General features: G+C 36.3%; 6 protein-coding genes and 1 pseudogene across 7 annotated transcripts; 4 read left to right on the forward strand and 3 right to left on the reverse strand.

Moving 5' to 3' along the window:
- The first annotated feature begins 12284 nt into the window (after positions 1–12284).
- LOC111879855 (putative F-box/LRR-repeat protein At3g49150) lies at positions 12285–14975 on the forward strand. Of its 2 annotated transcripts, XM_023876293.3 has the most exons (3): positions 12285–12974; positions 13216–14282; positions 14453–14975. In XM_023876293.3, the coding sequence occupies exons 2-3, from the start codon at positions 13218–13220 to the stop codon at positions 14489–14491; spliced, it is 1104 nt and encodes a 367-aa protein (XP_023732061.1). In that variant the 5' UTR covers positions 12285–12974; positions 13216–13217; the 3' UTR covers positions 14492–14975. The 2 variants fall into 2 exon arrangements, with proteins under 2 accessions (XP_023732061.1, XP_023732060.1); XM_023876292.3 differs by having other exon boundaries at positions 12292–12974; positions 13216–14975.
- A 12796-nt stretch (positions 14976–27771) lies between these two features.
- On the forward strand, positions 27772–29860 carry LOC111879895 (U-box domain-containing protein 1). Its single transcript, XM_023876326.3, has one exon. The coding sequence runs from the start codon at positions 27797–27799 to the stop codon at positions 29858–29860; it is 2064 nt and encodes a 687-aa protein (XP_023732094.1). The 5' UTR covers positions 27772–27796.
- Positions 29861–30039: 179 nt separating this feature from the next.
- LOC111879894 (UTP--glucose-1-phosphate uridylyltransferase 3, chloroplastic) lies at positions 30040–35061 on the reverse strand. Its single transcript, XM_023876325.3, has 17 exons — positions 34196–35061; positions 33498–33681; positions 33243–33392; positions 32996–33157; positions 32723–32895; positions 32572–32638; positions 32311–32477; positions 32081–32239; positions 31926–32017; positions 31715–31809; positions 31530–31607; positions 31339–31434; positions 31139–31213; positions 30961–31049; positions 30731–30893; positions 30577–30637; positions 30040–30470 (listed from the first exon to the last, which is right to left on the reverse strand). The coding sequence occupies exons 1-17, from the start codon at positions 34873–34875 to the stop codon at positions 30346–30348; spliced, it is 2616 nt and encodes an 871-aa protein (XP_023732093.1). The 5' UTR covers positions 34876–35061; the 3' UTR covers positions 30040–30345.
- A 1343-nt stretch (positions 35062–36404) lies between these two features.
- Positions 36405–40278, reverse strand: LOC111879887 (vacuolar protein sorting-associated protein 32 homolog 2-like; annotated as a pseudogene).
- A 17757-nt stretch (positions 40279–58035) lies between these two features.
- LOC128132480 (uncharacterized) lies at positions 58036–58820 on the forward strand. Its single transcript, XM_052769075.1, has 2 exons — positions 58036–58285; positions 58354–58820. Exons 1-2 carry the CDS (start codon positions 58036–58038, stop codon positions 58818–58820), a joined length of 717 nt encoding a protein of 238 aa, XP_052625035.1.
- Positions 58821–59290: 470 nt separating this feature from the next.
- LOC111879854 (50S ribosomal protein L11, chloroplastic) lies at positions 59291–60797 on the forward strand. The gene is made up of 4 exons (XM_023876291.2): positions 59291–59584; positions 59661–59833; positions 59941–60004; positions 60354–60797. The coding sequence occupies exons 1-4, from the start codon at positions 59350–59352 to the stop codon at positions 60560–60562; spliced, it is 681 nt and encodes a 226-aa protein (XP_023732059.1). The 5' UTR covers positions 59291–59349; the 3' UTR covers positions 60563–60797.
- An 8275-nt stretch (positions 60798–69072) lies between these two features.
- LOC111879871 (two-component response regulator ARR10) lies at positions 69073–71276 on the reverse strand. Its single transcript, XM_023876303.3, has 5 exons — positions 70640–71276; positions 70462–70538; positions 70305–70341; positions 70048–70147; positions 69073–69907 (listed from the first exon to the last, which is right to left on the reverse strand). The coding sequence occupies exons 1-5, from the start codon at positions 71010–71012 to the stop codon at positions 69358–69360; spliced, it is 1137 nt and encodes a 378-aa protein (XP_023732071.1). The 5' UTR covers positions 71013–71276; the 3' UTR covers positions 69073–69357.
- Between the last annotated feature and the right edge of the window lie 813 nt (positions 71277–72089).

Below are 72089 nucleotides of genomic sequence, written 5' to 3' on the forward strand. Positions count from 1 at the left end.
ACACTAAAATAAAATAAATCATTAGTTGATTTGTCTAACCCAAATGTTAACGAAAATCTTAATAACAATAATAAAGTAAAATATTCTATTAACAGAAATGGGTTACCGCAACGGAATAAATTTCGGGTTGTCACACCCGATGCCAGGCAAGTCCCAATGCCGGGCGGGGGCCCGATGAAGTAGGGTGGGGCCAACGATATGTTTTTATGTGATTATGTGATATGTATGGTATGTGGTAGTTTGGGGATCTCACTAAGCTTCGTGCTTGTGGTTTTCAGTTTTGGTTTCAGGTACTTCTGGTAGCAAAGGGAAGAGCTCGGAATGACTGCATTGCACACACCATGATGTTTAGCCTGCGATGTTTACTATGATATATTGATACATGTTTTGATATGATGTTTTGAGATATTATGACTTATGTTTTTGATAACTATGGTTTTATTTAATAATTAAAAATGAAATTTTTGGTCTTGAATTTTCGGATGTTTCAAGTTGGTATTAGAGCCTTGGTTTGAGGGATTCGGGGGCACTCTCGGGTGTGTCTGAACTCAAACTGAGGACTTGGTATAAAAATTTTCAGAAGAAAATCATTTTTATTAAAAGGATTTTAAAAAGAGAAAATGGTGTGGTGCATGCAATCAGCCGAGCTCAAGTAAGTTCTCCCAAATTACTCATACATGTTATGTTATGATATGGATTGTGAATATGTGAACTGCATGCTAGATTAGGGATGAGGATCTAGGAAGGATGCCTTGTATGCCTACTGTATGAGCTTATTGAACTGCATGGTAGCACTGAGTAGCCAGTGATATGACGACATGTTTAGGTTATGTCTGATTGTATAAGCCTTAGAGTTGCATGATAGTACATATTCCTGATAAGTGGATAAAATGGCTTGATTAGTGTTTGTGATTAGATTTTCCCTGCCTGAATGTTGCTTGCTTTGTGCTTTTTGGGACTCTAAGGTGATGGGAGTTAGCTACCAAGTGAATACGTCAAGTCACATGTGATAAGGGTTGAATAATCTTAGAGTGATGGATTTGACCCTATCGCGCAGCTCTTGTGTGAGTCTTAACCATTGTAGGGATGAGTCCTTTACTTGAAGGATTATCCGAGCCTTGTTACATATGGTGGTATTCATGAAGTGGCTAATTGGAATTATGAGGAGTCCTTCAACAACTGGGGGATGGGTCGGGTCGGAGATTACCCTAGGGCAAGCCTAGGATGAGATTAATGCGAAGTGCAATAGTAGTAGAAGGGACTTGGTGGAGTCAAGGAAATTGTTGAGGAATATACATATAGATGTGGAAGGTAGTATAGGCCCATACTACTGAAAGCAGAGGATCCATACTCGAGTCAAGGAGGGCTGAGATAAAACCAGGGAACTTGTAGTGTGTGAGATCCCTCGATTTATGATGAGTATTTTGATTATTATTATGGTATATTTTCGAGTATGGTGACGCTACGTGGTAAACCAGATGGCAGGTATGGTGCCGGCAAGGGATCAGGCTCGGACTTTGGAGCCGAACAACTCGATGATCAGATGACGGAGTTCATTTCATCTGAGATTACACACAGTATCATTTACCAGACTCCTGTGATCTTTGGTGCAGTTAAGTAGGGCATTTTGGAGATTCTTCATGAGAGGCTGAGCACATTCCGCACTGAGATGACAACCATGATAGGGACGCGTACATTCACGTTTCTGAAGTTTAGAGCTTGCGGAGCTCCAGGTTATTATAGGGTTAGGGACCCCATTGCTAGCAGCAGGTGGTTGGCAGATGTCGACAATGCTCTTTCTTCCAGCCGATGTCCCGAGGGGGACAAGGTCAGAATTTCTTCCTGTCTCCTGAAGGACAGAACACGTGATTGGTGGGAGGAGGTTAGACACGCTATTTGAAATGATGCCGCTATTAATACGATGACATGGAGTGACTTCTTGACCATGTTCAAAGCTGAGTTTGCACTAGTAAGTGAGATGCAACAGCTGGCATGAGAGTTCCAGGACCTCCACCAGACTACTAAGACTATGGCAGAAATCACTGCCAAGTTCCGGGAGAGGGCTTTATTTGTACCGCAGTATGCAGAAGATGAGGAGATGAAGAAAGTAAGGAATCATGATATGCTGCGAGACGATATCAGGAAATTTGTAAGTATTTCAGGGTGCGAGACCCTGAATGATATGAAGGTGGGATATTAATTTGGAGCACTTGAGAAGAGGATGTCGGATCAGGTGCATATTTTGGAGGGTCCCAGGAAGAGACCTAAGACTTTCGATCAGCTGATGAGAGGCCAGCAGGGCCTAAGTTAGTGCATCACCTGCGGGAAACTGCCCGATAGAGTTTTTTGTTCCAACGGTTTGGGTAAGTGTATTTGTGGGTTTGTCTCCCTGCTTGTGTTTGGGTTATATCTTCAAGTAGTGTAATATGCCATTTGCAAAACCTGAATTTCAAAGTGGTTAGGGAAGGGTCGTTTCTCTTTTGTTGGTTCGGAGTGTTCAGTGTCATCTTGGTTTATAGTCGAGATTGGTTCGGGGGCATTTTGTGGAAGGTTTGCGGTCAGGGTTTCGCAGGGTGGTTACCCACCCTTGTCAGGATTCGGAGGGTTCAGTCATTGTGCTCAGATTGACTCATGGGGTCACCAAGGGAAGTGGTCTATTATCGAAGTTTTGCTCTGAGCAACGGTTAATTGGACTTCAAGATCTGAGTACGGTATCATTTAAGGTCATCTGGAGTTATCAGTATTGTTGGGATTTAGAAAGTGTTCATCTAGTATTCAGAGGTTGTATGGTCTTCTAATTTCGGCTAGTAATGAATCGCTAGCATAAGTAAGCACTGGTTGCCGGCAGATCGATCATTGGAAGGTAGGAAGGATCGGAAATCCTTCCATTTCTCGTATGTCATGGGGACTTAGTCGAATTGAAGTGGGGGAGAACCGTTCAGGTACCCAAGACAGAAGCAAGCGTGAAATTTGGATGAGCTTGCATCCCCATCAGGAAAGGAAAATATGGACCAAGTGGCTGCCTGTATGGGGGATAATGTGAATTGGAAGTTCAGCAAACTTCTCGACTTTGGGACCACCTCAGATTGATGTGTAGCAGACTATGGGGAACCAGGTTGAGGATCCCGGTCAGGACATGAGTTCAGTGTGGGATGTTAGACCGCGTATGTGCTCGACTTTGGGTGTGTTCCGATTGGTGATTAGCAGTAAGACCGTGGTCAGCGGGTGAGTTAGCATGGGAATGTGTTGTAAGAATGCGGGATAGCCGTAGCATTCACCAGCAACCATATAGCATGGAAGGTGTTGGAAGACTGTGTGATAATCGTAGAATTCACCAACGGCCAGATAGCATGGGGAATGTGATAAGATTGTGGGGTGGCCCATAACGTTAGTCAACAGATAGTGTAGAAGTGTTGTAAGACTGCAGAGTGGCCTGTAGCATTCACTAGTTAGCAGGTAGTGTAGAAGTGTTGTAAGACTGTGGGATGGTCCATAGCATTCACTAGTTAGCAGGTAGTGTGGAAGTGTTGTAAGACTGCAGTGTGGCCCGTAACATTCACTAGTTGGCAAATAGAGTAGAGGTGTTGTGAGACTGTGGGGTGGCCTGTAGGATTCACTAGTTGGCAAATAGAGTAGAAACGTTGTAAGACTGCGGGGGTGGCCCGTAGCATTCGTTAGTTAGTCGTTAGTATAGTGGTATAGTAAGACTGCGGGTGTGGCTCGTAGCATTCATTAGTGGTCAGTTAGTATGGGAGTGTTGTAAGACTACGGGGTGGACCGTAGCATTCACCTGTCCCTATTCGACAGAGAGAATGTGACAGATTTGTGATTCACTCACAGATTCCTTCAGATGATTTAGGCCAGGGCGGGTTAGCCACACGAATGTGAGTATGCCACAATATGATCGGATTTGGGAAACGGTAGGTCGTTGGAGACCAAGCGTGATGTAAGTCTAAAGTAGTTCTGGTAGCATTCACTTTTCGTATTAGATTCGATGGTGACAGGTAGTCGGACTGTCATGATTGGGAAGATCAGAAGGAATAATGGAGCCATGAGTGGCAATATGGTTAGGGCAGATTTCGATAGCTGAAGTTCTCCTCGGAAGTCGCGTGGAGCAACTGTGAGGTAGCTCTTGGCTCATCAACCGGACAGGAATTCAATATTCCATATAAGTTGGGGACCAGGGAGGTCTCGGTAGCCTTTGGAAAGCAGATAGGAGGCATCATGATGCTTCAGATAGTAGTAGTGATTTAGAGTTTCGTGTGTGTGGAGTAGCTTGATAATCGAAAGCGCTAAGTCACTTGCAGCGAGATTAAATAATCTTAGAGTAATTTATTTGACCATGTTGCGCATCTCGCATTTGAGTCTAATCGTTGCAGGAATGGATCTTCTACTCGAAGGATTATCTGAGCCTTCTGTTAAGTATAAGTGCTCTATAGTTGATTATGGTTAGTGATTTTGTTTCTAATGGTAGCATCAAGATAATCAAGGTTGGAAGCATGCATCTAGTCGTTCATTCGAGGAAGATTAAGCATGGTAAAACTCAGCATGGGTGGTCTGTCAGGGAGTCAGACCAAAGCGGATTTCCGATTTCAGAAAGGTAAAAGTGGCTTCTTTCAGAGGTTCAGGGTTGGTTTCTCCGGGATGGAAGTTCGGTTTGGGTTTCAGTTGTCTTGATAAGATTGTCTTACGCGTAGAATCACCGGTTGCGTTCCTTAGATCAGTTGTTTGGATATGGGTGTTAGTAAGGAGTGATTTCGAGGACGAAATCTAATTTATGTGGGGGTGGGGGGGGGGGGATTGTAATATTCCGTTAAAAAAATTAAATAAATAAATAATTAATTAACCCAAAACCTCGAGATGTATATTATATTATATTTTATAGTATTGTAGCCAAAAAAATCAATAATAATTTAGCAAGGTGTTGGCTTCGGGGAGTTAAATGTCATAATTTTGGATATTGGGGTTTAAAGTGTAATTTTGGGCGGTTTGCAAAGAAGTTCAGAAGTCAGGGGGTGTTTGGTAAATATTGGACTTAAATTGAAAGGATTTTGGAATGCTAAGGGCTGAATGGTAATATATGGACTCAGTTTGAAAAAGATTTGGTGGAGAGGGACTAATCTTGGAAAAAGGGATAAAATTTGAAAGAAGGCACGGGATCTTTTGCATATGAGCTCCGTTTTGACGTTTTTTATATCCACGCGTAGGTGAGACTATGTTCTACAACTTTCATTTAGACTCTGTCGGCTAATTTTGACTTTATTTTTAAAGTTATATTTTTAACAGGCCGGGACTGGAAAAGTCCGTTAAAAATTCATAACTTTTTCATCCGATGTCTGTTTTCGTCTGTCTTTTTACCGTTGCACTAATATCGATGAGATCTTCGATCCTCGTTTAGATTTTTTCGGCTAAAAAATCACTCGATCTAAATTTCGAGTTTTGGGCTACATATTGTTAAGTCAAACCTTAGAAAAATCATAACTTCCTCATACGAAGTCAGATTTGGGCGTTCTTTTTATGCACGCTCTCGATTTAACGAACTCTATGAATTTCGTTTAGATCACTAAGGCTAAAAATCGTTTTATCATAAATTCACTATTTACGTCACGCAGTGTCGTATCGGTTCTGACGCGAAACTTCGACAGGTCATAACTTCTTCGTTATAACTTGGTTTTCAGTGTTCTTTATATCCCCGGAATCCTTGTTTCGACCACTAAAACTTTATGTAAAGATATTAGGTTTATCTCACACTTTAATTTTGATGCTTATTTTTATCCCTTATTTATTATACATTTATAAATAAGTAATAAGCATATAAATGCACATAATTCACATAATATTCAAATAATTCATCTTTATTACTCCAAAAAGAATTACAATAGTTAACCTAGACTATTACATCATCTAATAATGCTTAGCCCCGAAACGCGGGCGTTACATGATCCCAGATCTAGTGCCTCTCCCCAAGCTCCATGACCTTCAAGCTCTTCCAAGTCCTTCACCAAGAACAAGAACACACAAAAATCCACTCAAAACCTCTAGTTTCTCAATAAGAAGCTCACAATACGATTTAGGGTTTAAGGAGGCTGATGAGGGGCTGGTTTGGGAGTTTATGTCCTTTAAATAGGGTGCAAAACCCTGAAAATTAGGGTTTCATTTCTACCAACCTACTCGTCGAGTTGAGGCCTCCCAACTCGTCGAATAGGTTACTTAACCCGCGTCTCAAATCATCTCTACTCAACGAGTCTGGGGATCCCAACTCGTCGAGTTCCTCTACAAAAGTGAATAAATTATGATTTTAAATACATACCAGGAACCAAACGTTACAAAAGTCTTCATAAAGTTCGAGCATTATACATAAGTTTTTAACCTTTTAAGTACTCATGACAATACATCATATATTTCCCTCACACTTTTAAGACATGCCATACTTTTGATTAAACTAATCAAAATTTCATGCTTTTTGCTCACTCTCATTTTTATATTAAAAAAAAGACAAAGTTTATAAATTTTGTAAACTCTTTTATAAAATATAAACTTTGGCTTTTGGCAAAAATACAAAAGTCTTTCTAGTCCAAAATAATGTACATGCTTAATAAATCATACCATATGATATATATTTTGTTACTTGCTAATAAAAATTGTTATTTCCAAGAAATAAATAATTTTTAATTAGTTATAAGAGTTTATTAATTGTTTATTAAAATCAATTTCTAATAAATAATCAATTGTATTATAGGGTGACCCATTAGTATCATATATTAATTAACAATATCATTTTAATATGACTCTTGAGCATACAAGATCTTTCAATCTCCCACTCACGCAAGACTCGTATTAGATTGGTATAGACGGTGGTGAACGTCTAGTAACATTTCACTACCCCCAACAACATACAACTTTGTGCCATTGTATCAACACCCAATTCCCCAGAAGTTCAAAGCTACAATTGGTGTATAAGATAAGTTATCGGTTATCCCTTTGTCACAAACATCATGTTGAACATGAGATTCAGATCGCGATGAATCTCATATGGTGTTCAACTTTTGGTAAGGTCCCTTAGATGTCTAACTCTCAATGCATAAGAGGAACAAATCTCATATTGACTACATAAGCCTCTTGCATATTTCATATCATACTTGAAAATGTCTTTTATAACTGTCCGGTTAAGGATCAACATCTAACCGGATCAAAACACATCACTCCCTACAAATGACATGAAGGTCACAAAGACCAAAATACAACCATTCATACAACACATCTGTCAAGTTGAGGTTTACAATATTAGACCCATACAATTCAAAACAAACAATTTTTTTGAACTTAAATTACAACTTTTAGATTATATTCATCACCATAAGGTTCAAAGCAAGTTGGCGTACCATTAATTCTATGATCTCACATTGCAAGATATCATTTAAGCAGTAATGTCTCAAATTTATCTATTATTTAATTAGAATTAAATAAATTAACAAAACTAACAAATAAGGTGATAATCAATTTTTATAAGACCATCTCCTTTGCATGAATACATTAATCTGACTCAAACGCATAAAGTGTACTCATACCAGAGAAATAAAATAAAAAGTTTGAATATGTGAATAGTAATTGAATTTGTTTCTTAAAATGTTATTAGACATGGACCATTTATGTAAGTTTGTAAAATATGGGGACTATTTCTATAATTTTGTCTAAGCGGGGACCATTTATATAGTTTTGTAGGAACACAAAGACAATTATAAATATGATATTACATACGCACCATTTGCAGTTTTTCTGAAATGTGTGGACCATATATAAATACTTTCTATTAAGGAGGGATAATTTTTTTTTTACACATCGTGTCTAAATCTATAAATTTGCTTTGGCAAGGGCCATTTTTGTATTATGTTGAATTGTAGGACCGAAAACTCCATTGACCACTTGTTAAATTTCATGAAACATTAGCATCAATATATATATATATATATATATATATATATATATATATATATATATATATATATATATATATATATATATATATATATATATATATATATATATACTAGCTGTTTACCCGCGCCAAGCGACGGATGTAACAATGTTGGTTGAATGCTGAAAGATGAATTAAACCCTAGAAATGGAAACGTCAGCGATATATATCCAAGATTTGTGAACAGAAATTGCGAGATTTGGGGAAATACGGAGATAAGGAATGAACCGGGTTAAAATAGCCTAACAATAGAGAATAAGAGATTTGATCTTTTCAACTGTTGACCATATGTACTCTACTCTTTTTGTAATGCATAAATTGATTGTACAAATGCATTGTATATTTGTACGACTTAAAATTCAGCATTTGACCAAAAATGCTTTATAAGGTAATTAAGATATATATATATATATATATATATATATATATATATATATATATATATATATGGCAGTAACATTTCCATATTTATAATTTTAACATTATATTTTTACTTTTTCTTAATTTAAACAAACTTTTCATTTTTATAATTTTGCCACTTTATTTTTACTTCTTTATATTTTTGTCACTAAACTTTCACTTTTACTTCTTTAAATTATATATATATATATTAAAGCCCATGGCGGATTTCAACAGTAACATTTCCATCTTTATAATTTTAACACTATAGTTTTACTTTTTTCTTAGAACAAATTACATGAATGATCCTTAAGGTTTTGTTTTTTCCCTAAAGTAGTCCCTACGAAACTTTTTTCCCTTAGATGGTACCTACGGAGCAAACCTTGCACACAAAAGGCCCCTATGACTAACTTTGTTAACATACTCTGTTAAATGTATGTGAAAAGACGAAAATACCCTTTGTTTTTATTTATTTATTTATTTTTTAATATTTTGTTAGTTTGAAATTAAAAAAAAAAAAGTGAGCCCCCCCCCTTCTCTCTCTCTAACCATTCTATCTATATCTCTCTCACATGGTGGCAGAACCACCTACCGGAGGTATGTTTTCCGGCCACCAGAAAAGGGCAATAGCCCTTATTTTTCTTCCTTCCTGTCGATACCTAATAGCCACAAACACCCCCTAATTGGAGTTGATCGTTGTTGTTCTTTCCGTCACTTAACAGTCCTGTTGAGGGCTCCTTTTGTCAAAGAGGTTGTCGGCGAACCAGGAGCTGCCACCGCCGCTTCTAATCTCTCATCCGGTTGTTAAAGAAACCCACGAACCTCCCTTCCTTCGCTACTGTTACTGCTCGTTCCCTTCCATGGGGTTAAGCAGCCTCGAACCTCCCTATTTCTCTATTTTGCTCCCCGATCAGATGAAGACGGAGACTTGTTCCCTTGGTTCTCAACTGGAGACGACGCATATTAAACCCTCATAGGGTCGCTGTAGATTGGATCTCCTTCCTCACGACTGTGTAACCACCACCAAGCCTTCATTGTTGGCTGCATGTTTCCAATCATGTTCTTAACCTCCGAAGGCCACCTGCAACTGTGATTTCTTGAATTTTCTTTTCCAAACGTCACCTGCAACTGTGATCAGCTTCTGAGGAGGTCTCCTTTCCAATCTCAGGTACTTGCAACCTTCCTCCTCATTTTCCTCACGCTTTCTCTTCCCATTGCTTCTCACCTCCAGTAATTTTTCATCCTCCGTTGTCACATACAACAAACAATCACACAACTTTGGTCGATCTCTCTAAATCCCTAATTTTCTTCAAATTACATTAACTAATCGTTTACCTGGATGTCGGATTTGGATAAACCAAGTACGTCCATATACATAATCAGTTCCTTGGGTGTCTCTAGTATATCCATTACAATGTTGCCTTCCGATTCGCCATTTCCATGATGAGAACGAGAAGAAGGGAAGATTACCTCAAGATTACCTTCCCAATTGCGTCAGGGACATCCAACCGATGGATCACTAAACCACTAAAATCAAGATCTCCTGGAGAAGAAATTGCAACCATGTTCATGCTTTTGTTTCTTTTGAGATTAGAATTGAGAATTAATCAGTTGATTTCTTGATGAGAGAAAGAGAGAAAGGTGGGGTAAGTATTTTTTTTATTTAGAACAAATTACACGAATGGAGAGAGAGAGAGAGAGAGAGAGAGAGAGAGGACCATATGTGTGCATAAAACAAAGGGTATTTTTGTCATTTAAAAAAACTTAACAGAATATGTTAACAAAGTTAGTCATAGGGGCCTTTTGTGTGCAATGTTTGGTCCATAGGTACCATCTGAGGGAAAAAAGTTTCGTAGGGACTACTTTAGGGAAAAAAAACAAAACCTTAAGGACCATTCATGTAATTTGTTCTTTTTCTTAATTTTGCCACTAAAGTTTCAACAAACTTTTCATTTTATAATTTTGCCACTTTATTTTTATTTCTTTATATTTTTGCCACTAAACTTACACTTTTACTTCTTTAAACCCCTTTTTCTTTATTCTTTTATAATTTTACCACTTTATTTTTATTTTTTTTATAATTTTGCTACTAAAGTTTCAACAAACTTTTCCTCTTTATAGTTTTGTTATTTTATTTTTACTAATTTTGCCACTAAAGTTTCAACAAACTTTTCATCTTTATAATTTTGGCACTTTATTTTTACTTCTTTATATTTTTACCATTAAACTTTCACCCGTGCGTTGCACGGACTTTTTCCTAGTTTTTATAAAATTACAACACATTAGGGACCAATTATATAAATATACATGACGTCTTAAATGTGTTTGCTTTGTTATTGAACGACGAAAGATTTTTATTAGAACAAAACATTTTTTTATTAGTTATGTTTGCTAATTTTACAAGTCTTTCTATAAGAGCATGTGGTATGGGCAACGATAAATGCTATTATTGCTGATTTGACATCTTATAACCTAGTCATAACAAGATGAACACCACCCCCGTCTTGTTGTATCTAGTTGTGTTGGTTCTTGTTGTGGCCATGAGTAGATGAAACGTGATCTTTTATTGGCTGCACAAATTCTCTCTCTCTCTCTCTCTCTCTCTCTCTCTCTCTCTCTCTCTCTCTCTCTCCTCTTAACGGGTGTTATAACACCATGAACACCACCACATCTTCTTATTGCTTCTTGTTATAACACCACTTCAAGTTGTCCATACCTAATAGGCTAAGGTGTTGTTTGTTTTTTGGAAAAAAAAACCTCTTCAAACCTCTTATTGTTGCGCGACGCAACACACGCGCAACACTTTTTATCTCGCAGCTGTTTGTTTTTCAGAAATCTTCAGATTAAAAAAACCTATGCGCGTGTTCTTCTTGGCGCAACACTTGTCTTGCCTCTTTCTATCTCTTTCAACATCTTTTTTTTTCTTGCTAAAATATTGATTATATATTGCTGAAATCTTATTTCACATTTTTTTCATTTTTTTATTTATTCTTGTTGAATTTTTTTATATTAAATAATAATTTATTGATGAAATATAATTATTTTATGTTAAAATATCTTTATTTTTTTGTTAAAAAATAATTATTTTTTACTGAAATATTATAAATTTTTGTCGAAATATCAACCGTTTGAACTATTTTTTCTACCGCAGAGGTTTGCAGAAGTGATCCATAATCCTTGTAGATTTTTGTATCAAAAAAACAAACAAAAATTAAGACCCTGTTTGATATGGCATCTGAGTCAGGTAAGACATTTTTGCTGACTCGGTCAGACAAAAGGTGTTTGATAGACAGAATCTTGGCGTCTAACTCGGAAAACAATGTCTGACTGAGAAAGAAGTTGGGAGTTGGCTGACTGAGAAAGAAAACAAGGCTTTCCAATAGTACCCTTGGCTTGGATAAAAATTTGCAACTAATGAAGGTACAAGAATAGAATTGGGTCTCCCTTGTAGAAGCAATGGTGTTTACCAACAAGCTGAAAGGTTTTTTGTATTTTATGTTTAAAATAATATATTTAATGTCTATTATGGTGGAGGTTTTTGTATAAATTATTATTATTATTATTATTACTATTATTATTATTATTAATGTCTATTATTATTATTATTATTATTATTATTATTATTATTAATGTCTATTATTATTATTATTATTATTATTAATGTCTATTATTATTATTATTATTATTATTATTATTATTATTATTATTGTAATATTGCATAGAAACGTGTATAGCATCAGGGTAAAATGGTCATTTTATACCAATCAGCACATTCAGTCAGATTTTCAATCAAACAACATGATTTCTTAATCAGTCAGAATTTCTTACTCAGACAGAGTCAGTATTTTCTCCGGCAGCATATCAAACGGGGCTAAGTCTTTCAAAAGAGGAAGGTACGGAACCGTTTCGGAGATAATCAAAATCGTGATGAGAAACTCACACGTGGACTGTAAACTGAAGTTAAAGTCCTTGAAAATGAAAAACATAAATTTTAGATGCGAGGAATATAAATAAATAACATGAACCCTAGATCATGAAATTATAGTGGTTGTTAGGTAAATCCTCCGATTTGTTTTGCATCTTGTTTTCTGCTCTTTGGTGCGTGTAAACCCTCCCTACATATGAACTATTGGAGGCATAAACTAAACTCGAAATTACAAGATTGGGTTTTTCTTGTAAGTTTGTAATTGGGTATCAGTCGATGTGTGTTTGTATCGATACCAAAAGAAAAATTGAAACTTTTTGTGGCTTTGAAGAGATCTAAGGCTATTTGAGGAATGACTCTGGGTTTATTTCATGTTGCCTCATATCGCCGGCCTCCCCCTCGGTCTTCTGGGACGGGTTGACCCAGATAATTAGTTTTACTGGTTTTGACGAGATCTAAGGCTATTTTGGATGTTGTTTCAAAAAGGATATGGCCCTGGCTATCTCTGGCTATGAGTTTTGGTTGAGCTGTTACGGTATTTGAGCGATTGTGCAGCTAAACATGATTTCAAATTGTGTTTTGTATGCTTTTGTTTCCAGTGGAGTGCTATTGTTGCATATATAGCAAATTGGAAGAAAAAATCCCTACAGCTTCCCTAAATCTGTTTGTCAGCAGGTAAATGGTACACTGTAAATGCATTAGACTGTATATATGAATGGATATGCAAATCTGCTGTTTTTTGGTTTGATTTAAAGTATATGCAATTTTTTAGTCATAGTTGTACATCATTGTTGGCTTGGTTTGATTGAAACAAGTGTAAGTGATTTTTGGTATTGGTGATTTCAACTTTTATATGTATATAAGATAAGATGCTTGTGGAAATTGATGATTCTTTTTTTTTAATATGGGATTTAAGGTATGAGACCAGAAGCTGAGGATGCTCCAGAGTTGATGCAGAATATACAATCACGGTTGCCAGTAAAAGAAGCGGCCCGCACGTGCGTGTTGTCCAAGTCATGGCTACACGCTTGGTCTACCATCCCTATCCTCAGGTTCGATGTTCGAAGAGGAAAGAGCATGAAGTTGGTGGACGGGGACCGCACTCTGATTAGGTATCTCCGTGACAACATACCAATCGAAAGGTTTGATCTTACGATCGACATCGAGAGCCAGGAGTCGGCTTCTCATGCTGAAAAATGGATTGGGGCCATCACAACCAAAAGTTGTCTTAGAGAGATGTCCCTCTCAATCGATATTGCTCTTTTGCGTACCTCGTTAACATTACCAGATGAGATACTCTCAGGTGAGAACCTAACTAAGATAAGAGTTTCAGCTTCGAATGGAATCCATTATGTTTGGATGACGACTAGCTATCATCCTGTGATCAAGTGTGTGTGCCTACGAGAACTGTACTTGAATGGTGTGCGCATAAGTGAAGAGGCACTCCATGACATATTGTCGTCTTGTAGCTTGCTCGAGAAGATAGAGCTTCTAGATTCTTGCAAGGGGTTCAAGACCTTCAAGGTTAAAAACCTTCTTCGACTTTACGAATTACGAATAGATTTAGATGCTGTACACTCTACTGCTTTGGAAATCAGTGATGTCCCAAATCTTAGCGTGTTTAGCTACGATCTACATGTTTGCAGACCACAGATGCCTATTATTCCATTCAACGCCCTTTCAATATCATTAGGACGCAGCGTGACACGATTAATGTTAGGTGGCGTGATAACAGACAACGCGTGTCTCGAAACGATCAAAACGGAATTTCCTTTTCTCGAGAGTTTGACGCTTGATATGACATCATGGATGTTAGGAAGCTTCCATTTCACATGTGCTTCCATCAAGAGATTGTCCTTGCTGTCGTGCCGACACATGCTTATCGATGTACAAGTTTATGCTCCAAAATTATTTTTTTTTGAGTTTGGTGGCAACACATTGCCTAGTCTCTTATTTCCAGTCTCGTCTCTCAAGCAAATCAAGGTTTCGCTCTCACTCAACCCTCTGATTGATGCTAATTTTTTTCTTAAGATGAGGGAAACACTCACGTTATCACGCATGTGCTACCTTAATATAATAACTGACAACTCAAAGCTGCCATTGGACATTGATATCGATGATCTAAGAACAAGGCTCCTGTTTCCTCCTGCTAGGAACGTGCAAGAACTGGCGTTTCAAACGGTAGCGGATGAATGTCTGTGGGAACGATCCCAATTTTTTGATGCATTCTTTGAGATTTGTCATCCCAAGCATGTATTTGCAAGGCCAGACTCCCGGTTCAGACACAACAATCACTTTTGCAGGCTCATGCTGAGGGAGGTCTTGGAGAAGAAGACCAGAATCGCGTATTGGCCTCATTACCTGAAACATGTTCAAATAAGACAATATCGTCATCAGAAATGGAAACCCCTAACAGTTTCCCACAGAAGCTTTTTAGACGGATCGGCCCCTGGTGTCTACATGTACTTCAAACTAATGTGGCGTTAATGATCATCTCTGGCTGGGTTCTGTTATTTGTTTTATTATTATTTCATGTTTTCACTTTTTTTCTTATCCTATGTTTTACAAACATGTATTTGCTTAAAACGATCCGACTCCGAGAGGTAGCTTCCACACATGTTGCTTTTGTTACTATTTGCTTTTACTAGTAATTAATTACATGCTTACTTCAATTCAGTTTGACGTATAATCTAGTTTGTTTTTGTATAGATATGCTCGTTATTTAGTTATGATTTTTACAAGGGAAAATCACACAAAAGCCATTTTAGTTTGATCAATGTTTAACTAACAATTCTCTTCTTGTTTAAAATAAACCACCAATATTTTTTTTTATAAATTCAATTGTTACCAGTGTTGTATGTTGTTAGTTATGAATATTCTTTTTTCTAAACAAACCACTCGTGTACTAAAAAAAATCCAATAAAAAGAAGCCACTCAAATAATCAAAAAAAAAAAAAAAAAAAAAAAAAAAAAAAAAACAACCGCTAACTTTTTTTTTGGTTCCTAAGGTTGTTTTTTTGGATCAGGTCCAACAACGAAACCTTTAAGGTCCTCATTATTTAGTGTGTTTCCTAGCAATTTCAGTTCACATGTTAAACAACACTACCTCAACGCCGACTTTTATGTGTGGTAAACCCATCTCTCTCCTCTCTTGTTGGTCATAAACGTCGATTTGCTGTTTTAAATTTACAACTTCTGTGTAATGTAAGATGAATTGTGATTTGAAATTGATATTGTTTAGGTTGTTTTTGAAACGTCCATTAATTTTATTTTTGTTCTGGTCCGGTCCCTGTAATGTAAGATGAATGCTTGAGTTCTTGTTCTAGATTTACCCATATAATATTGTGTCCATGTCGGAATATTTTTACTTAATTGATCGATTTAACAATCATGGATATAACTATAGTGGGTTCTATGTATTCCGATTTGTGGATTGTTAAATACACTTGCTCTTTGAAAACTCTATGAATACCTATTCGTCAATTCACATTGTCATAGCAATAGCTAATCTGTTAGTTCGAATTATGATAGTTTTACACAACTTGATATGTTTTTATGTGGTAAGAGCATACGATATGGGCAACGGGAAGTGGTATTTTTGCTGATGTGGCATCTCATAACATGGTTATAACACCGTGAACACCATTTTCCGCTTGGTGTAGGATATGAAAAGGCTAAGAGGACAATCCTCATATCTTGTTGGCGTTATGACATATTAAAACGGAAACATTGATTGACTGCACATTTCTTATCTCTCTATTTTTCTCCTCTTAATCTCCTCATAACATGGTCATAACACCATTAACACCATTTCCCCCTTGGTGTTATAAGGTGTTATAGCATCACCTCAACGAACATATATCTAATGTTTTTAACCGGCTAAAAGGGTGTTTGACATTCCTTTTAAAATGACTTTTGGACTTTTAACTTTTCCAACAAGTCAAAAAAGTCCAAAAGATATTTAGCAAATGGAAAAGTTCTTTTAAAACAATTTTTTGTTATTAACAAAAATGAGTTTTTTCAAAAGTTATGAATTCTTATTTTTTTTGTGACTTTTGACTTTTAACTCTTGAAAGTCTTAAAAGCCAAGTCAAACACATTTTAAACACATCTTTTAGAAACAGCTGTTTTACAAAAAGTCCTTTTTCGAAAATGATTTTAACTTCAAAGAGAAATCCCAAACACACCCAAACAAGCCCTCCTCATCAAGGAGAAGTCAATGCCTCTTTATTTTGAGTAAATTACATGGATAGTCCCTATGGTTTGGGATAACTTGAGCGTTTGGTCATTATCTTATTTTTTTTTAACTCGGACCGTCTCTATAACATGATTTTGTTGCATCATTGGTCCCCAGATGACTTAAAAAAAGACTATTATACCCTTACATATATATTTTTTAATTTTCTTTTATTTATTTATCATTTAAAAAAAACACAATAATCTTCACATATACCACCAACCAAACAAAACACATTAAATTTAATAGTCCCACGACCCCATCAATGGTCACCCAAACCACCCTTTTTTTCTTTTCCCGTTACAGCTCGACCACTTCGTCTTCTCCGACAAACCATTGACAAATACAATTAAACATATATAAAATCAAAATACAATTTATCTGAATACAATCAAACCATGAATAATCGTTTTTGTTCATGAATAAGCAAAACCAGAAATACAATCTTGAAATCGAATCAAATGAACCTTAAAACATGAACAAGGAAAGCAAAAAAAAATTGCTTTTTTTCCCCTGAGATAGGTAATCAAAATAAAACTGAAATCAAATTTAGTTTTGAGACCTGAAACCTCCTTAAAATTAGGTCTGACAATTTTCGACACGACCCGGAACACGACTCGAAGTAAACGGTCTGGGTTGAGTTTTTCGACCCGTCAACCCGTTTATTAAGTAGGTCATATATGAGTTTCTCAAAAAATATACGAGTTGACCTGCCAACCCGTTTAGAATTTTAATAAAAAATTATATATTTTTTTAAATGTATTAAGTATTATACACTATACAGTTTATACTTTATACTAGGATATGATACTTGATACCATTGACCATTTGACCCGTAGGTAACCATTTGTTGATTTGCATTGCAACACGTTTGGTATTTGTCCTAAATATTTTCAGTATCTCACAAACAAAATCGAATAAGCCCTCTCCCGGTCTACCCTCTGTGATGAACGACAGAACGAATTCACGAAGAACGGTTTTGTGACATGCTCATCAGGGGATTGGTTGTTCGTAGACGGGTTTGTTCAAGAGCTTTTCCTGTGAACACAACACAGAAGAATCGTTAAAGGACAACCAAGGGTTCTCTCGGGATGTCACTCCGACGATCAAGTTAGTCCTTAATTAGAGGGAGTTTTTAGGGTAAATTGTATGGAGAAGAAGATGGACGCCTTTCTTGAGCCGGAAGAGATCCTTTTATACCTAGTTCTAACGAAACGAAGTGACTCTCCCATGTGCGAGTGATACATGACACCCTTTTATTAGGAGGTGTACACCCACGATAATTAACTGCCAGGTAACGTCAATTATGGGTGTCACCAGGCTCCTTGTTATGACCTGATTAGTTGTGAGAGAATGAGAAGATTACGAGGAATATTCTTTCCTCGCGAGGAGAAGCGGGCTACCAGCTCAACACTGGCCTGCCCAAGCCAAGGTCGGGTACTGGCCAAGGCCCTGGCATGACAACGCTTCGTTAGTACTTTCTGTTAAGTTTAACGTGTCTGCGTACGGTAACAATAACAAGTCCCTTAGAACACTAGGCTTCAGCGTTTGTGACGTAGCAGAGTCGTTCTGGTCTACTTGTAGACACGTGGTTACCGATCGTCTTTGGCGGTTTCATCATGAGACGGTTCGCTACGCCTTTAGTAGCATTTAAGCCCTTGTTTCTCCAGGCGTTTCCTCATCACTCTCTACCTTTCTCTTTCTGCTTTCTTCCTTCAAAGAACCCTTTCAACCTTTTCTTTGCGTTCTTCCATGGTTACTGATCGTCTTTCTGGAAAGGATCTTACTGATGAAGAATGGGAGTATTTTCAGTTCTGATTTGGTTTTGTCCCCGAACATGGGGTTCAAATTCCTCTTCCTGATGCATCGCTCTATAGTCCTCCCGAGGGCAAGGTCGACATTCCAATTTCTTTATCATGATGGATAACATGGTAGTAAGATAAATGACCTAATATTGCACAATATAAATGACATAATATTGCACAATATGTACCAACAGAGCCTCGACACAGGTACTTTCAACCAGGTTCACCGGAATATTAAATATTTGCATAGAGTCGTTTTTATTAAAGACACAAAAACACGAGCAACTTCGACAAGACTTAGCGGATCATATCTACGATGCTAACGATGATGACAAGTAATATATTGAGAAAAAAAAGATCATGTATTTCTTTGGGTCTTGTAATGTCTTTTTTTTTCAATTTAAATGTTTTGTTTATTTAAATAGTATGTTTTATTTAAATAATATGTTTTATAAAATTATATTTGTTTTATAATTATTTCAGAAAAAGAAGCTTGAAAATAAAAAGGAACAAAGAGGATGGCATGAAAAATATTTTGATGTGGATGTGTGGTGATCATTTTCTACTTCAAATTGTATGGTGCGGAGGATGATATGACATGTGAGGTGGTAAAATAAATTATGTTAAAATAATGACACATACCCACCGGCTTTAAAGGTTCTTTAATGTTATTAAGCCCTTGAATGTTGCCAACTGTAAGTTAACCTACCCTTACTAAGCTTTTAAGTGTAATAGAAGTGCTCGGTATCGAAGTTCAGCTAGCGCAAATCCCGATTTTCGCTAGAATTCTTTGTAAGTTAACCAGGTTTTTGCTAAAACTCTCTGTAACTCATACCCACCAGCCTTAAAGGTTCTTTAATGTTATTAAGCCCTCGAATGTTGCCAAGTGTCGTATATGCAATCATTGATCATGTGATTATGGTTTTCACCTCAAATACTTAGAGTTTCGGTTGAAAACATTTACCAAAATATAGCTAAATGTCGTATATAAAAAAATTCATATATTCGATCGTGACCTTTAGTCCTCGAGTGTACCATCATAATTTTCTCAAGATCTTAAAATTACAAAATTTACCTAAAGTTAACATTTTAATGACGAAGTGACTTCTTTGACAAATTTAAAAGCAAATTTCCTAAAACAAAAATTATTTCAAACTGGTAGTTTTAGTATATTTCTAAGCAAGCTAAATAATAAGATTCCCTAAAAACGAAACATTTCAAATACTTCATGTACATATAGGTGGTGTTTGTTTTGTTTACATTTTTTTCGGTGTCTGCACAGACCATGCGTAAACATTAACATTCACATATTATTTGTTTGTTAAAAGACCGTGGACTTAAAAAGGTCTATGTATCCTCTTTTTGGTGCAGACGTTAATTAGAGTCTTCTAACATCTTCAGACATGTAGCCTAAAAAACATATGTATTTTTTCAAAATGAAAATTTAGACTTATTCCAATTTTATATATGATAAACAATTTGAAAAAAAAAATACTTAAAAAAAAGTTTGAAAGTAAAATCGTTAGTCCCTAAATTTAATCATTATCTCTTTTTATTTTTATTTATTTTGCTTGTTTGTTTTATACCTGTTATGTTATCCATTCCGTTTCGAATAAAAATCTTTTTACGTATTTAACAAATTATCAAAAACCAATATACCTTCAAAGATACAATGTGTAGAAACAAAAGGTTCGTATACGTTTCTAGAACATTAGAATATTTGTATTTGATTTTTACAAAATCCATTATAAATTACTTATAAAGTTAACTATAGCGCGCACACACACAAATATATATATATATATATATATATATATATATATATATATATATATATATATATATATATATATATATATATATATATATATATATATATATATATATATATGAGTAGAATCAAACGAAAACACCAAAAAAGTTGAGAACGCGAGAACAAAGTATATTCATTTGTGATTCCATGTATTCATTTGTGGAGAAATGATAAATTTTTACGCCTTTAATTTCAATTGAAGAGAAAAAGCATATTCATGTTGATTGTGCGTAAAAATTTATCATTTCTCTACAAATGAATATACTTGTTCTCGCGTTCTCAACATTTTAGGTGTTCTCATTTGATCTTTTCTATATATATATATATATATATATATATATATATATATATATATATATATATATATATATATATATATATATATATATATATATAGACCTAGGTTAAAATGTGGATTGACATCTATTGTGTGATCGTGTGGACAATGTTATTCTATGTAAATGACAAAGAAAATAAGTTGTTTGATAATATGAATACGTTCAATCTTACATAACTATTGTCATTAACACACATTCTCACTAATTAAATCGTATATAAGGTTATTATAGACTTTTTATTTTTATTCTCATTGTGTCAGAATGTTTATTGAGTCATATTCTGTAAAAATGAAAATGAGTGAAAAACGATGTTTGAGAACAAAAATGAATAAGAATTAGTGAGAATGCATGAAAATGACGATATTTTTGTAAGATTTAACGTATTCGCATTACTAAACAACTTATTCTCTTAGTAATTTTTATAGAATAACATTGTCCACACGTCCGCACAATGTCCATCCACATTATAACCTACCCTATATATATATATATATATATATATATATATATATATATATATATATATATATATATATATATATATATATATATATATATATATATATATATATACCTTATAATGCATTTATAGTCAAACTCTTAAATTTAAGTAGTCAACTCTCAAAACTCTCAAAAACAATTTATAATGAATAAGGTATAACCCTTTTTTGCTTGGTTATGCTTTGGATTTGTATATTACCAGACTATGCATGAAGTCAAAAAGATTGGAGGAAAGGTGTATGCTTGATTTCTCAGAATGCCGGCCACTAAACTCACTTCACAAGGATTGCAATCCTAATTTTGTGTTTTTTTATCCAAAGGATGAAAATCCATTTTTGCATAGATAACATGAATCAACGGATGAAAACCACCAACCTTCAAACACAAAATCTATTTCTCATTGTTTTATATAAGAATGACTTTCAGCTCTAAACTCATAGGTCTGCCTTCTACCCACCCAACAAGTTTCACTTTCTTGAGGAAGACCTAACCTTACTCCTGAAACAATTACCCCCGTCCCCTTCCGTTAACAATGAATCCCCACCAACTATTCTTGCTTGTGAGTTTTCTACTGCACCCGATATCCAAAATGCTTAAAAGCTTAATATTTCTTACATCTTCATCTTCACTGGTTCCGGATTGATGGTTTCTTTCGGTGTATATAGGTTTACCGACAGATTTGAAATGGGGACCAACTGAAATGTACATGTTTATTGAATTATTGATAGAATCGTGTTTATTCTAAAGTTTAATGTAATATTATTTCTACAAGTGTCATATGTTTCTTTTTTGTTGTATGATGAGTTCAGAACATACATGGTCTCATAATATGGTCATGGAAAAAAGCTTCTTGGTGCATTTATCTTAATTGTTCACTTAAGAAGTGTATTTATGAAAGAAATTATAATTTATAAACCATTTGGTGTTGTTTCAAATAGGTTTTTTCTATAAACATTGTCATCTTCATGTTTTTATAAGAGTGAAATATGTGACATGTTAGATAATAAGATTTCTCTAAGTTATATTAGAATGGTCAAATGTTCATATTTATGAACTATATGGTATTGTTTCAAGTAGGTTTTTTTTCTATAGAAATCGACATTTTGATGTTTCTATAAGCATGTAATATGTGACATATAAGATAATAAGATTTCCTTGAGTTATATTATAATGGTCAAACGACATATGACAATCCACCAATTTTTGTCTACAAAGTTTGTAGAGTTATATAGGTTTGAACAAAATGCGGATGGTCATAAATTATTTTATCAATAAGAAAAATTAACTGGATATGCAAGGAAATGGCAAAAAAATTAAAGGTTTTTACTTGATCTATCTTATTTGTTTTCTTTCCAAAGGTTTTTACTTGATCTTTTATATTACTTGGTATTATGAGATGTAACCCAACAAAAAGTATACTTACATCATATTTCATGTAGTAGTATTTTCATCATTCGTATGCGTCCAACTTCTTTTATTTGGAAAAATACAAATGTTTGTAGTCTTTTCGTGTGGCTTCACATTTTAAAACTGTAGACTTGCTGTTTAAAAAAAAGATTGTAAGAACTACAACAATCTTCTTTGTAGACTTCCCACTTTCATTCGTTTATTTAATGATCTAAATAATAATATTTAATAAATTAAAAAATATGATGTTAAATGAGATTGTATGTGTATTTTTTATAAAAAAAATAATGCGTTTATAGCCATACGTGATTTATCATTCATGTTATGTAATTAAAAATACCACCGGTATATTTTAAAGAATCTTATTTTAAAATATTATACACCGGAAATTGTAATATATTTTTGTTTGTATTATTATTATTATTATTATTATTATTATTATTATTATTATTATTATTATTATTAAAATCCACACCAATCCAAAAAAATGAATCAACAAAATGTAGTCATCGTTGATTGATGTTTTATAGTCTAATATGCTATATTCCAACCCTCCCTCTAACCAAACATATAAATAAATAAATAAAACCCTACCAATTCAAAATGCTATAAAGTATTATTTATTAAGAAAAATATCACGTTTAAATAAGCTAATATAAACAAGTCTTGGAGTTAATTAAATGCCGTCAATGGTGTGGTTTGTATTAATTTCCCATGAAAATATCAGTTATTTAGGGTTGACGGAGTCGGCTTATTTTTATCTCAGGTTTAAGGCGTTATTGAATATCACTTTAAATAACAATTTCGGAGTTCGGATCATGCAAATACTCTAGCCTACAAAATGTTGCCTATTTGGTCTTTGATTGCCGATTTCATGGAAAAAACAGAAAAGCGTAAATTACACGGTTGGTCCCTATGGTTAGGGGTTACTTGCACGTTTGGTCCCTAGGAAGATTTTTTAACTCGGACCATCCCTAAAGCTTAAATTTGTTACCCGCCCAGTCCCTTAAATCTTATTTTGTTGCGTATTTGGTCCATACTAAACATAAAAAGACAATTTTACCCTTATCAATTATATTTCAAATTTTTTTAATGAGAAAAAACATTTAATAAATAAGCCATGTGGGTCCCACCCACCTAATTACTTACGCCTATTTTTCTTGATTGTTATAATATGGTTGACTGCTTCTCCATCTTCAACGCTTACCTACTCCTCCCCCCCCCCCCCCCCCCCTCTTCACTACCGATTAAAAAATCTTCCCTCCATCTCCATAGTCGAGTTGCATCTCTTTCGTCCCCCTCTCCACTCCCCACCTGCTTCATTATTGATGGAACCTACCCAACCCTAAAAGTACCCTTTTATGCCCTAACTATTGCTGCAACAATGTGACTCGCGATGGGGATCTCGCCAAGCTGTCGCCTGCACCTTCGTCTCTGCTGTCTCTGTTCTTATGTTTATCCCCATATGCAATTAATACTTCAAACTGTCGTTGGTCTGCATCATCAAGCAATCGTTGCTGCCCTCCATCGTCAATATGATCAAGTGTTGGGGTTGTTGCAGGTTCTGATTAAAATCCTTTAAGTTTGTAGGTTCTAGTTGAAACCCATCGTCTCCGATATCTCCATTTACGATGTCCGGGTTTTACAAATTCTGGTTGAAATCCTTTCATTCTTTGTATGTTCTAGTAATTCTTCAAAAATCTTCAACAAATATACAATAATTTTGTTGAACTGAAGAACCCTAACGTCGATCTGTAGACTACATTCTCTGCTCCGCTTAGCTACATTTGATTTTAGTAGGTTTGTTTCAGGTTCAGATTTGATTTCATTTTGATTTCGTTAAGTTTTGATTTGGTTTGCTATTAAATATCAAAGTTAAAGAAACAACACATCATGTTGGGAGCTTGAAGATTTCAGAAGGGTGGGTTGAGATGAAGGAATATGATGACCGGAGATGGGTAGATGGTGGCCGAAGTTAGGTACTCTTCATCGTTGTTGGGGAGACGAAGGAAATCAGTAAAGGGTGGGGGTGGGCCCATTGTAAGTTAATAATAATGTAAATAATTGTATAAAATGAATTAAATTACAAAAGAAATAAGTAAAGGGCAAAATAGTCTTTTTATGCTTGATAGGGACTAAATGCGTAACAAAAATGTGTATTAGGGACCGTCCGAGTTAAAAAATCTTTCTAGGGACCAAACGTGCAAGTAACCCCTAACCATAGGGACCATCCATGTAATTTACTCAAGAGAAAATTTACAATAACTTGATGAATTGTCGGGGATATAAATAACTTCTATCATGTTGAATTTACTATTGTTTTCATGTATATTTGTAAATTATCCTAACTTTTTATTTTTAATTCGTATTGATTTCGTTTATGTTAACATGACTATTATTGATAATTGTTTAGATGTTAACCATTTGCGCAAAATTATTAATCGTTTCTAGAAACAAATTTTTGAAAAAGCTATTCGCACCCGTCGTTTAGCGCGGGTAAACTACTAGTGTATATATATATATATATATATATATATATATATATATATATATATATATATATATATATATATATATATATATATATATATATATATATATATATAAGTTTGGTTATATTTTGAATAAAAGTAAAATGAATATTTTGAAAATTTTTGTTTTAAAATCGATATGTATTCCCATCTATTTATGTATTAAATTCTTCAATCTCTAATTACAATCTTTGGGTATAACTTTGTGACCAAAACTGTTTTTTATCAAATATATTCTTTAATATATATACCCTTTAATTCATACAATTTTATTTTCATTTTTTATACAATAATACATAAAATTTAATCTAGATTTATCAACTATTTATAATAAAGTCAAAAGTATTGAAATTTTCTTTTAATTTAAATAAAAATCAATTTATTTAGATTTTAGTTTATTTTAGTAGACTGCAGATGTTAAAAACTAAACGCTTTTCTTTCAGACTGCAAACGTTTGATTCATTTCCTCTACTGCAAAATTCTGCAGATATGGTCCGAAGAATACAAACATTTTAACTCATAAAAAACAAACAACACCATAGTAATTGCTAAAACTTAATATAGCTCCAACTTGGGAAAAGAAAGTTACAAGTAGGCTAGACAAGATGCAAAGAAAGCACTGGTTGAAACGAGTCTTTGACATGTGAAGAGGTGTAAAGGTGATTTTAATCAAAGAAGGAGAAAATGGAATCTACAAACATCCTAAGGCAAGAGAGAAAACAACATGAGCACAGAAAGCATAAGGATGACTATTATCTAATTCCAATGAAAAATAAGGGTATTATGAGGAAATGAGGTACTTATTTTCATTCTTTATTTTATTAAGCTAGTTTGCTCGTGAGGGATGACAATGAAGTGATGTACAATGAGTGTTTATCAAGCGAGTAATTCAAAAGGGCTTTAAGGAGGATAAGGAAAGACAAAACCCCAATTCACTATTACCAAGTGACCATTTCTTTTCTTGGTTTGACTATCGTTATTTAGAACCGCCTCCTTGTGAATGCGTTTTGGATGATGGGACAAAATGTATAAATCTTCATAAAAGAAAGCTTCATAAAAAATGTATAGATAATTTGTATGGGCAAAGAGCCCAAATAGAAAAGAGAGATGACCCAATTGATCAGTTCATACACATAGAAGAATGACTCAATGCACAAACAAACAACCAACAAGCACCGATGTCAAAGCCTGTCACATGGAACATAGTTACTTCTGTTGAGGTTTTGGTTCAGTGTTTATTGAGATTCGGCTGATCATACCTGAAACCCAAACAACATCAGCTGTTTTTCCTTTAAATTTTTAGTTTAAGCCTTAAGTTAAGGGCAACCTACAATTTTTTTATTTTTTATTTGGTTTGGTTTGGTTTGGGCATTTGAGCATCGTCACAATCATTTCCAGGTCATTGTGGTCATGCTAACTCCATGTTAATTCTCTCTATACATATAATAAAGCTGAAAATGCATAATTTACAAAGACACAATGTCAATTGGTCCTTTTTTTGTTTTGAGAAAATTTTGACCAAATCTTCTAAATTTATAAATTCCCAAGTCTTGGCTTTTAACTGTAAAGAACCACTGCATCACATGTGTTATGTGTATGTGTATGACAAGGTCAAGGCTTATCATCTTTTTGTTCCAAAATATAATTTCACAAGACTTGTTCTTACCATCTATATAATATGCATACATGACAAGGACCTCTCATCATTCATCATTCATCCTATTCTAATTCTACATAAATTAATTAAAATAAAATGGTGTACAACTAATTATTTCAAACTAATCGGTCTTACCAAGCCCAATATCAGGCTCTTATTTTGTCCTTTCCTCTGTTTATTCAACACTTATAGGTCTCAATAAAACCAAGTCTTTTGGGAAAATTTCAACAAAGCAACCTCCTCCTACTTAATAACCCATTGTCATCCTCACAAATTATTGGTGCTTTTAGCATACACAATCTCTTTTTTTTTCCTGTCATTAAACAAACTTCACCATATTTTTGTAAACCTAAATGTTACAATTTTTACGAAACCGGGTTAGAATATTAGACTAGAATAAAAATACATCTCGGGAATATTACGAAAGATTTGCTGATGTTGATTTCAACAGCTAATAATCTAAAAAGAAACTGCCAATTCACCAAGTCAACAGCTAATATCCATGCACTTGCTAAAAATGGAAACTTAATAATTAGGTGATACTGAACTGCATATCAGGCATCAACCATATCCTACTTCTTTTGTTGAAGATTTTATCATAACAAGTAGTTTAAATGTCGTCTTCATGCTAACAAAAATAGTTAGGGCTCAAATGAAAGATCAAGTTCCTATATCTCTTTGTAGTGTATGCTTGTACTACAGTTTATGTATAGGGTACAAATCCTAAAGCATCGAATATGCCTTAATATGGGGGTGAAAGATACGTGAAAGAAAGCAAAAAACAGCTAATCATAGCTTTGACATGGCTCTTGTGAATTAAAAAATGACTCTAAATTTGGGAGGGAATAAGAGTACTATAGGATTCAATTTAATATTTCCAACTAGTAAAAAAGGGGTGAAAGGTGCTTGAAAGAAAGCAAAAAATCAAAGCTTTGACATGGCTCTTATGAATATAAAACTTGGGAGGGAATAAAATTATTATAGGATTTACTAGAAAGGCCTGCAAAGTCTCCAGATGGCAGCAGCCCGAGACTCCTGTTTTTTCCTCCTGCCTTCAACTTCATGTCATCTATATGAATACTACAAACAGAGAAAGACAAAAATTATTTTAAACAATTCAATTTTTTATAATCAGATATATGTATTCAAGTAACCAAAAACCCTCTAACCATTGATCATGAATCACACAAGAAGAAAAGAAAACCAGCATGGATGTAACTCTCCCTCCTCCTCTCATGATTTCTCAGGGCTTTCTTCCAACCGATTCTTTGTTAGAATCACTTATCCAAATCTCAAATGAAGTAACAACCATAGAGAAAATCCCAATCACACAATCCAAAAACGTCTCAACAATGATAAGAAGGATCAAACTTCTTTCATCACTGTTCGAAGAGATTCAAGAAACAAACACTCAACTCCCACCTTCTTCCATCTTGTGTTTGACGGAGCTCTATTCTGTTATTCGGAGGGTGAAATCATTGATACAAGCGTGTGAACAAGGTAGCTGTTTATGGAACCTTGTTCGAGCAGAAAGCATTTCGAATCAGTTTCATGTGATTGTAAAAGAAATGAGTAGGGCTTTAGATATCTTACCTCTCAGCTTGTTGAAGATAGGCGCAGACACAAGGGAGCAAGTGGAGCTTCTTCATAGGCAAGTCAAACGAGTTGACTTGATGACCGATTCTAAAGAGGTTCAAAGAAGAGAGGAGCTTCTTCAAGTGATGATGGCTAGTACTAAAAGTAAAAGCAGGAGTAAAGCCGTCATTGATTTTGAGAAACTCAAAGTGATTATGACTCGAATCGGCTTGAAAACGCCGTTCGATTACGAAGAGGAGATTTCAAAACTCGAGGCGGAAGCGGAAAAGCAAGCGGGAACCGGTGGACTCATTGTGGTTTCCAACATTAACAATCTAATTTCGCTTGTTTCATTGTCGAAATCGATCGTTTTCAGTAAACACGACCATGCAATAGCCCAAGAGGAGGATAAAAATTCCCAGAGTCGACGTTATTCGTTTTCTCAATCGATGGTGATCAACATTCCAGACGAATACCGTTGCCCGATTTCCCTCGATTTAATGCGGGACCCGGTAATTGTAGCATCAGGCCACACATACGACCGTGTCTCAATTGCACAGTGGATTAACTCTGGGCACCACACGTGTCCCAAAAGTGGGAAGCGGCTGATCCACATGGCACTCATTCCAAACTACGCGCTCAAAAGCTTGATTCACCAATATTGTGATGAAAACAACTTACCCGTGGATGAAAATGCTCCCGCAACTTCATCGACTCATAGTTTTGAGAAAAACCCTAGTGTGAAGCGGAAACTACCTGAAAAGGCAATTGATCATATTTCTGCCACCAAATCCGCCATGGATGCGGTTAAAATGACAGCGGAATTTTTGGTGGGAAAACTAGCGATGGGTTCGGTTGATATCCAGAGGCAAGCGGCGTATGAGTTGAGATTGCTAGCGAAAACCGGGATGGATAACCGGAGGTTAATTTCAGAGGCGGGAGCGATTCCTTTTCTGGTAACGTTACTTTCGTCGCATGACCCGAGAATTCAAGAGCATGCAGTCACGACACTTCTAAACCTTTCGATATTTGAAAACAATAAGCTGTTGATAGTGGCGGCAGGAGCGTTAGACAGTATAGTAGACGTATTGGGTTCTGGTAAAACAATGGAGGCAAGAGAAAATGCAGCAGCGGCTATATTTAGCTTATCGCTAATTGATGATTATAAAGTGGTTATCGGGAGTCGTCCGAAAGCTATTCCTTATTTGATTGGGTTGTTGAAAGATGGAACTACAACCGGGAAAAGAGATGCAGCAACTGCATTGATTAATCTTGCGGTTTACAGTGTAAATAAAGTGAATGTGGTTGTTTCAGGGGCAATACCTGTTTTGATTGATTTGTTGATGGATGATAAGGCGGGAATCACTGATGACGCGCTTGCGGTGCTTTCGTTGCTGTTGGGGTGTTGTGAGGGACGTGATGAAATACGAAAGAGTAAGGTTTTGGTTCCGATTTTGATTGATCTTTTAAGGTTTGGATCTCCGAAAGGAAAGGAGAATTCCATTACTCTGTTATTGGGGCTTTGTAAAGATGGTGGTGATGAAGTCGCTAGAAGATTGCTGATGAATCCAAGGAGTATACCATCTCTTCAAAGCTTGGCTGCTGATGGATCCATGAAGGCTCAGAGAAAGGCAGATGCTTTGCTTAGATTGCTCAACAGATGCTGCTCACAGTCGTATAGGAATCCTTTTGAATAAAAAAAAACACATACAGAGATCGTTTGATTTGAATTAATGGAAATGTAAATTCATGAAGATGACATAAATGAAGTTGTTATTTTACCTGTTTTGAATGCACGCCTTGTTTTTATTTGCCCTTCCTAATTCATAGTTAGACATAAATCATCTCCTGCAAATAATCTTACGTGTACATGATATGATATGAATAACCCTCGGAACTTCGAATAACTGTATTTCATGTGATATACATTTACCAGTTTTTACAAATAATTTACAATTAAGATAAAAGAATAATACATGAGATGAGACCCTACTGGTCAAACTAGGCTCATACAGCATACATATATATATATATATATATACTAATATTACAACGATAACTGGGTTGAAGGGAAGGGGGGGTTTAACTTGTGTTCAACCAACCACACACACAGAGGTGAAAGGTGAAAGGTGAAAGGGATGAGGTTCTTCTGTGAACGATGATTCTCAAAAGGTAAACAATCTCATGATCCCTCCTCTAACTCCACCAGTTCCAATTGAATATGTCCGTCATTCAGCATGTACTTCCAGAACCAGCTTCCACTATCCATAAATTCCTTTTTAATAGGATTTAAATCTATGGATAGACCTGAACCAAATGTTTACACACACAGGTGTAAGTTGCAGGACATATAGAAGCAATGTATTATTGATGATCCCACACAAACTTAAATTATTAAAGCTTTCAAGAGAACCTGAAGTTCCAGATGTGACCCTCATCTTGTAGCCATCTGGGACTTGAAACAAATGATTTCCCTGCATCAAGGAAGACAAAGAGGGAGGGAAATTGGATCATGAAGATATGAATAGATGAGTAGAAAAGGGTAACAGCAATTATCTAAGTCTAACCTCAATGTTAACATCAACAGCTTCAAATTCAGCATTTCCATGCAATATGACTTTTAGTGACTCAAACCGCTCAACATCATGCTTCCAATATAGATTTTTATCTGAACTCCAGTCTATTCCCTTATTCCATATTTTCACATTCTCTAACTTGCATCGTGCACACCTACATTACATACATGAACAAGCATATCATATTCTCTTACTTACTCCATATAGTATAAGTATATTACCTGTGGCCATATTCTAGTATAGACTCATGATTTTTGTCAATATGAGATCCCATGACATTTTCGGCCACGACTATCAAACTCCCATCAAGCTGAGATCAAAAGAGCAAGTTTACTAAAGAGAAAAAAAAAATGGTTATGAGTTGTATGTCTGAATAGGGTAGAGGTAAACATGTTTGACCTCAATGTTTCTCCATAAGAATTCGGAAGCCTCAATTTGTAACTCGGAACCATTAGAAATTGAACCACCATGAAACTAGAAAAGTTAAAAAGAAAAATATATATATATATATATATATATATATATATATATATATATATATATATATATATTAGAAATAATAAAAGGCAGCCAACCCCAATTCTTTCACCAAAGCTTACCTTTTGTCTAGTGACTTCCCAGAGAGGACCTAGAGCAGGATGAAGAAGGATGAGATATGGTGGTCCAGAATTAGCATATTTATCATTACCTTCAATCTGCACAACAAAAATTATCTGGTCAACATTCTCCACACTCTGGAAACCACCCACATAAGTTTCTCGTATGTGTGAATGTAAAGCAAAAAGGATACCTCAGGGAGCTTAATATCACAGCATGAAAGAAGATCATATGCATTTCTTATTATGTCAAGTAGTGCACCATCTGGAGTCTGCAAACACATAGTTTAAACTAGATAATTACAAGAATCCAATGTCTCATAATAACAGAATTCTCATTCATATTCTTTGTAAAATGAATGACAACAGAGAAATGGACCTGGTGCAAGGACATGTCAGCAGGCTTTCTTTTCTTCTTGGCAGATGATGTGACCTTCCTTCGGTGATCGTAGACTATGAAGGTATCTAGCTTTTCTGCAATTAAGTTACATGAATAGCATTATTACTGAACACAAGAGGCTTGCAAAAAAGGAGTAAAATTCATGATCATAATCCAACACCTACTAAACACAAAACAAATTGCATTATACCTTCTACACCTTCAAAGCAGCGAGAGGGAAAACTATTGGTAAGATTATCAGCAATATTCTGCATTGTGCATTCCAAACGCCCACCTGGAACACTGCCAACAGAAAAGATGTTATTGGTTAAAAGAGATTAATGATTATGTAAGCAGAAAACCTACCCATGCTGGATTCCAAAGTGGTCTATGAAGTTGATGGTTTTCTTCACATTCAGCACCATTCCTGGTAAACTAGACTCATCTTTACTTGATCCAATAAGCTCTGCAGCATTCAAATCCAGATAAAGAATATTTGTATTTGCTGGGAACTCTGTCTGCAAACTTAACAAATCACCATGGTTAATCAGAGAGTATAACAAGAATCATAACTAATAGAAGGGTTCATGTAGTACCTATTGGAAGAAAGGGATCCATCAGCAATTCCAAATTTGTCAAACTCAGTGTACTCAATACATGACACACCATATGTCCATGTTCCATCAGGCTTGCCTTTCTCAACCAGCACATTTATGCCTTCTGTAGCACCAAAGTTGCGTTTGCATGATGCAAAACCAAGCTTCTGAAAAATTACCAGTTATAAATAAAAAATTATTTGAGCAGCTTTTTAAGGGACCAACCAACTATGTAAAGTAAAGGTCAGATAAAAATGTCACCTTCCCTTCATGCAGACCAATCCCTGCCAATGCCAAGAGGGTCACATCTGTAGCAGCTACAACATTGCTGCAAAAGTGCATGTGTTAACATAACAGGATTACAAAATTTAAGAAACAAGTATATATATTTGGATAACTAAATTACACAAACCTGACTTGTCTGACAGTTGCACCTTTTCTTTTATGATCACGAAACCATTGAAAAATACCATTGTCATAAGCAAGCTTCCATATCACACCATGGCCACCAGGTTTACAAACAGGTGAGAACTGTCCCTTTGCTAACCACTGGCCATCTTCAGCACTAACAGCTGGCACAAGTGGCTGGCAACCACAATTAACAACAAACTAATTATCATCTTTTTTGACAAATAAGCATAAAAAGCATGAGAAAAGAGATCGATCAATGATTTACTTATAGGACCTGTTCAAAAAGTTGGAAACTTGATCGACCCCTTCCGAACCATTTGGATCTTTCACACAGTAATGTGATATGTTCATGGTTGTTCTTGGCTGAACTTGTCATAATTGCAACAGGAGTTATGCATTGCTCCCCATGTAATTTGTAATATAAGAACTCCCTAGCCTTGTAATTATTGAACAGATGTTACTAGTGGTAAAAATAGTATAATCCACCTTTAAAAGAAGACAAAAATAGAAAGAGATTCTACCTGAAGATCTCTTATAAGGCCTTCCAACAAGGTCCTACCACAATAAGGAAGCATTGCTGCAGGGAGACATTCGCCTGTGACTGAGTCCACTAGTCCAAGCCTGTCAGCAGAGCCTCCAAGAGGATAAATCTCTGCCAGGTGCGGCAAACCCTAAATTCAGTTTAAAATGACTAAATCTCCTGATACTGTTTCTTGGTATCTATGAAAGATTTAAAAAAAAAAAAAAAAAAAAAAAAGCACAAAGTCTCATCTGACCTCAACTCCCCATAAAGCAGCTTGAGCCGCATATTCTGTATCTTGAGAAAGATCAAGTACATTAGGAGGATGAATTTCTAAAAGTTGGCATCCTATTGAGTTAGAGTTATTTATGTGCTGAAAATTGATATTCTTCTCTGCATGTGCAGACTCAGAAAGAAGCTCTAAAACCATTAGCTGGTATCTGCAAGAAATTCAAATGATGAGTATATGGGCATCAATATTTATTTCAGACTATTTAAACGTGTATATCAGAGAGAATTGATCCAAAGTCCTGTCTATAAAAAGATAGCATTTAAAGTAACACCAATTATGGAACATATGCTCTACAAGCTCATAATATATTAATAACAATTGGGGATGTCCATAAAAAGAAGTTCGGTTTGCAAAAATCAGACTTTCAGATTCCTAAGTATCTTCCAAACTCATATTTATTTGAGTTAAATTAGGATGATGATACATGTGGTGATGTCGAGTTAACTTCAGTTTGTATGCAGAAAGAAGTCTCGTCTAAACTAAACTACCTAGAGCTTTGTCACCGGCTTATGTTACTAATGCTACAATCAGAAAAAATAAAAATTAGAGTCAGGTCAGAAAACATGATGAACAGTGATCCCTGAAAAATATGGAGAAGCATCGACTTTAAAATGAAACAGAATAACTGTTATGAAAAATATGGAGAAAAAAGCAGCACTAACCCAATAATCCCACCAATACAATCATAGAACTCTTCAACATCTCGAAGAGTTTTCAGTAATGATCTCAATGCTTCACTATCAACCTTCTTCTCGTTAATCTGTCGATCATCAATCCCGTCCCATTTTTCGATCATTTCCACCAAAGTATAAAGCGCGGCCTTCAACGAACCTCTCGCCGACCCAAATTCACCATCAACATCCGAATCCGCGTCATAACCCGACCCTAAAACATGCTCTTGACCCGCGGCAACAATGCATTTGAGCAAAAACAACTCGTACTCATCCAAATTAAACGACTCTAAAACCCTAGCAAATCCGTTTTTATAATGACCTCTCCTAAAATATCGCTTCACCTTCGAATCAGATTCAACCACACGTATTTTATCTCGCAAATTTTTGCAAGCGGATATCTTGGAACGTAGAGTACGGAGACGCGCTAGTTCTTTACTGAATTCAAAATCAGGAGCCGGAGGCACATACTCTACCGGTACGGTTGATACAAGCGTTCTACGGCGGCCCAACGGCGACGATGGTATTGACGATAGTGAACTGAGAGGAAGTTTGTTTGGTGGACGGAGAGCCTTGTGCGGATTGAAGAAGACAGTGTGTGAGTCACGCGCCGAGAATGTGAAGTAGATGCCGTTGTGGTGGAGTAAGGAAGTTGTTGTAGCTGGCGCCATAGATTTTGTGTTTTGGGGTGTGACTGTGTGTGTTTTTGGGGGAGAGGGTTAGTTACGGGCAAAACTCAAAAGGGTGGGGGAGGGATAAGACGAGATTCCCGGAGCATATACCAAAGAGAATGGGAAACACAAGAGAATAGAAAACGGTAGGAAGTGCCTTTTGTGTGTTTGTTTGCGGAGATTTCTATTTTGCGCTGGTGTAACAAACTCCAAAAAGCATTCAAACAATAAACGGAAACTTGACTAATTTTGTTTTCTTTAAAAACTAAATCTTCTTAAAAATATAAAACAGATTTTTTCGGGACCATTTGTAAAAAAGAACAAAAATAATGAGTTATGTGTTAAAAATATTATCATTTATAAAAACAAAAATCCAACTATAAATATGTTTTTTGGCTTCACAAAGTTAAACTTATTTTCCAATATTTGTTAAATCGAAGTGTATGAAGTTTTTTTTTCCCAAATATACTCTTTGTTAATTATAAAATTTGAGTTTATGTTCAACGTGTCATTTTAGTCTTCTTGATGATATTTTCAGTGGTTATATTTTGAATATTTATTAAATTAAGTAAATTTATCAAAATGTTGTAAACATATAAAATATAAAATTACAAGAAGCTAAAAATGAAAGATCGCTTACAAAATAAACATTTTATGTTTGACAAAAACCATTTCTTACAAGAGAACTGGATTTGATGGATTATCTTTTACAAAAACTTCATATAAAAATTGTTCATCGAAAATATTGAAGGCGGAAGGGTTATGTATGTAAAAATCATTCTAATCATCTTCAAGAAGGGCAATCTATTTTGTTCATATAGAATAATGGGCTAATAGCTACCGAAAGCGCTAAAAATATATCTTATCAAATACTCACTCCTACAAGTATAAACAAGTTTAAAATTCATTCTAACTAATGATGAGACCCGTGTGTTGCACGGGTCGGATTTTTTTCGTTGACGTTTGGTTGGTCACGAAAATAGGACAGTATAATGTCATCTAAATACAAAGCAATTGGATACCGCTCTAATTGGATAAATTGAATACAGTTATACAGTATAATGTGCTAATAAAAGAAATGAAAGTAGAATGTTATACTAAACAAATATCATTCCAGGACGATGGCCTATTATAGTAAGCCCAATTGTTCCCGTCGCACGGCATACATCAAAAAGTAAGGTATTAGGCCCTAAATTAGCTTGGTTTTCCAGCAAGTGAGTATAGTATTTCTACTGTAAGGGTGTTTAGGTGGTGTCTGGTGTAATGTAATTGGTGGAAGAGTGGAATTGTCCTTTCCATTCTAGTAATGTGATTCCTTCCAGATTCATAATACGTATGTATTTGATGTGGCTCAATATTTGCAATGGTTGTTGCGAGAATGGTAAGTAGTTCTGAGACAAATGAACATTGACAATTTTTTTTAGGTTGTTCTTCCAACTGAGAGTTAAAAATGCGTGAATAATAATACACCATAAACTTTATCGAGTTTTTTTATACTAAAATAAAAGAGGAAGCGAACCTTTAAAGTGTCATTTCATCCTGCAATGAACAAGTTTATCTTCCTCGCTTGTGTTCTTGTGTTATGGCAGGAAGGTCGATGTGTTGATTGTCTACCTGCAGGTGCGGTGGTGGAAGGTTGTAGAAGTTGTTCTTCCAGCTCAACTCCTTCTAATTCTTCAAGTTCAGCCTCCAACTCATCTTGCATAGTTATACAATCAATTTTTTTTCAAAATTATATAATTCTTTATAACTTAAAGAGTTCTTTTACTTTACCTCGTCAAAATGAGATGTTGCACCAATTGGTGTTGACAATGCTTCTTGAATTTGTTTCATGTTCTCTATTTGCTCATTTATCTCATCCATTGTCTTGTCTATGTCATCAATATTCATGTATCACAAAAAAATCAAAAAAATATGTAATTGTATTTCTTTTTTACTTAAGGGGATGTTTTTTCCTTCTTTGTTGTATTCTTTGCATCTTCAAGCATTATCATCTGGTGTCCATGGACAAATATAATTATTTAAAATAATTGTTAGTGGAAATATAAAACATAAAGTAAAATTGCTAATGTTTTAATGATACAAAAATTTTAAGGCACCTGATCATGAATACACAATTGAAAATTGTCAAGTTGTTGAATTTGTTGTTCATAAAGTCTTTTTCGTTTCAAACACTGTATTGCAGCTGAATAATTCCATTGTGAGAAATAAAATAATTAGTATAAATTGACTTTGCAAACAATAAGAGATTAAGAGTGCACAGAATAATAATTTTAAATCTTAATTAATACCCCCTTTTGTTTTTCGCTCTAGTGAACTCCTTTGCCTGTTTAACCTCTGCACCAACTTTCTTCAGAAGCATTTTTTCTTTCTTCTCTAGCATTTCAAGTGTCTGCAAAAATATTCATGTAACATCCCAAAATTTAAGACCAAAAATTTCATTTTAAATTAAACAATTATAAAACCATTTGTCTAAAAACAACCATAGTATTACTCATTCAAAAGCCAATGTATCGATAGTCAAAACATGTCATAATAAAACATCATCATAGTATAAATCCCAAAGATCTCTAGTGTGGAAAATGTAGTGAGGAAGTACCTGAAACCAAAACTGAAAATTGTAAGCACAAAGCTTAATGAGTTCCCTCATTATACCAAATACCATACAATAACATAATGCCTAGCATATCTGGGTGTTGGCCTCCCTTTCGGTCTCTTTCAATCGGTAACTGCCTATCATATATGGGTGATGGCCTACCCATTCGGTCTCTTTCAACCGATAACTGCCTAGCATATATGGGTGATGCCCTACCCCTTCAGTCTCTTTCAACCGGTAACCGGGGACTATTTCACCCCTACCACTACCACATAATACCCTAGCATATGCATATAAATCACATATTGCCTAGCATATATGGGTGTTGGCCTCCCTTTCGATCTCTTTCAACCGGTAACAGGGTCTATCCTACCCTTCCTACCACTATCGCATAATAACATAACATACTAGCATACTAGCACATAAAGCATAACAGATAGTGGTAGACTAGACAATTATCACAAAGACAATCATCTCAACTATAATCAAATACTAGTGGGTCGGCATTGGTGCCTTCGACCCACTTCTACTGGAAGGTAACTCACCTCAAATGTCATGAAGTAACTAAACTGTCCTCGGCTTTGAATCAACCCCACACAAACTCCTACACATAAAAGATCTCCTTTAATTACTCTTTCATACTCATAACCCCTTAAGGGTCAACTTTGGTCAAAGTCCAAGTCAAAGTCAACACCCTGGTCAAAGTCAACATCCTGGGTTGACTCAACTCGCCAAGTTGGTCCATCAACTTGTCGAGTTCCATGAATCATAAACCCTGAAATCGTGATCCGACTCGTCGAGTTATTTCACAACTCGTCGAGTTCCTCCTATCCACATAATCGAGACTTCTCCTAGTCAACACGTCGAGCTACCCTTGAACTCGTCGAGTTTATCCCTTTACAGACTCGGGACACTTCATCCCAACTCGTCGATTTCCTCTATGGACTCGACGAGTTCCTTAGTCTGTTAAGCCATCTTAATAGATTAAGCTTATATCCTTCAAATCTAAGCTCTATCCTTCATCTACACACCGAAAATGTCTTTTTTAGGGTAAAGTTTCCAACTTTACCCGTTAATAGCCTTCCTTAATGGGTTTAGCTCAAACCCTAACTCCTTAAGACCTAGATCTTGATCTACAAGCTATCAATGCTCCAAGCTAATGCATACAAACTGAGATCTGGACCCTAGACACTACATGAATACGTAAAGCTTCCACCTTTCTCTCCATGCATGACCTTTTGGAGCTTAAAAGGCCAAAATGGCATCCTATAGCTTGCATGGGGCTTCAGTGGTCATAAAGTTTGCACCTTTATGCCATGAAAGCCCTCCATGGTTCCATATCAGATGATATACTCACTTGGGACATCCATTTCCCAAAGGTCATGCTTCTTGTACCAAAAATCCCATAAAATGATAATAAGGAGATCTAAGAATTTACTAAGTTTGAGACTTGCTTACCAGAAAATGATAAAAATGAAATGGTGTCTCAGGATCTACTAGCTTCTTCTTGAATGCCCAAGCTTCTCCTTCCTTCACAAGCTTCAAACACATAAGATTCACTCAAAAATATCTCACAAGCTCATACAAAGCATTAGGGTTTTGTGTCTAGGGTTTGGGACGATGGAGGCTGTAAATGAGGCCAAACTTTGGAGGTTAAGGTGTTTAAATAGGGTGCTAAACCCTGAAAATTAGGGTTTCACTCTGACAATCCTACTTGTCGAGTTGAGGCTCTCAACTCGTCGAGTAGACTTTCCAAGGCTCGTCCAAATCCATTCCTAATCGACGAGTTTGGGGCCTCCAACTCGTCGAGTTTCTATATAAAAGCGAATAAATTTTGAATTTAATACATATTGGGAACCGAGCGTTACAATTCAAGAATTCAGTACAAGATAAGAAAAGGGGGAAAACATTAGGATCGCTTCATGATTTAACACAACAGTCATTCAAACCAAGAAAAGCATTTATCTTCAATCACAAGTTACTAATTCACAGATCTGGTGAAGTTACAATTACCGTATGTGCAATAAATGAAAAATTATTATCAAACAAAGTAAGAATAAACATAAAAACAACATAGCACAAGTTGATATTCTCCTTATGGAAGGATTAGCTTCTGATACCAATTAGCTATAACATGGGCAAAAAGGTATGTTTATTTTCTAAAATTAAGTAGCTTTAAACAGGATGAAGTATAACATCTCATGTAAAGCCCATATCCTGTAAGATTATACAAATCCTTCAACTGTAAATACAAGAAACAAATCCAAGGGATGTAGAAAACCATGAACTAAATGCAAGACGACCCGTAAAAACATCAGATAAAGTAGCAGCAGAAAGCAATATGAAAATTTTTACAAAAATTTATGCTTCCAACCAACGTTAAGGAGTACATGAGGATGTCAAGATAAAAAAGCAAATAGATCTCTACAGTAAACAAAGAAATAGTCAAAATTCTCAAAGTTCACAAGAAAGTACCTCATTTAATTTGTCTAACGTTGTTACAACATTAGTTTCTTGCTTAGGTTTGTCAAACATTTGAGCAAACGTTGTTAACTGCTTGTACTTGAAAACCTTGCGATTTGATCCAATCAAAACCAAGAAACTTAAATTACTAAAATCGAACAGTCGTTACTGGATAGGGGTGATCGAATTCCGACAATAAAGTCGATTCTTATCCCGATAGACGGTGACACTTCTGTAACACCCGGATCCCGAGGTACTTTATTCTTTTTCAATTTTTGCATCTTAAGGTTCGCCACGCCGTGGTAGGAGGCACCATGATGTGGCAAGTCAAGTCCAGTCCGCATATTTCATTTAAGTCGCCACGACGCGGCAGTGTAGGCCACGACATTCCAGTTAGCAAATGAAAAACTCTATTTTTCGGGTTTTGCTCCCTATTTAAAGGAATAAGGAGGCTAGGGTTTGCTCACCCTCAGCCTTTTTGAGACCTGAGAAACCCTAAATTCCTCCCTCTCTTATTTTGAGCCCTTTTGGTGTTCTTTAAAGCTTTGAAATGAAGAAAGAAGAAGAATAAGTGAGTTAAGATCCTGCAATCTAGTCCTCTTCCTTTGTCTTGGCACTCTTTTGGACCTTTTTAAGTGTCCAATACTCGATTTTTATCATGTCTATTTGCTAGATCTTATGTTTTGTATGTAAATCTTCATGTTCTTGTGATCTGGAGTGATGAGATCTCATAAAGTTTGCAACTTTATGAATCAATGATACATTTGACATGATTGTTGGTTTGGATCAAGAGGTTGTTAGTTGGGTTTTGAGCCATGCATGAGATTTCCATGGAAAAACCCTTATTTTGACTCATTATGGCTTCAAGACATGCATTGGACATGCATGTTTAAAAAACACCAACTTTTGTGATAACTTTGATATTAGAAGCGAAGCCCAGTTTTCTATAAAACATGTTGTAAGTGAGCTACGCCTACACTATTTTTAATATAGCTTTTATTTAATTATAGTAATGTTATTAGGAACTTATAATAAGTACCTGGGATATTATTATGGGTTATATAAGTAGTATTTAACGCTTATATAATAGTAATAATAGCTAGACTATTAATTAGTCGCAGTTAACGTTAGACTAAACCCTAATGGTATTGATACTAGGTTTGGTCAAGGGAAAAATTATTTTGAGATAACGAAGCGATGTCGGAGTATCGAGTCACCACCCTAACAAGTGAGTGCATAGTTACTTTCATCTTACACATAAATATGAAGTATTTAATATAAACTACGTGCTATGTGTGCATATTGTTTGAATACTTGTTGTCTATGCTGATGAACGATTTTATATATGTTTTAAATGATTTAAAACTGTATATATATTTTATATCTACAAAAATGTTGGGGTAAAACATGGGTAGATTTAATAGACGATGTGTGATAAAATGATGAGAGGCCTCGATGTTGTTGTTGATTATGTCATCTAGCGGAGTATGGATGATGACCATGGACTCTTCTAGATAGTCCAGTGGAACGCTAGCAGACTCGCAACCTGTAGGTGTTTGTGAACGATGTGTTCACCGGTTTACTCCATCCCCCACATGGTTGCCTTAAGGACACTTATTACTGAGGAATCCCCTTAGCAGTAGTGTCCATCCCGATGATGATCCTTAGGCTAGGTCCCTTATGATTGGTGTTTAGGGACGTAAAGTGAGGATAACGGGAACGGGTAATCGGGTTATTGTTGGTTGATGAAATTAAATAACTTATTTATTGTGGGTTGAAAACCCTATGTGCTCACCAGGCTCCCAAGCCTGACCCACTCAATTTCATGTATTACAGGTAGTGGCGCTCGAGCATAGATGTGATGTGTTGGATGAGGGATTACGTATATAGGCCTGCAGATATGAAATAATGTAGTAAGGCTTATATTGTACTATTTATGCTTTTGATTTGTATCGAACATGACATCCTGAGTCTTTTTAATGAAATACATTTCTACGGAAATGCTTTGATAAATCTTTATCATATTTTTATTTTGGGAACAAATTCCGCAACAATTTTATGTAAAATATTACTCTGATTTTCAAACAAGCATAAAAAAATCAGTCTTTTTTAGCCATGAAAATGGGGATGTCACAATAGAGGTGGTGTAAATCGCAACGGATGGTTTCTGGACGGCCACGACGTGTCCATAGGTGGCCACGATGTGGTGGCTGACTAAAGTCAACTTTAACCGTTGACTTTTGGTCAAGCACCTAGGTTGGAGGAAAAGCTAAGGTTTTATCTGGTTTGACTGATTAGGTTTCGTGTAGCAGCAATGTTCTTTCAGTGAGAGCAGTAGCAGTTGAGCATTTTGTGTGAGGTGAATTTCCTCACTATGCTGGTGGATCGAAGACACCAATGTTGGCCTACTGATTTGAATATGTAGGATGTATGTGTTTATGTGACTATTACTGATATGATTATATGTTATATGCATGGAGCCAATTTGGGCTCAGAGACATTATGGACTTAGGGTTAATACGGACCCGATACAACCACGTGTTGTTACATGGAGTCCTTAAGGACTAGGGGTTGATACATACTCGAGGGTTGAACAGACCCGAAACAACCACTTGTTATATTTGTTCATGTATATGATGTATGTGGTATTTTGGGGAAACTCACTAAGATTTGTGCTTACAGTTTATGCTTATGGTTTTAGGTACTTCTGGTACGAAAAGGGAAGGGTCCAGCGTGATGACATAACATCCACCTTATGTTTCCGCACTTATGATTATTGTTACTCTGATGTTGTGGATAATTTGTCTTATGATTGTTTTTAAAACATATGATGTTTGGAATTAATGAATTTAAAAATGAAAAATTTTATCAATGTTTTGGGATGTTACAAGTTGGTATCAGAGCCTTGGTTTGAGGGATTTGGGCACACTTTCGGTTGTGTCAGAACTCAAACTGAGGAAATGATAATCTTTTCAAAAGAAAAATGAATTTCTAAATGATTTTTAAGGGGTGCAATGCGTGCAATCAGCCTAGCTCAAGTAAGTGATTCCCAAAATACTCATATTTATGTGTTAAGATTAGTATGCCTGATATGGGAATTACATGCTAGAGTAAGGCTAAGGATACTTTCAGCAATCGTATGATAGAATTTCTTGATTTGTATGATGCCTTATAGCCTATGAGAATTGTATGATATGCGCTACTTGGGATTGATATCGGCTTAGTTAATTGTGAAGTGTATGCTTTAAAAGTTGTATGCAATTAAGATCATATAGCCATAAAATGATCGATTTATCCTCATTTTCAGTTCCTTGTTTGGTTACTTAATGCCCGAATGCTGCTTGCTTTGTGCTTTAGGAGTTCTAGTTATCTCTAGCTAACTAGTAAACGAATACGTTAAGTTACATATTGCGAGGACTAGATAATTTCAGAAGGTTAGGTCAAGCCCTATCTCACAGTTCTTATTTGAGTCCAACCGTTGTAGGGTAAGACCTCTCATTCGAAGAATTATTTGGTCTTAGTGATATGTAATGATATTCGCGAGTTATTTTGGTAAAGGTAACAAGGATTTCTTATGCAGCTGATGGGGGAGAGTGGGTCGGAGAGTTACCCTATGGCAAGCCTAGGATGAGATTAGTGCCGCGAGCAATAGTAGTGAAAGGGACTTGGTGAAGTCAAGGCAATCCTTGAGGAAAGTATGGATATATGTGGAAGGTAGTATGGGCCCGTACTATTGAAAGCAGAGGATTCGTACTCGAGTCAAGGAGGGTTGAGATAGAACCAGGAAACTCGTAGAGTGTGTGAGACCTCTCGAGGTCATGTATGACCCTGACGATTATGTGTTTTGTTCCAGAATGGTGGTGATACATCACAAAGCAGGAGGTTCAGGGTCTGGGTCAGGTTCAGGTGCAGGTTCCGAGCCGGTTGATGATGAACTACGTGAGTTTATCGCATCTGATTTTACGAGAGGTATCCTTGAGGCGACCCGGTGATTTTTGGGTCGATCAAGGAAGGGGTCATTGAGCTGATGGAGGATCGCCTCACGGAATTTCGGAGTGACATGTCATCTAGTCAGTTAGGGACGCACACACTCTCCTTCAAGGACTTCAGGTGGTGTGGTGCACTAGACTTTCACGGGGTGAAAGACCCCGTTGTGGCCAGGAGATGGATTGCAGACATCGAGTCTGCACAGTTGACAAGCTTCTGCCCTGAGGGGTCGAAGGTATGGTGTAATGCAGGATGTTTGGGAGACAGAGCTAGAGACTGGTGGGAGGCATTCAGTGATACATTGGGTGCCCCAGCCATTGAGGCTATGACTTGGTCGGAATTTATGACCAGGTTTAGGGTTGAGTTTGCACCAACTGTGGAGATTCAACAGCTGACCAGGGAGTTTCTTGATATGAGGCAGACGACTGAGTCAGTGGCATAGATTACCGCCAAGTTCAGGGAGAGGGCCTTACTGTTGCCTCAGTACACGGGTGATGAGGAGATGAGCAAGACCCGGTACTACGATATATTGAGACCTGACATCCGAAAAACATGTCAGCTGCTCGACATGCCCGACTTTGGAGGACATGATAGCCAAGATGAGAGAGCGGTAAATCGATAAAGAGCACATCCGGAAGAGGAAGGTGGAGGTTGGGCATGTGACTGGGGTTTCGGGGAAGAGACCCAAGGGATCCGACTATAGATCCAAGGGCCAACAGACTCGGAGCCGCTGTAGAAAATACAAGAAGACGCACGAGGGAGCTTGCAAATTAGGGTCGTCGGGCTGCTATAAGTGTGGAAAGCTTGGGCACTTTTGTGACATCCCCAAAATCTCGGCCAGAAAAGACCGATTTTCATTTATGCTTTTAAATAATTTCAGAGTAAATCCTTTTGATTTGAAAGAGTTGCGGAATTTGTTCCCAAAAACAAAACATGATAAAACAATGTTTACCAAAGCATTTCATAAAAGAAATGTATTTTCATTATATAATCAAAACTCGGGGTGTCATGTTCCGATACAGACCAATAAGCATAAACGGTAACATTACAAGTCATTCAACAAATATATACATATACAGACTTGTAAACAAAACAACTTGATGGTTCATCCATCTTATGCCCTCGCGCCACTTCCTGTAATACAAATAAAACTGAGTGGGTCAGGCTTGGGAGCCTGGTGAGCATATAGGGTTTTCAACCCACAATAAATAATCATATTTAATTTTCACCAACCAACAATAACCCAATAACCCATTCCCGTTATTCTCACTTTATGTCCCTAAAACAACTAACATAAGGGACCTAGTCTAAGAATATTTCATCGGGGCGACAACACATGCTTCGGGGGTTCCTCAGCAATATAAGTCAAATAAGGCAACCATGAGGGGGATGGAGTACAGCGAATGAACACCCAAGTTCACTAACACCTACAGGTGGCGAACCTGCTAATGTTTCCACAAGACTATCTAGAAAAGTCCGTGGTCGTCATCTAAACTCTGCTAGATGACTAAATCAAACAACAACGAGGTCTCTCATCTGTTTTATTACACACCAACTATCTACCCATGTTCTACCTAACATATTAGTAGATAAAATATACATTTTTATACATAGTTTTGAAAACCTGTATAGCATGCTTTAATCAATACATATTCCACATAACAGATGAGGCACACACACATAACACGTATTTCATAGAGAATAAATCATATATATGATATAGAAGAAAGTGAATACACATTCACACATATAAACAACAATATACTTAATACACTCAAACCATACTTGTATTATTATCGTGTTTATGAAAGGTAGTATACACTCACTTGATCAGAAGATGATCGGACAGCACTACGACTTGCAGAAGTAGTAATCCTCAGCAGATCTGGAAGATCTTCACAAAAATCGAACTTCTCGCGGGCAGAGCTTCGGCTCGGGAACCGCACTTCTCGGGATCTTCGGGATCTCGGGACTTGCCTCGGGGCTCGAGAATAATACCGGGGCTTCGGGGTATTTCTAGCACGCAAATCGATGCAAAACGGGAGAGAGAAGAGAGAAAATAGCAAAAGAACTCGGCTGCCCTCGCATCCTATTTATAGGAGGCTGGAGCCTCGGAGTACGCAGGGCGTACTGGTCCGAATTCGTCACTGCGTTCGTCATCCGAAGCCACTTGCTGCGAGTGTTGACATCTTCGGTGTACGCAGGGCGTACTTCGGATCGGATCGCTGACTCCCCTTCGGATAATGCCAGATTTTCCAATTAAAATTAAATACAAATTATTTAATAAACTTCCGAAATTCATATCTTCTTCATACGAACTCCGTTTTCGACGTTCTTTATATCCACGCGAAGGTGAGACTACGCTCTACAACTTTCGTTTAGACTTCGTCGGCTAATTTTAACTTTATTTTTATTATTTATTTTTAATAGGCCGGGACTAGAAAAACTTCGTTATAAATTCATAACTTCTTCGTTTGACGTCCGTTCTCGCCTAACTTTTCATCGCTTCGATACCAACAACGAGACCTTCGATCCTCGTTTAGATTGTTTCGACTAAAAACCGCTCAATCTCAAATCGAGTATTTCGGGATGCACACCGCTAAGTCGAAATTCAATAAATCATAACTTCCTCATACGAAGTCAGATTTGGGTGTTCTATATATATATATTCGGAAACCTCGTTTCAACTACTACAACATTAACCAAAGATATCAAGTTTATTTTACACTTAAATTTTGATGCTTATTTTTATTCTTAATTAATCAAACCACATAATTAAGCAATTAAGCACAAAACACATAATACTCATATAATACATTTCTATTATTTCAAAACGGGTTACAAAGGTTAACCTAGACTATTACATTGCTAAAAATGGCAAGCCCGGAAACACAGGCGTTACAACTTTGGTACCGTACATACATCATACTTGATTTGCTTTCATTGCAATTAGAAGGACCATAGAAAAAGGCCAAATGTCTGAGTTTGACATCAAGAGCGCCAGTGGCAGCGCCATCTCCAACGACCTTGCGGATCACGGATGGCCGACAGGGCAAGTTAGATGCTCCAGTGGCGAGGATCCAAGCCTTCTAGCTGACCGCCGAAGAGGTGCGTGCCGCACCGGATGTAGTGACGGGATGTTTTCGTCTCCCTAACTCTTATTTCATTTCGGTTATCTTATTTATGTTCTATGGTTGACATGTTTTGTTAGGATCGTTCCATGTGAACGGTATCCAAGTTTAGGTGTTATTCGATTCGGGGGCTACCCGATCATTTGTCCCTCTTGCAATTAGTAAAAGGTTTTTTGAGTCTCCGGGCATGTTGGATTGTCCTTTAGATGCCGAGATTGCTGACGACCGATCTATCCGGGCACCAAATGTTTTTAGAGATTGCGTCTTTAGGTTGTATGACGAGCGGTATCTTGTGGATTTGGTTCCTAGTCCTTTGAGAGGGAACAAGGTTATCATATGCATGAATTGGCTGAGCCCTAATGGGGCGGTGATCGACTATGGCCAACAGTTGGTACGCTTCAGGACCCCAAGTGGGGGAGAGCTGGTGATTTAGGGTGAGAGGTCGCAGCGCGGACCAACTTTGTGTTTGGCAGTGAGGACTAGGTGCTACCTCCAGCAAGGTTGCACAGGGTATGTCGCCTATGTTATGGATACCCGGGAGGCGGGTAAGGCGACCGTGAGTGATGTGCCAGTGGTGCGAAAGTATCCATACGTATTTCCAGAGGAGTTGCCTGGGATACCTTCGGAGAGACAGGTGGAGTTCAGGATCGACCAAGTCCCTGGTGCCACTCTGATAGCCAAGGCACCATATCGGTTGGATCCTCCTGAGATGCAAGAGTTGTCTACACAGATGCAGGAGATGTTGGACAAGGGATTCATTAGGCCGAACAGATCGCCTTAGGGTGCCCCGATTCTGTTTGTGAAGAAGAACGATGGGTCGCATCGGATGTGTATAAATTACCAGGAGTTGAACAAGGTAACGGTGAAGAACCGTTACCCACTCCTGAGGATTGATGATCTCTTGGAACAACTACAGGGGGCATCTTGGTTTTCCAAGATAGATTTGCATTCAGGCTACCACCAAATCCGAGTCAGAGATGAGGACGTATAGAAGACCGCTTTCCGAACTCGCTATGGCCACTACGAGTTCGTGGTGATTCCCTTTGGGCTCACTAATGCCTCTGCCGCGTTCATGGACCTCATGAACCGCGTGCGCAGACCGATGCTGGATCGGTATGTGATAGTCTTTATTGATGACATCTTGGTTTACTCAAAGACACAGGAACAGAACGAGGAGCACTTGCAAGAGGTGTTGGATACCCTGAGGAGGGAGAGCTTGTACGCCACGTTCTCCAAGTGTGATTTGGGGTTGTGCGAGGTGCAGTTTATGGGGCACCTTATCAACCAATACGGTATTTTGGTTGACCCGGCCAAAATGGAGGCCGTGATGAGATGTGTGACATCCCCATTTTCACGGCCAGAAAAGACCAATTTTGTTTATGCTTTATAAAAATCAGAGTACTTCTTTTCATAAAAATGTTGCGAAATTTGTTCCCAGAAAAACATGATAAATACGTTATCAAAACATTTTCGAAGAAGCGTATTTTATTTATTTTAAAACGTTTGGGATGTCATCTTTAATACATAAATATAAGCATAAACAGAACTTACTGGTGATTTACATCTCTTTAATCTCTCAGTGTAATGTGACTTCATGACAACACCTGTGACATAAATAAACTGAGTGGGTCAAGTTGGGAAACCTGGTGAGTACATAGGGTTTTCAACCCACAATAATGTATTTATTATGTTCAAACAATCAAACAATCAACCCAATTACCCATCCCCATTATCTTCTTTACTCTTAAGGATTTACCCTAAGAATGAACCATTCCTCGTTCATACATTCCTAAGGATCATCCTAAGGAATCGGCACGAAGTCCATCGTCGCCGGGGTTTAGGCACTAAGTCTGCATAGTCGCCAGAATTTATACAATAGGCACTAAGTCTGCATAGTCGCCAGGGTTTTGGCACCAAGTCTGCATGATCACCAGGGTTTAGGCATCAAGTCTGCATGATCGCCAGGGTTTAGAGTACACCGAGTGAACACATCGTTCACAACACTTACAGGTTGCGAGCCTACTAGTGTTCCACTGGACTGTCTAGAATAGTTTGTGGTTGTCATCCATACTCTGCTGAATGACGGGACCATCGTTTGGGAAAAGGCTTCTCACATCGTTCACCTCTCACCCTCACCTCGTGGTCTATAACACCTCTCAACTCACCGTCCAACTTATATTCCATCTATTACATCTACCCATGTTTTACCCCAACATTTTTGTAGATATAAAATACATATACAGTTTAAATCCTTTAAAACGTGTATAAAACCGTTCAACTAGCATATACAGCAAGTACTCAGATAATACGCACACATAACACATAATTTATATAGAATACTTCATATCTATGTGTAAGATGAAAGGAACCATGCACTCACTTGATTAGGTGGTGATTCCGAACTCAGACAACACTTCGTTATCTCAAAACAATTTTCCTCGAAAAAACCTAGTATTAATACCACTAGGGTTTAGTTTTTAACGTTAACCGCGGCTAATTAATAGTCTAGCTATTATTACTATTATATAAGCGTTAAATAACACTCAATATAACTCATAATAATAGCCCAAATAATTATTTTAAGGTCCTAATAATGTTACTATAGTTAAATAAAAGCTATATTAAATATAGTATAGGCGTAACTCACTTACAACGGGTTTTTATTAAAAATCGGGCTTCGCTGGAGCAGCGTTTCCGAGCCGAAAGCTTTTCTTCTCGGAGCCGTCGGGCGCTCTGGGGCTTTCTTCTCGTGCTAGGGAGGTTCCCTAGACTTGGGAGGGCTTTAGGGAGGCTAGAGAGAAGTTAGAGAGAGAAAGAAATGCTTATGGTGTGAAGAAATAATGAAGGGTTCACCCTTAATTTATAGGGATTTTATAGTAAAGTAGTCGCTAAGTTTCGTCCGTATCTTCCGCGTACGAGCTCCGTTTTCTACGTTCTTTATATCCATGCGTTGGTATTTACGAGGACTACAACTTTCGTTTAGACCTCGTCGGCTAATTCTCCTTCTATCTCAGATTTACAAAACTATATCGTATTTATCGCGCTCGAAGAGTAGCGGCTAAGCTTCGTCCATATCTTTCGCATACGAGCTCCGTTTCTGACTTTATTTATATCCATGCGTTGGTATTTACGAGTACTAAAACTTTCATTTATACCCCGTTGGCTAATTCTCATTCTATCTCAGATTTATAAAACTGTATCGAATTTATCGCGCTCGAAGAGTAGCGACTAAGCTTCGTCCATAACTTTCGCATACGAGCTCCGTTTTTTACTGTCTTTTTACGTTTAACTCCTATTAACGATATCTTCATTTCTCGTTTAGATTATTTTGGCTAAAAATCGACCGATCTAAAATTCGAATTTTCGGGTTGTGCACTGCTATGCTAAATCTTAGAAAAATCATAACTTCCTCATACGAAGTTAGATTTGGCCGTTCATTTTATGGACACTATCGGTTTAACATTTTCTATGACTTTTGTTTAGATCGACAAAGGCTAAAATTCGTTCTATCGTAAATTCACTATTTACACTTCCCGATGCCGTGCCGGTTCCGTTGCGAAACTTTGACGGGTCATAACTTCTTCGTTATAACTCGGATTTCGGCGCTCTTTATATGTACAGAAACCTTGTAACATATAATAAAATTGGTTAAGATTATTTATTCTAAATAATCTTTTTCCAAAAAGTCATTTTTGACCCCTATTATCTCTAAATTGACTAGCCCGGATCTACGGGCGTTACAATTATGGTAGGTGCCTGAACAGTAGGCAGTGTTCAAGACATTAAGGCAGAGGTTGTGCGAGGCGCCGATTTTATCCCTGTCAGAGGGCATTAGGGATTTTTTAGTATACTGCGATTGTCTATTTCGGGTTTGGGCGCAGTGTTGATGCAGAGAGGGCACATCATCGCTTACGCCTCGAGGCAGTTGAAGCCTCACGAGGCGAACTACCCGACGCACGATATGAAGTTGGGGGCGGTTGTTTTCGCCCTCAAGATTTGGTGACACTACCTCTATGGGGTCCTTTGTACCATTTATATAGACCACAATAGCTTGAGGTACCTCATGGATCAGTCGAATATGAACATGAGGCAGTGTCGGTGGTTAGATGTGGTGATGGATTATGACTGTGAGATCCTTTACCACCCAGGGAAGGCCAATGATGTGGCTGATGCCCTTAGCCGCAAAGGCATTCGCAACCCCAATCAGAGGCATCTGTCTGAGGATGACAATAATGACTCCGCTTATGGAGAAGATCAGGGAGGCCCAACGGGAGGCTATGAAGGAGGAACACCGGAAGAATGAGCTTATAGTGGGCCAAATTTCTTCCTTCGACTATGATAGTCACGGGCTGTTGACACTTCACTGTAAAGTGTGGGTTCTGTACGTAGGCGGTATGCGCCAGATCTTAATGGAGGAAGCACACAAGTCTAGATTTTCCATCAATCCCGGGGTGACGAAGATGTACAGAGATCTTTATCCTGATAATTGGTGGCCCTGCATGAAGCAGGATGTAGCATGGTACGTTGAGAGATGCTTGACCTGCAGGGCAGAGCACAAGAGGCCTCACGGAAAGACGCAGCCGTTGGATATCCCTGTGTGGAAGTGGGAGGATATTACTATAGATTTCATCACAAAGCTTCTCAGGACCGCACGAGGAGTGGATTCGATTTGGGTCATCGTGGATCGGTTAACCAAGAGTGCCCATTTCATCCCAATCCAGGAGAGTGTTTCGACCGAGAAGTTGGCCGACATCTACATCTGAGAGGTAGTAGCTCGACATGGAGTGTCAGTTTCCGTGATTTCTGACCGAGATGTATGGTTCACTTCCAGATTTTGGAAGAAATTTCATGACGAGTTGGGTACTCGTTTTCATTTTAGTACGACTTTTCACCCCCAGATGGATGGTCAGAGTGAGCGGACCATCCAGACCTTGAAGGACATGTTGCGGCGTGCGTATTTGACTTTGGTGGTAGCTGGGATACTTACCTTCCCTTGGCAAAGTTTTCCTACAATAATAGCTACCATGCAAGCATTAACCGTCCTCCCTTCAAGATGTTATATGGGAAGAATTTCAGAACCCCGATAGGCTGGGGTGAGGTTGGGCAAAGGGACATGAGGAGTACCGAAGTGGTACTCAAGAAAATAGAGAGGATCCAGTAGGTCCGGAGCAGGCTTCAAAGTGCTCAAAGTCGGCAGAAAAGTTATGCCGACAAGTGCCGTTTAAACCTGGAGTTTCAGATAGGAGATATTGTTCTCCTGAAGGTGTCACCTTGGAAGGGTGTCATCAGGTTCAGGAAGCAGGGCAAGTTGGGCCCCAGGTACATTGGTTCTTTCAGGGTTATAGCCCGGGTGGGCAAGGTGGCGTATATGCTGGAGCTTTCAGCTGAGCTTAGTCAGATCCACAACACCTTTCATGTCTCCCAGTTGCAGAAGTGTTTGGTAGATGACTCTGCAGTGGTGCCTCTAGAGTATATTCGGGTGGATGACAGCCTGAACTACATCGAGCGACCAGTAGCCATCCTCGACAGGAAGACGAAGGATCTGAGAAACAAGAGGGTTGAGTTGGTGAATATGCAATGACAGCACCGTAAGGGCTCGTAATGGACCTGGGAGCCGAAGGACGATATGAGGGAGCACTACCTAGAGCTATTCCTAGACGTAGCAGACTTCGAGGACGAAGTCTAAAATAATGGGGGAGATTTGTAATGCTCGGACCCTGGTATGTATTTTAAATCAACCTATTCGTTTTTGCAAAGGGACTTGATGAGGTGGAGGCCCCAAACTCGTCGAGTAGGAATGTAATTTGGACGCGGGACTTGAAGTCTACTCGACGAGTTGAGAGCCTCAACTCAACGAGTAGGGATGATAGAGTGAAAGCCTAATTTTTCAGGGTTTTGCACCCTATTTAAACACCTTAACCTCTAAACGTTGGTCTTACTTGCAGCCTCCATCACCCCAAACCCTAGCCACGAAAACCTAATCCAATTTTGAGTGTTTTTGAGCCATTATTGTGTGTTCTTGGTGATTTTGAAGCTTGAGAATGAAGGATAAACTTGAAGATTCAAGAAGAAGCCAGTAGATCCGGAAGCCGAGCTACATTTCTGACTCATTTGAGGTATAAAGTTGATACCTTGGCTTTATATTGCTTAAATCTTCATTTATGGTTGTATTTTGTCACTTTTGGGCCATATTGAAGTCATTTTCTGGATTTGAGAGTATCATGAAGTTATGACTTCAGATCTAGGTACTTATGAGCTTAAGCCTTGGCCCTTCCCCATGCCCTATATCTCTTATATAGCTTAGTTTTGGTGTTTCTAGCTTCATGACACCATGCATGAACGTAAAGTTAACAACTTTACGTGGTAAATTAGTCCTAGGGGACCAGATCTATGGTTTGGAAGCATTGAACTCGATTGGAAGTGACTGAATGGAGTTAGACCAAGGTGGACTTGACGAGTTGTTCATCCAACTCGGCGAGTTGGATCGTGGTCCCCCAACCTTTTCTGTTACTGAGCAAACTCGTCGAGTTTAGGAGATGACTCAGCGAGTTGGCCATGGTTTTTAGTTTTTGAAGATTGAAGAACTCGACGAGTTTAAGGAGGAACTCGGCGATTTGTGAGTGAAATGCTCCGACTCTATTATGAGGAGGAACTCGATGAGTTCATGAAAGAAATCGATGAGTTCATGAAAGAACTCGACGAGTTAGATCAAGATTTCCTGGGTTTTATGGATCATTGAACTCGACGAGTTGACGGACCAACTCGGCGAGTTGAGTCAACTAGGATGTTGACTTTGATCAGGATGTTGATGTTGACCATGATGTTGACTTTGACTTTAACCATTTACCAAAGTCGGCCCTTAAAGGGGTTATGAATATGAAAGGGTAATTAAAGGAGATTTTTATGTGTAGGAGTTTGAGAGGAGTTGATCCCAAAGCCGAGGACAATTCATCTACTACACGACATTTGACGTGAGTTACCTTCTAGTAGAAGTGGGTTGAAGGCACCAATGCCGACCCACTAGTAAGAGTTATAGTAGAGACAATTGTCTTTGTGATAATTATCTGGTATGCCATTATGTGTTATGCTTTATGTGCCAGTATGCTATGATATTATATGATAATGGTAGGAGGGGTAGGATAGGCCTCAATACCAGTCGAAAGGACCGAAGGGGTATGCCAACACCCTAATAAGCTAGGCAATATATGACTTATGTGTTTATGTACCTGGATGTTATATGGTAGAAGTAGGGGTGAAATAGTCCCCAGTACCGGTCGAAAGGACCGAAGGGGTAGGCTAGCACCCTGATATGCTAGGCGAAGTATTGTTCGAAAGGATCGAAGGGGTAGGTCAACACCCTGATATGCTAGGCAAGTTACCGGTTGAAGAGAAACCAAAATGGTAGGCCAACACCCTGATATGCTAGGCAGTTACCGGTTGAAAGAGACCGAAGGGGTAGTCTAGTACCCAGACATGTTAGACAATATGTTATTGTATGGTATGTGGTATGATGGGGGAACTCACTAAGCTTTGTGCTTACAGTTTTCAGTTTTGTTTCAGGTCCTTCTTCTTCGAAGGAAAGGAGTCGACACGATAACATCGCACCGCACACATGATTTTCCGCACATGAGATTCTTAGGATTTGTACTCTGACATCATTTTCCTATGATATGTTTTTTGAGATGGGTGACTTATGGTTTTCATGATATGAGATAACATTAATGGCATTTTCAGTAATCTGTTTTATGAAACTTTAAATTAAAAACCAAATTTTGTGGTCTTGAAATTTGAGATGTTACACTTGCACCACCTACGCCTAACACTTTCAATCAAATGGTTACACCCCACTGAGACGTAGAAACGAAGATCCAAAGGTCTTTACTACAATTTCCTAGCAAAATACCAACTGGGTCACCAATGCAACCCACCTAAATTCCTCATTCTTCAGTCCAAAACCGAACCACCTGGACCTTCAACACACAATACGATCTCGACCTTAAGGACAATGCCATTTTTAGGGTGGAAGTATTGATAAGATCCAGTAAGCAGCAACCACAAATATTCTTCAAGTTTGCATGGTTTGAGTCCACATTTTGTTTAATTGCATACATCTTTCCTATTTTATAGAGTAGTGGTAGTTTTCATATATATATATATATATATATATATATATATATATATATATATATATATATATATATATATATATATATTTCCATGATGTCATTTGAGGTTATGAATTAATACAGAAAATTACTCAAACTCTCATGTGTTCTTAATCCCTCTTTTTCTACTATTGTTGGAGTTTAACCCCCTCAATGAATATCTATCATAACACCACTCTTATTATGTAAAAGAAATGGTTAAAAAGCCGACTCCAACTCCCAAGAAATAGCTATATATTGGATCGGGTTCAAAGCAGTCTGAAAATCCATTTTTTTAAACTCTTATGAGTTATGACCCGTGCCAAGGGCTAAAATTTTTACAAATGTTATTAGGGCCTGTTTGATTTCAAATTACCGGGTCCGGTCAATGCTGACTGCTGACTCGGTTAGCAAGCAGTCAACTGTTCGATAATTACAAAATATATCTGATTCAGTCAGCCATTCCAATTACCCACGATCAACCATTCCACTTACCTAGGAAGCAAAAAAAACATCCTGACTGAAAATACACGTTTTTTCGCCCTTGCTCGCCTCCATCCTCCTTCGCCATTACCCTAGACAAAATCCGATCCCCAACACCTGCTTCTGCTGATCGCCTCCATCGCCAACAACTTCTACCGCGATTTCAACTCCTGTGCCATCTTCTCCGGCGACAATTTCAAAGTGTCGACGACTCCTCTGCACCGGCGACGACCACACATCTCTACTGCAGGTAACATTTTCTGCAGTGTTTTTTTTTGCTTTTTTTTATGACTTTACCCAAGTGCTCTCAATCTAATGGGTTTGAAGATATCGAAGCTTGATTTGATTCCATTGTCTTGTTTCAAATGGTCTTGAATCTGCATCTGCTTGTAAATCTATTTTTGAAGCAATGACACTCTAAAATCTGCTAGAAAAGGGAGGAGATAAGTTGTGCACACAACGTGTTTGACAAAATGCACAAGAGAAATTTAATACTAATAGGTTACACCCAAATCTTGGACTAAAAACTTATAAGCATATTTGATCTTGTGAATTTTGTTAAGATAAGAAAGTGTTATATGCTTATGAGATCAAAATTTATGTTATATATGCTGTTAAAATTTATGCTTGATTTATTTGTAAATGTGTGTTATGTGGATGATTAGCTATTTTTTTTTCCTTTTTACAATAGACATGACACATAAAAGAATTATGGTTAGTTGGAAGTCGGAATTGGTGGATAAAACTTTTTTTTGGAAGCATGTATACAAGAATTAACAAGCAATGGCCGGGAGGGTAGTGGCCTAAAAGCAAGCTCATGGGTTGTGGTCGCGGAGAAATTGAAAACATATCATAATTTTATTGTCGAGAAAAAACAAATGAAAAACCGATACGACTATTTAAAAGCAAAGTATATAGTGTGGTTAAAACTTAAAAACAAAACAGGAAATATTTATAATCCCGTAACGAATTCTTTTAACATGACTAATGAAGAATGGGAAGCAGAAGCGAAGGTACATATATACATATTTTTTTAATTAGATTATTTTTTTACTACTTTATTAATATTTATTAAATTTTCAAACAGTTGAACAAGTATGCAGATAAGCTGAGAAATGCACCCCTCCCTTGCCGTGAACTTTATACCCAACTATTTGATGGGGTGACCTCGATCGGTGTTCACAATTGGGGGCCATCTTCGACACTACCTCATCCCAATGAAAGCTTTAGTATACATGATTTTGAGGATACAGAGATGGATGAGCCAACACCTCATGTAGATACCCCAAGCTCAACAGTACCTCAACCTACTAGTGATGAATCATCTGGGTGGACAAAAAACAAGGGGGCAAACTAAATGATCCTAAAGAAACCATACTTGATGATGAGTTGAAAGAAGTTGGAAAAGAAATTATCAAGGCTGCACAAGCATTCACGGAAGCAAATAATCTTGACAAGGAGATGGATGCTTGTATGGCGAAGTTGACAAGCTTGGAGTGGGGAGAATATGATCCAAAATACACCACTGCTCTTATGTTACTTGCTGAAAGTGTTGGTAATAGGAAAATTTGGTTGCGCCTTAACTTGTCAACTTGTGAGTCGTGGGTAACAAATGCGGGAAGAAAGTTTGGATTAGTTGGTTGACTTTAGTATGCTATGATTCATTGTTTGACTTTAGTATGTTATGGTTCATTGTTTGACTTTAGTATGTTATGGTTCATTGTTTGACATTAGTATTCTATGGTTTAGTTATGTTATGGATTGTTTTTTTAGGTGCAATTATGTTATATGAATTTATATGTTATGGAATGTTATGCTTTTAGTATTTACATGTTACGGTTTGTTATGTTATTGATTGTTATGTAATTTGTATTTGACATCTAACATGACACATGGATAAAGAAAGTGACTTTTTATATTTCCTTATATTCTCATGGTATTGGTTGATGTTGGTTCGACAAATGCCAAGAATAATTAAAAGAATAAGAGCTAGCGAACAGGTAGCAAAGGGGTATGTGTATATGCAAGATTTGATACACAGATGTCCTATACAATGTTACGATATGATACGTCTTTCACAAGATGCATTTGTACTATTATGCAATCACTTTACACAAAGAAGTTGGTTGCAATGTACTAGGACGATAAGCATTGAAGAGAAGATGACTATGTTTTTACATGTTATAGGACATAATGAACGTTTTCGGGCCGTTAAGAAAGATTTCATCACTCCACACAAACGATTCATCAATGTTTGCATGAGGTCTTACGTGCAATGATGTGTTTTGCACGAGAAATTATAGTACCAACCTCATCTAATCCAACAAGAAATACCTCAGAACGACATGGACGGCTAATGCACATATTTCCTGGAGCAATAGGTGCACCAGATGGAACACTTATACATACAGTTGTTCCTGTTGATCAACAAACTCATTATAGAGGAAGAGGAAAAGGTGAATGTTATCAAAATGTAATTGGAATTTGTAATTTTGATATGATATTCACCTTTGCATGGGCTGGATGGGAGGGCATAGCACATGATTCTAATGTTTTGAAAGAAGTTGCATTTAACCCGACTTCCGGATTTCCATTCCCTCCACCAGGTTTGTAACTTTACTATATGTTTTATTATCTATATTATTTATATGATAAATTTGTCAATCATCTACAGATAAATATTACCTTTGTGATGCCGCATATACCAACACCCGTGGATTTATGGCTCCCTACCGCAATACTAGATATTGGTTAGCCGATTTTCGAAGAAACATAGCTTTAACTAAGGAAGAAAGGCTCAATCATGCTCATGCACAACTTAGAAATATCATTGAACGTGCTTATGGTGTATTGAAGGCGAAATTTCCAATTTTAAAACAAATGACTCCTTATCCTTTTCCAGTGCAAAGAGACATAGTCATTGCTTGTGTTGTGGTCCATACTTTTATAAGGAAATACAATATTGAAGATGAATTATTTACAAACTTTGAACAAAACACTATAGCTACTCCTAATGTGGGTGGTGGAGGAAGTGAGGGCCAAAACATAAAAGGCATAGAATGGGGTTCAGAAGTCGTTGACTATATGACTACTTTGCGTGACCAGATTGCTAATCGGTTACTTTCAAATGGTTCACGTTAAATGGTGTATTTTTTTTATTATGTATGACAATTTGTATTTGGATTTTGTACTACACTTTGTATTTGGATTTTAATTGATGTATGTTTAATTTGGATTTTATATGATAATTTGTGTTTTTATAATTTTTTTATCCAGCACAAGAGACGACACAAGGATAATATGATCAACACAACCATTCAGATAAATAATCAAACATCATAAACTGAGTCAGATATGAACTCAATCAACATTTCTAACCCAGTTAATAACTATCAAACGACCCTAAATCCCCATTTAAACCTCTAGTTATTATAAGTTATAAGTTTATAACACATCTCCTAGTTTTGGTATCGCCGGCTTTTCAAGCACCAACTTTGAACTACCAAGCCACCAACTAAAAAGTTTGGGCTCTTACATGGCATTTAAGAATTTGGGCCAAATGTTGTTTTTAGCCCATGCCAACATTTGCGAGATAAGGTACCCGGACGCTTCCAATCTATCTATCCCCTTCCCAATCTTCTTCCCCATTTTCCATTCCAAGTTCAGGGAAATGGCGTCTTCTCTATCCACTTATTACCCAGTTTCTTCACATATTTCCAAGCAAAATCATGCCTCCAATCTCTCATCTTCCTTCCTGTCCTCTCCTTCGTCAATCCCCTTATCTTCCAATTCAAACATATCGCTGCAATTCCGTTGCAATAACAAGCAATTATGTCCTGCAACTCCAAGGCCTCTTACAGTCATCGCCATGGCTCCTCCTAAACCTGGTGGCAAAGCCAAGAAAGGTACTTGTTTATATTCATCACACCATATTTACTGTACAAATTTTGATGTAATGTGCGCCTTTGTGTGCTTGTACAGTAACTGGAGTAATTAAGCTGGCGCTAGAAGCAGGGAAGGCCACACCGGCGCCACCTGTTGGTCCGGCGTTGGGTTCTAAGGGAGTTAACATTATGGCTTTCTGTAAGGATTACAATGCCAGGACTGCTGATAAAGCTGGTTACGTTATCCCCGTTGAAATCACCGTCTATGATGTCAGTTTTCATCTCCTTTATTTGAATATCCTCTTTAGGGTTTTGTAAATATCTCGCTTTCTCTGATTAGAAGCGTTGTTTATTTGTGCAATTGTTTAAATTCACAGGATAAAAGCTTTACATTTGTGTTGAAGACGCCCCCTGCTTCAGTTCTGCTTCTTAAAGCTGCAGGTATTATGTTTTCAAATTAGCATTAGATTTGGCACCTTATTGTACGCCTACAAAAATCACCATTCCTCTTTAGCTTGTTACTTTTGACGACTAATTAGCAGTAGGCATGATTAATCATGGATCTGCAGAATCAAACCGTAATACATTCTGTAATGCAGTATGGATCTACAATTAAAATCAAAATCAAATTGATAATCTACTTCTACAAATGATTCATGACAAATATTTCCTCTTTAGTAATACAAAAACTGTAGATCATTTGGTTTTGTCATTTTTGTGTCAGTTTCATGATTAACAACAGGCAACCATTTTTGGTGGTTTTAAATGTGTATCCTACATCTTTTTTCAGGAGTGGATAAAGGTTCTAAGGATCCACAAAGGGAAAAAGTGGGGAAAGTTACAGTTGAGCAGTTAAGAGGAATAGCAACAGAAAAGTTGCCAGATTTAAACTGCACAACCATAGAATCAGCAATGAGAATCATAGCAGGAACTGCTGCTAATATGGGCATTGATGTTGATCCCCCAATTCTTCAACCAAAAGTCAAGCAAATCCTCTAGTTATCTTTTCTTGACACCTTAATTCAGGTTCGAGTAATGTACAATTACCTTAAATGCAAATATGATTGTGATTTCCTATCTTAGTTCTTTTAGTTTCACGTTTTGGCATGAATATAGAGATGTTTGTTCAGTAAATTACATTGCCAAAAAATTACTTGTGTGTTTAGAGGCTGTGGGTATTGACTATGGACCTCTTATTGCTTAAATATCATGTCAATTTTTGATCGTGATTCAACTGATTTTACACATGATTTTATGAGGAATCATGTATGTTGTATGATGATGATCTATTGATACATTCATGAGTTATAAGTTTCGAGCTACCATGAAGGCCATATTGATGTAGATGCATCGGTTTTAACTCATTCATATGAAAACTAGACAACTAGTTGATTAAAGTTGTAATTTGGTGATAAACGGTCAAACATGTGAAGTATAGATTAGACAAAACTGCAAAAATGGTCATGCAGGATGTATTTTTCCAAGAAAAAAAAGTCCAAACCATGAAAAAATTGGATTGGTGGTCCTTTTGAGCATATTTGCTTGTGGTTTTGGTTCCTGTCTAAACTGAAAAGACTATTATACATTTTATTTTTTATTTTTAAGGATTTTTTAAATATTTAATAAATACTAAACACCTAAAAACTCATAATCAAACCCACATGGTGGTTGATAGGACTTTCAAGATGCATTAGAGATATTCTTCTATTCTTTATAAATCTTGAAACTCACACAACCAAACATCTATCGATTGAGTCAAGAGTGAGGACTGCAAATCCTCATTTTTTTTCTTTCCGTTTTCTCCATTCCATACCTATTGCAAGAATCGATTGCGATGGTCTTTCAAATCGTGTTCCGGGTTAACCATTTGTTTGTCTGAATTCATGAAAATAATTGATTTTCTAGATTTAATTAGAACTATGTGTGTATCATTGTTTCTAGGGTTTAGATCTAAGTCAAAATGAAAGCCATCCGGAAGGGAAGTGTTCTCCTATCAATGATGATTCTAATATTCCTGATTCAGTTTGATTCAGTTTTTTTCCTCGAGTCTCATTCCATGAGTAGATATCCAATGTCACAATGGTCATTCATGATATATATATATATATATATATATATATATATATATATATATATATATATATATATATATATATATATATATATATAGAGGCATGAACTCCATTTTAACCTGTTTATTTGAGACCTAGACCAATTTCCATTGCCAAGTCATGTGTATTTGGGGTTGACTTGGAATTTTTTACTTATTTTTTTAATTAATTAAATGTTAAATTCTCCATTTGAGGATGATGGGTCTTTGAACGAAAATAGTTGGAATCGGTAAGACGAAAGACGATGCTAAAGTGCAGGATGATGAGTTGCCTTGCATCATCACCCATTAATTTGCTCCTTACTCCTTTGCGAATATTATTCTTTTTAAGTGTCGGGTTCGTGTCGGATTATCGTGTCGTGCCAACTTTTGCTAGGTCTACTCCATAGCCTTGCTAAAAAATTTGGAAGTCTCGAAAACGTTGGACTCAAAGTGTGAAAGAAGAGCAAAGAGATATGTTTTTGAGTTGTGAGAAGGATTCACGCCGCATAACATGCACCCAACGCTCCACACACATTGTTGGAAGAGGCGACGTGGCGGATTCCTGGTGTGACACGTGGTGAGGTTTGGGTGGTATGTTAGACGCGCGCCGTGCCTTCTGCCGTTGCGCGCGTGTGCATGTGAATTTTTATAAATATTTAAAATTCCGTATCTTTTTCATACGAGCTCTGTTTTTAATGTATTTTATATCCACGCGTAGCTATCGATGAGATCAACAACTTTCATTTAGACTCTGTCGGTTAATTTTGACTTTATTTTTAAAGTTATATTTTTAACAAGCTTAAACTGTTAAAGTTCGTTAAAAATTCATAACTCTCTCGTCCGACATTCGTTGTCGACTGTCTTTATATCGACAGATAGGTATTGATGAGATCGTCAACTCTTGTTTAGATTGTTTTTCCTAACACCCAACCGATTTCGTTTTCGATTGCTGTACTAACACAGTCGTGTTGAAAACTTTGGAAAACCATAATTTCCATCACGAAGTCAGATCTACACGTTCTCTATATGCACGAATTCGATTTAAAAAATACGACGAATATCTTTTAGATCCCTTAGGGTAAAAAATAATTTATCAAAATTTCACTTTTTACGATATGCAAAGTTGTGTTAGTTTAATCGTGAAACTTCGAAGAAGCATAACTTCTTCATACAAAATCGAATTTCAGCGTTCTTTATATGTACGGAATACTTGTCACATATAGTATAACATTGGTTAAGACTATTTATCCTAAATTATATTCTATCAAAAAATCATTTTTAAAGATTGTTATATTTTAATTGATTAGCCCGAATCTGCGAGTGTTACACTACTTCTCTTCATACCCTCATATAATTTCCTCTCACGTACCTATAATTATATTCCTTTTCTCAAATCCTTCATATATCATGTTTTATTTGACTAATAATCTAACATTTTTCTTTTACGAATATGTGTTTTTTTTTTCCAGTGGTTTTAAGCTACGTATGTAGTTTTTTTAGTGGTTTCTTGGTTATGGGTTTGGTTGTTTATAAAGAGAATAAGTTCAATACCATATTAATGTTATGACATCGAAATAACATTTTTGTGGCTTCTTGTTTTACGAGAGGACTTAATCATAGTTTACCAATTAAGGTTTCTTGTTTAGAAAAGGATATTATCGCATACATACCTAATATATCTTAAAATATTGGGTTATTATTATATACACTAGGTGTGAGACCCATATATTATACGGGTTGATTTAAAAAATAATTAAACTTAAAGTATAAAAATGAAATATTTTTTAATGTACAACTTTAAAATAAGAAAGAAAAAAACGTATTTATTATAATTTAATATCATATATATGATATTTAATACTTTACATATATAACTATATGACTTTAACTAAAAATGAAAACAAACCAAAAATTGACAAGTGGATAATATTTATTTCAAAATTACCACAAAATGATACGTGTCAAATCTCATGAGAGAATGACAAGTGGCAAAAAACCTTCATTTATTAAGGAAGATCTCTACTATATCTTAATACTTATGAAATTGTTCATATACTCTTGTATATACTTATAAAAAGGCAATTATTTATACATTGCTAAATATTCATACCCTAGTATCTCATTATAATTACCACAACTTACACATTACTTGTATCTTACAATGTCTTCACCGTATAGGTTCACCTTCAGGACCAACCCCTAACATGACATCTAAAGAATACAATAAATGTATTGCTTGGTATTCTGAGGCGGATAGGACTGTAACTGAATCGAACGAACACGAACAATGGCTTGTTCATGTTCGTTCGTTTAAGTTATCCAAGCAAACAAACGAACACGAACGAATAAACATATGAGTTTTCTTATTCATGTTTGTTCGTTTAACAAATTATGTTGTTCGTGTTCATTCATTTATGTTCGTGAACATGTTAAATAAATATAAACGAACAAACATAAATGAACAGAGATAAAAAACATATACGTACATATACAAATATAAACTAACATATAATATAGTAATGTAATCAAACACAATTGATCATATATGAACATCAAATGAACTTAAATGAACGAACATAAACGATAATTCATGAACATAATTGAACGAATGAGGTCATTGTTCGTATTCGTTCGTTTAACTAAATGAATGAGAATTCGTGTTCATGTTGGCTCATTTATTAAATAAAGAGTAAATTATACAAATGGTCCTTGTGGTTTGGGGTAATCTACGTGTTTGGTCATAAAATCATTTTTTAACCTAGACGGCCCCTAGGATGTATTTTTGTTGCGCTTTGGGTCGCTGACAAACACAAAAAGACTAAGGGGCTGTTTGATTAACATCTGACCGAGTCGAGTCAGACGTTTTTGGCTGACTCGGTCAGCTCATGTTGTTTGATAACCCAAATCTGAATAGCTGACTCGGTAAGAGATATCTGATTGGAAAAGCTACGGAAAATTGGCTGACTAGAAGCGTTCCAAATATACCCTTGACCTAACGTTTCTTTTCAGCGCCTCAAAAAAAAACCCCTCCTCCTCCTCCTTTTTCAGCGACAAGAACAATTGAAGCACCGAACGATCTCAGGGGCTGAGATTGACGAGCCTGCCCTCCACCGATCGACAACCTTCCCTCCACCGATCGACACCCCTTTTCTCATTACTCATCAGGTACACTGATCTTCTTCTCTTTCACGTATGTTTGCTGTTTTTTTATTTGATTTTTTCTACTCTGTTCATGTTTGTTCTTAATAAATATTTTTTTTCTGATCTATATATGTTTGTTGTTAATGAAGCATTGTTTGCATTATGAGAATTTTTTTTTTCTGATCTGCATATGTTTGTTGTTAATGAAGAACTGTTCCAAAATAGATTACTTAAACTGAGAAGAAAAATCTTTTATTGAAAATATTATGTGATTCTCCATAATCTATTCCTAATTAACCTAAACAATCAATTTGAAACTTGTGTTTGTAATCATAATTTAGGATTACAAATATAAATCATTTATAATTGGTATGAGAAAAACATTTGAAGACCATGTGAAAACATATGGTGTTCTAAAAATTAAAAGGAACATTTTGTTGCAAGAAGAACAAACATTTGAGAAACCTGATCAAATTAATGTGAATAGTATTTGTGAAGACTTTATGCAAATAAAGTAGTTATTAACTTGCTGCATTGTTCTCTTTCAAAAAAAAACTTACTGTATCACTATATATAACAGCAGGGTAAAATGGTCATTTTTCATCACTCAGCACATTCAGTCAGATGTACAATCAAACAACAAGATTTCTTACTCAGTCAGGATTTCTTTCCCAGACAGACCTTTCCCAGTCAGCACTTTCTCAGTCACCAACTATCAAACGGGGCCTAAATTATAATTCTTTATTTCTTTTTAATTTTTTTATTCTTTATTTGTTATTTTCCTACTAAAAAATGCTTATTAAATAAGCGGGTCTCACTCCCACACCCACTCCCACTCCCACCCTTCACCTTCACCTTTACTATCATCTTCTTCAACCTCCAAACCCATCAATGACTTCATCTGCTGCCACCTCCTTACACTTCTTCTTTTTACCTCTCTCCCCTCTCCTACTTCGCTACAAACATACGTAGCATTTTCCTCGTCTTTCCCTAAAACCCACACATCGTCGGAAACTCTACTCCTTTCACTGGAAGCCTGCATAACCCTTCCCCTTTCTCCGCTTCCTCCTTCTGGTCCGGTCATCTTCTCCATCATCAGAAAAGGTTGCAGGCAAAATCAATTACTTAGGGTTGAAATCCAAAAAAACAAAGAATATCCCAAAACCCCCCATATTTTCGGTCATCTTCTCCATCATCAGAAAAGGTTGTATCTCCACTTCTCTATCCTTTTATGAGACTTGAAACCCCCATACCAATCGGAAGAAATTATGATGACTCTTGAAAGTAATTAGGACAACTCTGACCATCGATCCCAACACCAAAACACCACCAGAAATGCCACCTAAAGCTTGCTTGATTTGAAGACATGCAAGATTAAACACCTGATGCAACCAAAACTGAAAACAACCTCAACCTTTACTCAAATTCTCTCTACAAATTGTTTACTAACGATGGAGGCTAAGGTCGACTTGCAGGTTTGTGTTTGGTTGAATATTTGAAGACCTACAAGATTTGACGACATGTACCTCCACCTCTATGTATAATTTTTTATCTTGATTTTTTAGGTTTGATTTTACTTAATCTGTTTGCATATGGTGTTGTATTACGGATTTCTGCATCTGGATTATATATGTAGTTTTTGCTTAAGGCATTTTGGTTTTTGGATTTGATTTTGAGCTACATACTTGGTTTTGGATTTAGATTTGAGTCACAGGTTCCGACTTTGGCTTTAGATCGAATTTTATATTTGATTTTGGTTGAATATTAGGTAGTTTGTGTTGAATTTAGGGTGATTTCTTTGGTATCAAATATGTGGCCGAAGATGGTGATCGGAGCTAGTGTCGGGAAACTTGGTAGTCTCCGTCCATTGGGGGGAAGGGAAGGAGATTAAGGTGGGTGGGTCCACTTCAATTATTTATAATTAATTTTACTTAATAATAGTTGAAGTAAATAAAAAACAATTAACAAAATAAAAATATATCATTAAGGGCAAAATAGTATTTTTATGTCTGTGAGGGACCCAATGCGCAACAAAAGTACATCCTAGGGACCGTCTGGGTTAAAAAATGATTTAGGGACCATGTACGCAGATCCTAACCAGAGGGACTGTTTGTGTAAATTACTCTTAAATAAACGAACATAAATGAACTTTCTGCCGAGCAATTCACGTACAATTTGCTGAACGTTCAGTTACAACCCTAGAGGTGAAGATTAAAACATACTTAAAGATAGTTATATGTTAATGTTGAAAAAACATGTCTATCTACAAACTGCAGATCAAGAAAAAGGATCATAAATATTTTATTGCAACTCATAGTTCTTTGTAAAGATGTGATTTCAATATTTTGTTAGGAACAATTTATATATGCCTTTAGTAGTAACTTACTATGTTTTGACTACTTTATTTTGGGTTGTTGCTGTTTTATAACATATTTTGGTTGTTGATGTTTAGAACATTCTGTGTATGCATTGCATTGTTTACAACACATTTCAATTGTAATGCTATGTTATTTACCATTATGTTTGAAGTACCAAATGATGCATAATGAATGAGTTGTCTTAATAGTGTGTTGTGGTGATTTTGTTGCAATGTTTGAAGTTATTTACCAATAATCTATCTTAATTTCGTACTATTAATTTTACACAAAATGTGTATTGATTCTATTTGAAATCTAAGAGGAAATTATACAATGGAGTTTTTGAAGTCAATGGGTGTGGATGTAGTATATCATAATGTTAGAGACAAATTTTAGTTATATGGTTTTTAAGTGGTAAGGTCCATATAATTCTGCTAATACTTCTCTAGTTAAGGTAAATAAATCTAGATCTATGGATCTTTTTATTATTTGAAAGACCCACAACATGGAGCTATGTTTGGCGGACTAGCTGAAAAGATAGCTGTTAGTTGAAAAGCTAGTTGATGATTGAATAGCTAGCTGTAAATAAAAAGCTAGCTGATAAAAAATAACGTTTGGTAAAACTAGCTGAAATATATAAAATTAAATAAAAAGACATGTAAGAATATATGTTTCTATAATTAATTAAGGTGTGTATTTGGAAAATTTTAAAAAAGCTCATAAAAAGCTAGTCTAAATAGCTTTTCAAAAAGCTAGCTTATCAGCTACTTTTTGGCTTACCAAACACGACAACATAAAAAAGCTCGAAAAATAAGCTAGCTGATAAGCTAGCTGTGGCGCGCCAAACACAGCCTAAGTTGCATAATCCAATTGTACTTGAAGACTCATTAAAGGAGTTGCAATCTTGGTTAGGATAGGGCTTAATTACAATATACATTTCTCATTCAAATGAGCTGCAACAATAAGATTAATTCACTGGGAATCTGAAATGTTTTTCTCGCAAATGGTTGTGGCGATGTTTGGTGGTGGGAGGGTTGTTTGTCAGCAACTATGGAATCTGGGAGGCGGTGGTGGGTCATAATGATGAAGATGAACAACGTGGGTATTAGGGAAGATAATCTATTGAATTACCCTCGTATGAGAGGAACAACGTGGGTATTAGGGAAGATAATCTATTGACAAACACAATGACAAAATTTATAGTTTTCTCTAAATTTTAACTATTAAATAATGAATCAAGTGGGTTATAAGTTGTACATAAAGTGTCTCTTTATTTTCTTTGACCTACCCACCATGCATTATCGACTATGCGTCTCCCTCAATATCATTGCGTCCTAATTTGATACATAGAGTGTCGCTGGACCAATATATTAAGAAATCTTCGAACTCCTCACCATTGCCCAGTTTGGGATATAATCTAGAAGCAAAGAGATCACCTTTTTGTTAATCTTGAATTTACTATGGTGCTTTGGAACATGTTGCTTCGCGGTGGTTGATCTATTGATCTTCACAATCTTCTTTCTATGGTCGACGTTTCATAGGAAAATCGTATAAAATCAGGTAGTCTTCAAGAAAGTGTTTAAGTTGTCCTTATTGCATTTTTTATTATTTGGAGGTTTCGTAATGCTGCTTTGTTCCAACATGTCAGGCCGAAAAACAATATTCATTTTTCAGAAATTGTTATGTAGTCTTTATTTTGTACTTGAAATAGGAGTAGCCAAGTAGGAAACATAAAATGAATTTGGTTGGTTGACTTGAAAGCTTAATTCTAGGTTTGTTTACTTTGTAATGTTTTTTTCGAGCTCCTTGATAATAATAAATTCTTCTGCCTTCAAAAAAGACTTAATAAATTATAAATTTCAAATTTCAACTTACAACATATTCAAAAAAAACTATCTACATGCTATGCTATACTTGACTAATTTTAATTGGATGATCTTTGAGATCCTTAAAAAAATATATGACACACCCTGGTTGAAGACAAAAAAAACTTTTAATTAACACTAGTAGAAGTACTAGACCACTAGTGCCAGTAATATATATATATATATATATATATATATATATATATATATATATATATATATATATATATATATATATATATATATATATATATATATATAATAAACAAGTTAATAGTAATCTGTGCAATGTTTTCTGGGACAAAAGTACTGCAAAATCTCACTTAATCTTTGTCTCTTTCACAAAGTTAGATCAAGAGATGCACTGCAACCGCCCATTGTTTTTGCATGCTTTGACCTTTTAATACTACTAGAATTTGAAGTAGAAGTAGGCAAAACCAATGATAACGATAAGTTGTTCTCATCAAATTCATCATTTTTCTTTATACTGTTCGTATGTTTCACTTCTCTCGGGTTCCTGACTTTTAATGAGAGATTCAAATCAAGATGTTCCGATTCTTGATCAATCTCCTTCCTTTTAAGTAACCTTTTCTCTTGGTCTTGATCTCTGACCATCACATTTGTGTCCATCTGAGTGGTTCTTCTAATTTGATTAGCCATTGATAACCCATAAGGATTCTTGAATAATCCAATCTGGAACTCTTCGATGCTGTTGCTTCGGAAGCTTCTCCATCTATCGTGATCTTGGTTTATGCTCGAATGACAATTCCTGATGTTGTTGGTTGCGAGAATCTTCTCCGCCAATGAACCATAAACCCCGTGGTTTAATCCGGTCATGGAAGCGTTATAATTTAGGTTCGTTTGTGGACTCCATAAACCATCTTGATATCTAAAAATGGAAATAGAACAGTAGTAAAACGGAATCAGTAAAAGTCGCTATTAGTTTTAGCATTTCTGCATTGATCAACTAGCTCACAATTTATTCGTTTTATAATTAAAAATTATGACGTTTTGAAGAATAGACGATACCTAAGATTGGAAAGTGATCTCCGATTATAGCTTTGGAGCATTGGAAGTTGGCTAAGGTTGTACGTATGGTGATCATCACCCTCACTAAGAAGCCCTTGTTCTGAAATAATTAACAAAAAAATAACTCATTACTTACTTTCATATTATGATTGATTTCTTAAGTGGTTTAGAGTTAGATTTTTAATCTTTTTAATTAAGAAACCCTAATTAACAACAAACTTATTTTCCACCATCTATGAATTTGAAATTATGTATACCTTGATCTGGATCGTCGATCTTCTTGCTTCTATACATCTGATGAAACAAACCAAGAAACTCAAATTTGTATATATATTCAGAATAATATACAAAATTAACCGGTTGATGCTGCAAAAGGTATTATTTTTCTTGAATGAAACAAATTAATATAAGTACCTGAAGATGGCTCTTGACATGAGAGATGCTAAGGCCTTTGATATTCATTAGTTGAAGAACTAATTTTGGCGTTGCTCCTGCACCATCAAAATCAAAGTTGAAAAACACATTAAGTTCCATTAAATAATTAAACCAAAAACATAAATATATGAAATAAATTAAAGTCATTTATACTAACTTTCTTGACCTCCCAGTCGTTCAATAGCATGAACAAATCGAAGATGAAGATCAGGTGTCCACCTAAGCCTGGGATTCTTGGAGCGAACATATGGTCTAACTGATCCTGTGACTGACCCGCTAGCTTTCTTATCACTTGTCTCCTCCACTGTGCTGTTGCTGGATGTCGATCCATTTTTGAGTCCGCTTCCACCAGTAGAATCATGGTCAACCTCTTGTGACGATTCATCACCTTCATCGTCATCCATATCATAATCTTCTTGTTCGACATCATGAAAAGTCGGGTTTTGCTTTGTGGGGTAAGCATCCTGTGCATCTTTTTCATCAAAGTCGCCACTTTTCTTCATTTCTATTTTGGGGTTCTGATCCACCATGGAAAAGATGAAGAAACAGTTGAAGGTATAGGGATTAATAGAGCCGCTGTTGGGCGTGTGTGGTGCTAACTAGATATAGACATGGTTTTGTTCTCTTTCCAGATCACACACACTCAGAAGTTGAGAGGACAAGTAGTTGGAACTTATTCTGTGGAAGATATATAGCAGCTTAATTAGCTGAGCTCTTGCAAGCAAAAGTTTGCTAGAATTGGAAAGAAAAAAAACCTTGCCCTAGATAAATCAATCAATCTATCAAATATTAATCTCTCTCTCTCTCTCTCTCTCTATATATATATATATATATATATATATATATATATATATATATATATATATATATATATATATATATTATATATATATATATATATATATATATATATATATATATATATATATATATATATATATATATATATACATACTAATAAAAGAGTAGTTCTTTTGCCATGTGTCATCATATTAGACCTCTTAATTAATGTGTTGCCACTTGTCAATATCTTAGTTCTCCATTTTAACTTTTTTAGACATCCTCATTAATGTGATGCTATTTGTCAATGCATTTATTCTTTATTTTAAATTTTAAATTTTATATTAATGTTTTCATTAATCCACAAATAAAAAATGTTTAATATATATTAAAAATTAATTTTACATATTTATTTGAATCAACGATTATAATTTCACATAACTAAAAAATATCTCTTAAATTAACAATTTATTTAAAATAAAAGTTTAATTAATTTTACAACCGTGGTTCCCACGCGTTATAAACTAGTATATATATATATATATATATATATATATATATATATATATATATATATATATATATATATATATATATATATATATATATATATATAGAAGGGTTCAATTGAGAAAAAAGGTTAAGAATAGGGGAATCATTCTCAGCCACTCATTTATTTTTGCCGCAAAAGCCTCCGTCGTACCAGCAGAAATTGGAAAGGAATAGGCATGTGTTTTCCAACAAAACATGTTTCCTTAAACTATGATAATCATTACCTTAATATATACAAAAACATTGTTTTTTCGTTTTTTTTTAATTTTTAAGAA

This window comes from Lactuca sativa, chromosome 2 (genome assembly GCF_002870075.4).
Source record: "Lactuca sativa cultivar Salinas chromosome 2, Lsat_Salinas_v11, whole genome shotgun sequence".
Lineage (NCBI taxonomy): Eukaryota > Viridiplantae > Streptophyta > Magnoliopsida > Asterales > Asteraceae > Lactuca > Lactuca sativa.

Excerpts from the sequence above, each read along its gene's own strand:
- LOC111879854 (XM_023876291.2), top strand. The coding sequence starts at position 59,350 with ATGGCGTCTTCTCTATCCACTTATTACCCAGTTTCTTCACATATTTCC. Across the intron at positions 59,585-59,660 it reads TGGTGGCAAAGCCAAGAAAG|TAACTGGAGTAATTAAGCTG; the intron begins GTACTTGTTTAT and ends GTGCTTGTACAG. Across the intron at positions 60,005-60,353 it reads TCTGCTTCTTAAAGCTGCAG|GAGTGGATAAAGGTTCTAAG; the intron begins GTATTATGTTTT and ends ATCTTTTTTCAG.
- LOC128132480 (XM_052769075.1), top strand. The coding sequence starts at position 58,036 with ATGCACATATTTCCTGGAGCAATAGGTGCACCAGATGGAACACTTATA. Across the intron at positions 58,286-58,353 it reads ATTTCCATTCCCTCCACCAG|ATAAATATTACCTTTGTGAT; the intron begins GTTTGTAACTTT and ends AATCATCTACAG.
- LOC111879895 (XM_023876326.3), top strand. The coding sequence starts at position 27,797 with ATGGATGTAACTCTCCCTCCTCCTCTCATGATTTCTCAGGGCTTTCTT.
- LOC111879855 (XM_023876292.3), top strand. The coding sequence starts at position 13,218 with ATGAGACCAGAAGCTGAGGATGCTCCAGAGTTGATGCAGAATATACAA.
- LOC111879871 (XM_023876303.3), bottom strand. The coding sequence starts at position 71,012 with ATGGTGGATCAGAACCCCAAAATAGAAATGAAGAAAAGTGGCGACTTT. Across the intron at positions 70,342-70,461 it reads ATGTCAAGAGCCATCTTCAG|ATGTATAGAAGCAAGAAGAT; the intron begins GTACTTATATTA and ends TTGTTTCATCAG. Across the intron at positions 69,908-70,047 it reads AGATCACTTTCCAATCTTAG|ATATCAAGATGGTTTATGGA; the intron begins GTATCGTCTATT and ends TTCCATTTTTAG.
- LOC111879894 (XM_023876325.3), bottom strand. The coding sequence starts at position 34,875 with ATGGCGCCAGCTACAACAACTTCCTTACTCCACCACAACGGCATCTAC. Across the intron at positions 31,050-31,138 it reads TCTTATGGAGAAACATTGAG|CTTGATGGGAGTTTGATAGT; the intron begins GTCAAACATGTT and ends TTTTGATCTCAG. Across the intron at positions 30,894-30,960 it reads ATACTAGAATATGGCCACAG|GTGTGCACGATGCAAGTTAG; the intron begins GTAATATACTTA and ends TATGTAATGTAG.